Raw genomic sequence first — 72,089 nt, 5'->3', positions numbered from 1 at the left:
ATGCCCATACACTAAGGAAATCTCCCTTTACCAGACTAGCTTGGTTCCTCTGGATGTTCTCATAGCACGTTGGGCTTGTCTGCGAAGACATCTACCAAAGTGTAACTTACATACTGATTGCTGCAGCCATGTATTTTCTATCTCCATTTCCCCCACTATACTAAGCCCTATGGAGACACAGACTGTGTATGTCTTGAACGGCATGTCTCCATTTGGAAGTCAAGCTCCCTGGAACAAGGGCCTCCAGGAGAAAACCACTGGAACCTCATGGTGCAGCTCAGTGCTTTCATGAAAGAAATGCCTGATAAATACTTGTCGATTTAAAAGAGGTAAGGGGAGTTCAAAACCAGGTCTCAAAACCTTATTATTTTCTCACCCTGCAAAAATCTGTGTTTGCTCCTATGTAATGTCTGCGTATCTTTTGGAACCCCAATCCCAAAAGTCAATTTCCTGCTATTTTGATAGCATACCTTATGCCAATAGTGAACCTGCTTTCTGCTGTAGTGTTTAAACCAACCTCTTTTGGTGCTCAGGATGCGCTTATTTGCATTGGTTCCTGCAACTTTCGGCCTGAGCCAGGCTGTGGCTTCTTTCCCACTGGTCCCTTCATGATATGAAGTCTTTGGCCACATCTGACTCAGCTTTGGTGCTTCCAGGCAGAAGATTTCCAATCATTTCAGCTTCTCTTCATACAAAAATCAAATATCCTTGATCACTTTAGTTCTCCTCTGGACATTTTCCTGCTCTTTATAGCTTTCCAAGGACGCATCCAACTTTAGCTGAGTGTGTTAGTAATCCCTCCCTGACATGCTAGTTAGAATTGATCTGACAGCAATTGTTCCAGACTCCGCATTGCCTCTGAAAGTGCAAAAAAGTCATGTAAGAATGTGAAAGAGCATGTGAGAGGGTACAGACACGTGCAAGCGTGTGTGACAGTGTGCAAGAGGATTTTGGACTGTGATCAGGTGCACGTGGGTGTGCTTTGGGCATGTGTGAGTCTATAGCCTTTGGAGACTGAGTAAGAATGTGTAAGAAAGACGGCAAGAAGGTGTGGGTGAAGGTGTGTAAGAAGATGTACTGGGATGACGACAGTGGAGGCAAGAGGGCGCAAGTAGTGTGTATGCAAGTTGTTAGCCTGTGTAAGAACGAGTAACAGCAAGTTTCCTGTTGTTTGAGCCCATAGAAGTGTGTGTGTGTGTGTGTGTGTGTGTGTGTGTGTGTGTGTGTGTGGCAGCGTTTGGGCCTCTTCCATTCTCTCCTCCAGCTCTGCCTGCCCTTCCTACCCCACAAGCTCAATGTCAACCTATCGTCTTCTGCTTGTTCTGAAGACCAAGAGCCCAGAAGCCCTTGACCTTGACTGTGTCCTCCCCACCTCCCTTCTAGTCCTTGTACTTCTGGATCAAGGAGTACCTTTTCTTCTGAATTCTATTCTTTCTTTTTTTTTTTTCTTTCCAAATCTTGATACGCTTGCTCCCAGACTTGGCCTTCCCTTCCCCCTCATCTCATCCTCTCCTCTCCTTATGCAGAGTAATTGATAGAAGCCATTGTACAGCACAAGTTCAGAGGCTTACTACCGCAAAGACTTCTGTCTACTTTCCAAGAGTCTAATAAGGGTTGAGGGAGGGTCCTCTTTCTCGAGGAGGCCGTGCTACTGGGAACATGTGGATTCAAGCCGGAGACAGCGGGTGATGGAAAAAGGCATCTGGGCTCTTCCCAGACTCTATCAAAGGATGCACGTGTCATCTATGCTCATAGTCCCTTGGCCAGAAATAATCGCATGACCCTCATGCGACTGCACAGAGCAATCCATGGAAACAGTGTTCCGGCAGCCATCTAATTCTCTTCTGGGAAAAAGTTGGGGATGGACATTCCTATATAGTAACATTTCCAATAGATGTGGACAGCGATTCTCCAGTTAATCTGAAAGTCGGACAACCCTTGGGGTATGGGTGGTATGCAGCGGCCCTGGGGGGCTGGCTGGATGCCCGCATGGGAAGCTGGGACTGGTGCCCTTCCTCACAGTTGTAGGTTGTAGCTTCTTGTGCTGTGGCACAATGTGTCTATATGTGCTCACTAAGCGCATCGATGGTTCTATCATCTACTTAAAACCAAATCAACCCCTCCAGATGGACAAGTTGGCTTACAACTATTTATTGAAGATAATACGAATAATTAGGGGGTCTTCTAACTTACCATCCAAACAGGATCACCCAACTACACCAAAATCGAGACAGTGGTCTTCTTTCAAAAGGAGATTATATGAGTCTCTTTCCCTTGTTATTTTTTTCATATTCTCTGTAATACGGCTATATTACTTTTATAATGAAAAAAATCCAAATAAAAACAAATAAAATATTTCTTTAATTCAATTTAATTGAAATCCAGAAATAATTGTTCTCATTAGGTAGCTAGACCTCGGAAATACCAGGGCTAATTTAGATCAGATTGGAAAAGTTCAGAAGTGGCTATTAGCATACAACAATTCGGCCAAATATAAATTGTTCTTTGTCGATGACAGCCTACATTTTCTGGGGCACATCTAATTTTGTCCTAGTTCTGGATTTCCTAGAATACCCTCCAGGGTCAGGCTATGAGTGGCTGTCAGAAATACCTAATGTCAAAACTTGCATATTGCATTCTAAACACACAGAGAGAGAGAGAGAGAGAGAGAGAGATACATATATGTATACATGTTATCTATAAGTATTCCATTTCCTTGAAATACTTATTATATATATACATATATACTACATGATGCATATGTATATGTATATATGTATGGGTGTCTAGCAGTTGCCAAATGGTTCTTAAAGGACTTTTGCTGGCAGTGTAGCTTATAAAATGGTATCTTGGGACAGTGAAAGAAACCCAAATGATCTGCAATAGTTGGAGCAGGCACATTGCTGTTTATTCTTACAGCCATTAAACAGAGGCACGATTTGCATAAGATGATGGATATTCTCTGTTTAACTGGCTAATATTTTCAAGTAATGAGAAAGAGGGGTGGGTGGGTAGGTGGCCCTCCTACAAAATTAACAAGCAGCCTGAATTCCAAAGCCAGTCAAGAAGGTTCTGGTGACAGAGAGATAAATAGGAACCCTGCAGAGCAAACACACACTTTCCTCTCCACCCTTTCCCTCTACCTTGTGCCTGTCTGACCAGCTAATTGAGCAGTAAGTTTTATTGCTTTGATCATTTATGTCATATCTTTTTATCTCTCTCCCACTTCACTCTCCCTGGTCCATGAAGGGCAGTTTCGATATTCAGCCCTGTTGGAATTTGCTGGGCTAGCTCAACAGAATGTATCTAGAGTATTAAATGCTAGCGCCTTTCCCCACTTCGGTTCTGCTGAAAAGGAAAACACATTTTCACCCTACTTTTCTGATAAAGAAATCCCGGAGCATTCAGCCAGCATTGGGTATAGATAATAAACAGGCAACGCAGAGCCACTTAGAGCGCCACAGAACAGGCTGTGTTTCGGCCCAGAAGTTCTTTCTTGAAGATCATATCATGGAGGTGTTAAGGGTTAGGAATTGAAAATGCCTGGATCATACAAAATAGGCACCAGAAATGCTTTAGTTCTCTGTAGAGGTATGATGAACTCATTTGAAAGGGAAGTGGTCCCAGATAGAATATATATATATATATGTGTGTGTGTGTGTGTGTGTGTGTGTGTGTGTGTGTGTGTGTGTGTGTGTGTGTATGTATGTATTTTTTTCTTATCCTAGTTCCCACCACCTTTTCCTCCGTTCAGAAGAAAAATAAATGACGGTGGCATGTCAGTGAGAACTCCATGAATCACCTGAGCCCCCCCTCCCCTAGTCAGTTCCAATTGCAGAGCAAACTAGGGCTAGCACAAGATAGTGCCGGGGAATCAGGTGTGGGAGGCGTGCTGATCTCAGCATTTTCCCCGGTGCCCTCTGAGCCAAAGGCCTTCCAGGGAGTGGAGGGGCCACCAAGCATGAATCCGAATCAGGATAAACAAGACAAGCTGCCAGTGGCCCTCTCCTTCCCTGGCAGGATTATATAACCACCACCCCCACCTCTGCACAAATTAGCAGCTCTATTGATTTAGTGCTCACCACCGCTGCGCTGTGATTTATGACCCAGAAGATGTTTGACAGCGTTCAGGCGGCTTTGGGAGATTCCAGGCCCCAAACTACACAACCAAGAACTGTGGGTGGAACTTTCCTCACCTGCAGATAAATCCTGAACAACAACAACAACAAATCTCATCTCCATAGTCAAGTCTACCTCTGGGGCTTAAGGGCCCCTTTAGATGAACAAGGGGGTGGAATTCAACTTCTAGCTCTTGGGAATTGAAACACCATGACAGATGCCTTGTTCTGTTGTCTGATGGGTATCTTCTCAAAGATACCTAAGTTTTAGATGCATAATTATTTAATTCAACAACCATTTACTAAACAAGTTATTTTATGCCAGCACTACAATGTATCTGTGAAACTAGCAGAACTTATTTGACTTGATAGAGTTCTTGTGGTCAGAAAGTCCCAGGACTTAATGTCCCACTTAACATGCACAGGGTGAAAACTGCTTAACACTCTGTAACTATTTGGTAATTTGGTTCATTGTTCCCCAGAGGCTCATGTGTTGAAAGACTGAAGTCCAAGGTGATGCCAGGCAGAAGGTGGTAGAATCTTTGAGAGGTAGGGTCTTAAGAGAAGACTCTTTTGGTCATTGTGGGTGTGTCCTTGAATTGAAATGACTTCTGGGCCATACAGGGCCTACTGATCACGAACAACAAAGTACCTAATTCAGAGTGAGGGCCAAGTCCTTATGTAATCTGCAGGAACTTTCCAGACTCATCTTGTATTTGTTTTTCCTCTGACCTCACCTCACACCGTGGCCCACGAGGCACTGAATTGCTTGCTGATCACTGTCTCCCCGATACTCCATTTTTTTCTCAATGTGTCTTTGGCTTCCTTGATCTTGGAAGGCCAGTTCCAAGAGTGTCCAGGGGAATGAATCTGTGGGAAATACATAAAAGGACGGTAGTTCATCGTTTAAGACACTGGAGATAAACGAGTACCTTTTGCTGTGGGTAGAAGATTTCGAGTGGCAGATTCCCAGGACTCCACAGTCCAGCACTCCACCCACTGTCCAGCATTCTACTCGCTGTCCAGCACGCCTCCACCATTTCTCTCCTCAGCTGCAGAGATACTGAAGAGGCGCCTTTTCCCAGGTCCCACCCCCAACTGGGTCTTGTAGTCCAGTGTCAGCAGCACTTTGCTGACTCTAATTTCTCAGGATTTTGCAACGATCTGACCTTCCCCTTGGGTCTGAAGCCATTTCGTAATCACTAGTGACTTTTCGAAGCTGAATGGGAAGAAGTGTAAGTCAGCTTGGATGGCCTCCTACTTTTCTGTCTCCTTCACACAGCTTCCCCAGGAGAGAGGGCTTCCTACCCACATGTGCTGTCCTGCAGGACGGCTGGCATTTGCTCAGAAGTCAAGTGAGATTTCTCCTCATCATTATCATTATCATCATCAAGCGTCTGCTGATGGCCTTCTATGAAGCCCGAGTGCCACTCATCTCTGCACAGCAACCCCCTCGAGAGGCAGGCACTGAAGGTCAAAGAAATGAAGGCACAAGGCAGTTAATCATGTACAACTCCCATCTGTTAATAAACAGTGTAAATGGGACAGGATTCATCATTTGCTTTTTGGAGACACAAAGGTTAAGTACCTTGTCCCACCGACAAATCATGACAGTGACAGTGCCCCAAACTGCTCTTTGCAATCTAACAAATGCCTTCTTTCTCCAAAGAAGTTGGTTAAAATATCTCCAGAGTACAAATCTGCAAATGGAAGTTAAAGGAAAACTTTAAAACACCCAGAACAATCGATGGATACTTGAAATTCAACTATGAGAAAGAGAGTCCAAGCAGAAATATTCAGTCAACAGACTCCAATCTTCTCCACAAGTTGGATTTGCTAGATTTCATCTTCACCAGACTATAAAACAAATGAGTGCCATTTAAAGAACGGGTTTCAAAATTCTCCATTCATACCGACTCATTTGCCCCTCATTTCCAGACTTGTTAAATAAGGCAGAATGCCATCCCATCCCATCTGAAAGTACTCTGAGCAATATCTTAAAAAAAAAAAGATTTCCTGGATATTATTCTTGATATGACTTTCTATTACAGCTACCAAGATGTAGAGAGAAATGGATTAACACGAAACAAAACAGAACCCCCGCGTATATTAGTTAGAGCCAGCCTCTGACCCACACGCCACCCCTAAGATTTTTGTCTGGCAAGCTCCAGTGTGTGCATATGGTTTGATGATTTCCTAAGAGGTTACCATCTGAACCAAGGGGCTTCAGATTCAGGAGCTATAGATCTATGAGTTTAGAAAGATCCTAACTTACCCCTCCCAGACTTTGAGTTTCAGGGCTCTAAGTTGGGCCAAATGTTTTATTGAACTCTTTTCCCCTGATCAAGCCTTTCCTGTCCTAGATCACTGCTGTATTTTGCCCAAGTCAAATAGTTTGCTAAAGGCCTGGCGGATTCATGAAGTGGGGACTGAAACTTGATCCTTAGACGGACACACTGACTTCACTCTGTGTCATTGTGGGCAGAGAGCACGTTTTCTTGGAGTCCCATTATTCAGAGAGGGTGGGGTGAGCAAATATGAACAGAATTGGCAGAAAGTAGCTGTAACCAACTGGGATTTGGATCTTGAATGTCTTCTGAAGGTCCATATGTTCAAAGCAGGGCTCCCAGGATGCCACTATCGGGAGGTGTTAGTGCCTTTGAGAGATAAGGTTAAAGACACAGGAACTTAAGAGACTCTAGTCCTTTCCTGTCCCATCTCTCCCCCCTTCTCTCTCACTTAATGGCTCATGATATTAAGTGCTCCCTCCATGATACCTGGTAACAGACCCAAAGCAATGGAACCAGTCAATTATGGACTGAAACCTCCCAAACTGGAAGCTAAAATAAACCTTTTCTTTTCATAAGTTTATTATCTCAGGTATTTGCTACCAGAAGAGAAAGCCAAGTAACATGCCAGCCCTCCTTTGAAAACTGCTTGCTGTCTTTAAGATCAAGTCTCAGGCTCCAAGGAGAGTTGAAATGACCCACTGTGATCAAGCCTTGGTCAGTTCCCACCCCCATCTTTCATCACTCTTAGGAACCCAGCTCCAGGCTTACTAGTATGCTGCAGTTTCTAGAATGTTCTATGCCCTTTCTTTCCCCTCTGACTTTTACACAGGTTGTTTATAGTTGCTGGGAGTTCCTTAAGGAGATAGACATGTCTTTTTTTTCTTTTCTTTCTGGGAAGCACACGCCGGGTAGAGTTAAAGCTTCCACCTTGTGTACCCAGCGCACTTTGAAATATAGTTCCTTACAGTATCATGTGGTTTGTGGAGTTTATATTTACAAGTTTCTCCCCACTAAATTTGGAGCTCCTGGAGGTGAACTGGGCTTGGTGCAACACAGCTGCTCAACACATCTTTCCTAAAAGGTGGCGGGGGTGGGGGGGGAGTCTATTGGCTTTACAGATTCAGGCTGTAGACTCTTCTCTGTGAGGCTGAACATCTGTTAATGACTCTCTGAAATTAGATGAAAATGACTTTATCAATTTAATAGAGGCAAAAAATTCCTTACAAAATAAACGCTATGAAAGCCCAGCGTGGTGGTATATCTGTCATTCCAGTGCACCTGTACTTCGGAGGCTGGGGCAGGTGGATTGGGAGTTCAAGGCCAGCCTAGCATAATCCTATCTCCATAAACGTTCCCATGGGAAAGCATTTTGCATATTTTGCTATGGAAAACGAAGGGGATTCCATTTGGCTCCATGGGCCACCGAGAAGACAGGGGAGAAGAGTTCTCCGCAGACACAATGGTAAAGAAAGTTGATGCTAATGTATAAAGATTTTAAGCTGCAAATATGGAGGAAAGAATGTTCCTGAATGTGTTATTCCCTGATTTATGATCCACTCAGTCCTAAGAAGCAAATTAAAGTCTAGCAGATGGTTCTCTGAAGCCCTGTAACTATAGTTACATGTTTAAAAGTCAGAAACATCTTAGTGAATTGTTACTGAATCACAGAGCTTCTCCAACAGGCAGAACGGCTTCTGGGTGTGTGGGCCTCTGTGGTCGTCAACCCTTCCAAGCTCATTTCCTGGCAAATATTTTCCCACCTGTCCCTCCCAGCAGCTCCAGTCTCACGGAGCAAACACGTGAGGATGAGGCTTGAAGCAGAGCCACTCACTGACTTCCCTGGAGTGTAAAGAGTGTAAGTGTCATGTGGACGTAAGACTTTTGTTGGTTTGGTTGATAGCAGCAGCCCAGGCCTGGGTGAGTGTTGGTAGACATAGGTGTGTACCATGACTATGGGCTACTGGCTGGATGAATGGATGGATGGATGACGACGGAATCTGATGGTCTGACCTCACAGGGGCACTGACCACCATGCCGACCATGCTCCTCTGTGTTCCCCAAACCCTGAGAAGTGCTCCTCAGGAGGGGGAGGACCAGAGGTGGCCTGGCCTGAGATCTAGAGTATGGGCCTGCTCCTCTCCACCATTGCCCAGCTGAGTTCTAGCTCAGAGTCTTGGTCCGTCCTCATTCACCTGACACTCTTCATTCTTCATAGTCCTCCTGAGATGGCTGCCCGTAGCTACGCTTCCCAGGGGAATGCCGTGTCACACAAACCACATCGCGCAGCACTTGCTTTTTCTGTGCTGTGTCGAGGTAGGTTTGGCCCTGCCTCACGCCCTCCCTCCCGGTGAGGTGAGTTAGCAGCCACGGCTTGGCCCACCAGCCCTGGGGTAAGTTTTGACAGAAATGATGATCCCACTGATAGCTTAGCATGGAAGCGAATAAGGTCTCTGGAGACTGACTGAGGCAGCCATACCTTTGGACCCTTGGTTATTCTTTTATATCAATTGATAACATCCCCCCTCCATTTAGTTCTTCCTTTTGAGACGTAACACCCCCAACTCCACAAGAAATGACATCTCATCTTTCAGTGGAGTTTTTCAGATAAGCCTCTGCAGAGATAACCAAGGGTCATTTTAATCAAAATGGAAGACATCTCTTATTAAGATGGCTTTGCTGACAAATAATTAAGATGAATTACTAGCATATACTTGTCCCGGCTGCTTCGTTGGTGTCATTTCGAGTAAGCATTGTCCACACCTCAGCTCTTTAAAAGCAATTTATAACCCAACTCACCATCCTAACTACCTGAGAAGATTTTAATCCTAAACCTGTCACTGCCCATTATATTCTGTGGGGTCCTGACAGTTCTACATTAGAACAGTTTATAAGTAAAAGTTAACAAGGCCTAGAGAGAGTGATTTATGTTTCTGTGTGTGAAATAGTCAACATTCTTTCCCGGGCCAAAGATAGCCTAGAGCTCTCTATGGGCTAAAGGAAGAAAATTATCTCAGAAAGATGGATGGCTTTTCCCCCAGGCAGGTGGCTGATGTGTGGTCTTGGGCCTGAGGCCCAGGCATCAAGCCGAGCTTATGAATCTGAAGACCAAAGGACAGCCCCTGCTCCATTCCTCTCCAGCATCATCATCGCTGGGCCAACATCATTTCTCAGGTGTCTGGCATTATGAGGGAAATGTTAGTTTTTCTCTAACCTAAAATGTGGGAGAATTGGGAGTTACCCTTGATTCATCAAAGCCAGTTGTGAGGAATCACAACATAGTCCCAGGGCCACCGATAAATATAAATGGGTGGATGTGGGGAGACAGGACAGGGGTTGTGAAGCTGACACTCAGCTCCACTTCCACCACACACACACACACACACACACACACACACACACACACACACACACACACACACCCCAGATTCATCTATCTTCTGAGGAGTCATGCTCTTTGCCAACGGACATCCCACATTTCCACCCCAGTTGTGTTTGTTTTTCCCAAGCTACCTTAAACACTGATCGTTGGGATGACTGGCTTCAACCACAGGAACGTATCTTCTCACAGCTCAGCAGGCTGGAAGTCCAAGATGTAGGTGGCAGCAGGTTTCTTCTGAGGCTCTCTCCATACTGTATCCTCATATGGTCTCCCCTCTGGGTTCACACATTCCCGGCGGGGGGGGGGGGGGGGGGGGGCTCTTTGTGTGTCTCAATTTCCTCTTTCTTATGAGGATACCTGCTCCTGTGGAGGAGGGGCCATCTTAATGGTTTCATTTTCAATGTATAATCCTCTCTTCAAACACAGTCATCCTTTGAGGCGCTAGGGTTTGCCATTCACATATAAATGTGGGGGTACATAATTCAGCCCCAAAGCCTAGTCAACTAAAAAAAAAAAGGAATCACTCCAGCCGAAAATGCTTGCAATGGAAGGACATTGAAGGGTCTCTTGGTGTGGTCCAAATAAATGTGTTTTGAGGAAAGAAAGGCAGTCATCCTTGCCAAAGGAGTAGAGATACCACCTCAGTGTGGAAGCTGTCCAAGAACATAGGAGAGTACATGGTGCAAGGGGATTCGCCTTGTTTTCTGCCTCTGATGCCCATCGCCTTTCTCTCTTTCTCTAGAGAAGGAGGCTCACCCTTTCTCCTTGTATTCAAATAGATCATGAAGACGACATCTTCCTTTGGCCACACCGCATTCCATTTTTGGTACCCAACTTTCTAAATGTGACCCCGCAACTAATTTAGGGTGCTTGGTGTGCAGCTGCTATGGTAGGTATTTATCCATCCATTATTTCAAGTTATAATAAGCAAGTGTGATCAGGGCTGCTCCCAAGATAAGCAGGCCACAATATTTTCACTGTCACCATGATCACAGACTCAGATAAGAGGCCAACATGCTATTTTTACTCCCTACTTTTTTACTCCTGGTGTTAACTACAAGAAGAATGAGTCACAAACTGCTCCTAGCCCCTGCACAGAATACAAAACGTCCAACCTATTTCTTTTCTCACAAGGGCCATCGTGTATGTCAAGGATACTATTCAAGCAACTGGATGCGAGGAGGTGCCTCTTAATTGTATTTGCAGCCCAGAGCAGAAAGCATGCCTATTCGAGGTACTTGTTGTATCATTTTTAAATCAAGGCCATCTTTTTCTCAGTGGTAAACGTGAAATGTTTTTAAAGGCCAGACTTAGCATAAAAATCTATCGGTTACCATGGATACACTTACCACACAGGACTGCGCTCTGTGTTCAACTGTGTGATTTTCTCTATTCAAAGGTTCAGCATTGTCAAAAAACAAATTACTTTTTCTGTTGTTTATCTCGAAGTTCATTATGGGGAAGGCAATAAATAAGGAGATATTCATGGATAGAAGGGAAGAAAGTAGGGAGTCACTTGGGCATGAGGCCTTAAAAAATTCAGTATTTGACAATAATTATAGCCAAATTGGCTATTGTTAGGAAATAAAATGCATTTTGATCTCTTTTTGTGTGTGTGTGTGTATAGATGAATATAAAGTAAAGCAGGTACTTGGAAGTCTGCTTCCAACAAAATTACATGGTAATAAGGCTTTTCACACCTACACAGCACTTAGTAACGAGGCTTTGAAAGAGAGAGATGAAGCCCTGATTGGTTTGTGACTTAGTACCTGAAGCTTGTGGCTTCTCTCTTTATGAGAGCAAACTGTGGGTTCAGGGCCTCGTGCTCACTGAATTATTCATGCCATCTTTCCATCACATATCCTTAGGTTGAAACCTGTTAGGCTATTATTATTAAGTGCATGGGTCCACCATTTTAGATAGCCCAGAAACACCTGCACTGTGCTCTACTAATTAACTTGAATATGTGCAGTTAACAACTCTTTCCAATCCCCATCCCACCCCTCTCTCTCTTTCTCTCCAACACCCACCACCTTTCCTCAAGGGAAACCAAAGGGAAAATCCAGGAGGAATTTCCAAAAAAAGCAAGAGGAAGGTTTGCACATGGCTGGAGGATATTCCAAGATAACTTGGTGTCAGCATGTTCCCACTGGCTGAAATCTGTTGTATTTTATTATAACACCCAATTAATCACACAATGCCCTGGAACATTGACTTGTTACTTATTTAAGATGCTCTCCCATCACCTCGCCCACACTTTTTAGACTTCTTGATTTGAGCAATTTGCATGACAATGAGGGAAAGGGGAGACCTTAATGAAGGCATCTGTTTTTGTGAATGTGCTCTTGGTATCAGATGCCTATCGTAATAGCCTGGAGGCGGATGGAATTCTCATTTGGGTTCCCTGTATAGCAGTACACTGATCACTGCTTATATGCAAATTCCAACTTGTCACCACAATGGTGCCTATAGCTGGTAGAGTGGTTGAGGCTGCAGGGTAACAAATTATGACCCAAGCATAGCCCACTTACAAGATGCAATGGTAATTAATTTACATATCTCACACATTAAAAAAAAAGAAAACACACACACACAAAACAAAAAAACAACAAAAAAAAAACAACAAACAACAAAACCCAAGTTCCATTTCAAGCCAGAATGCCCAAGGAAAGATCAAATGATGTCTGTAATCTCCTTACATACTTGCCCTTGTGGGAAACTGGGCTCATCCTAGAGTTGCAGGTCCACACCAAAGGAACAGCAGTCAGAGATCTAGAAGCTAGGCATTTTGCCACCTGAAAATCAAGAGTTGGTGTGGGGGAGTGCCAGAGGTACATGCCCGCTAATCCTGGTTACTAGTAAGGCAGAGCTCTGAAGGATTACAGTTTAAGGTCACCCTGGACAAAAAAAGTCCTCAAAAATAGCTGACAGAGAAAGGGGGCTTTTTCAATGTAGCCACTTTGGGCAGAACAATGACCCTAGTTCAGTTATTAAGAGGCTTTGAGATTTTATCGAAGAGAGAAACAGATGTTGAAGTGTGCGTAGCCGGTGGGGAAGATCATCTGGGGTGGGGGTGGGGGGACAGTGATCTTCATGTGGTTCTGTGAGGGGTTCTGGAAAAGTTGTCATCCATGTCATCACTCAACAAGAGCAATCCAGTTCTTCCTAGGAGATTATCACCCCAACCACTCCCTTGCTCTCACGTGTGTGGGGTATTCTGGACAGGAGGAGGGCTGTTCTCACAGTTGTTTGGGGGTAGTTTTCATGCCTTGTCATAAATGTAATTTATGTAAATGTCCTGTCAGTCCTGGCATCCAAGTAACTGCAGATGAGTGACTCGGTAGACAAAAGAGATCCAGAGAAACAAAATGGAGGTAGTTGGGCCAGTGAGTGGTGTAGTTCATCTGCAGCAGATGGGTCAGCTCTAACCCTTTTAAGTCTTTTGACATCCTGCTTTCGAGGACACATGTTTACAGAGCGTTCTTTACCTTAGTTCAGGTTATGAGTCTACTTACTGCCTAGACTACAACTCAAAGAACCAAGAAACTACAAGTCCCAGCCTCCCTTGCAATCAAATGTAGCCATAAGAGGAAGTGTTTGCCATTTGAATAGGAGTCCAAGTGATACAAAGGCATTTGCAGATCTGAGCCTAAAGACAGGGCCAGTACTCTTTCCATGCCTCCTTTTCTTCCAGCTGGATGGAAATGGCCAAGCTGGACAACTGAAGAAACCACACACTGAGAGCAATAGAGCTGCCCTGCTAGTCCAGGCGCCTAGATGACTTTGGAACACCGTTTTCTGCTGGTGCAGATGCTTATGTGAGAGACAACCTTCGGTCTTATCAGAGTCATAGCACTTTGGGTCTCTTGGTTATAGCCACTGTCTCTGACTTTAATACTGGAGGTGGAGGGAGAAGCACTCCTCCCTCGCCATCCATAGGGCTACTTTTATCATAATAAGAACTAGATCTTTGGAAGTGAAAACAGTGTATGCTATTTGTTGGTAACCATGAGAAAGGAAATCTTTGCTCTAGGACAGGGATGGGAGGAGAGAGAATTCCCCTTTTAGTTTATACTATTTTGATTCATTTTAGACGAGATCAGGCGGGTGCGGGGTGGTTTGGCTGTAGATTTGATTCATTTCAATCTGAGTAAATTTTTTTAATAGAGTAAGGAGGAACCTGGCTATGTCTGTATTGTTAGCACAGACTTTTAGGAAAGGTCATAGGTCATACAATAGCGGTTAAAGTCTCTTTATAAGAATGCACAATTAAAGTCTAAGATGCTATCCAATAAGGAAAGGATATGTTCCACTGTTTTAGTGAAACTGCGGGTCCTAGTGTATGAGAAAGACCTCATTACCAGAAGGTACAACTTGGTCCTGAGCCAAAATACCTGGTCTTTTGGAGGGGGCTTTCAATGGACAAGATGCTACAGAGCCACTAAGGAGAGTATAGGAGAGGAGGGGCTGTGGTCTTGACGGGAAGGTTCTTTTTAAAAATATATATCTCACAGGGGTATGGGTCAGACTAAACTCACTGAAGCAGGATAATGGTTAGATGTGTGTCAGGTAAGGATGCTGAAAGTCCGATCTACGGGTTTTAATGGCAAAGCTAGGTGAGCAGGGACACTGGGCTTGTTCTGACTGTTCATGGAGGCGACAGGACAAAAAGGTCACACACGGAAATCCCTCAGAAAAACCGTGGAAGGCCTGATCTAGAGAGGCTGCTGAAGACCACGGGACAGATGCTGGGCTCCCTGATCACCCTTCTGGGAAAGAAACACTACTCCCCAGGGAAGAAGAAGTTGGAGGTTACCAAAGCAGCGTTTTGGAGAACGTCCTTGTAGAAGCTGCCGGACTTCGCCATCATCCCAGAAGGGCCCTCCCGGAATGCTCTGCTCTTCCCTCTTCTTCCTCCTCTGCTTCCCCCCGCCCACTCCTTCTATTATATCCTGCTTACAGACAGGGGATGGGCAGAATCACTTCAGTACAGGACAAACTGATAAATTAGGAGGCAAATCAGTATGAGCAGCCACTGATAAGGTCCCTAATACCTAAAAGGAGCCAGAGCAGTGGGAGCCTCTCAGATGCTCCCTCCGGAGCGGCTGGATAATCAAGATGGACCGACTTCCTCTCAGCAGACACCCAGGATTGCCTCTAGGACCCCGGCCTTTGCTCCTCTACCTGGATGGCAGCTGCTCAGATCCCTAGTCTCGTCCACAGTGCTTACGCAGCCTCACTTGCTCCTGGAGCTTTGTGCTGACAGAAAACTCTGCTCTCCCAGGCTGCCAATTCTGTGCTTCTCACGAACCCTACATTGGCTTAATTATTTTAATTGAAAAAAATGGGCACCTAATGATTGCAGCTCTCTCAGCCAATACATAATGGAGTCACCAAGCTAAAGGAACTCAGGTCCACTGTGGGTATTTAAAGGCTCACTGTCTCAGCATGGTTAGAGCAGGGGGCTCCCACCCCTTCCGGGAGCCGTAGTTAACATAGCTGCTGTCGATTCATTGCTCCTTCCCTTCGCAGCCCTGCTTTAGTCTTGAGGGCTCTGAAGGGCCCATGATTTTCTGCTCATGGAAGAGAACAGCTTTCTGCACAATTCTGAGAGCTAGCAACATGACTCTCTGCCACACACTGGAAAATTCCGAGGCATACAAAGCATAAAATGAAAGGAGGTCCCAGCAAGGAAGCCCTGACAAGGAAATGTGTGGCATTCCACTGTCGCTCGCCTGCCTGGAAGTGACATAAAAGCCCAGTCCGTGCTGTGTGAAACAGCTGCATCTTTCTTGTCTACACATTCCAGTTGCACAAAAGTGGCATGTAACAAGGAAGCCCGTGGGTCTGCCAGTAATGACAATGGCTTAAGATGTCTGAGGCACTGCAAAGGTGAGCAAGGGGTAGTGCGGAGGAGGCTTTGGGAGTTCCCGTCTTAAGATTTGGGGCATGAGGTTGTTGTGCTCTTAAGTAGCAGCTCCAAACAGATGACGGGAGATGTGATGTTTAGGGAAGCTAGGGGCAGTTGGGGATGTACCTGTGCAGCCATGATTGCAATATGAGGAGAAAGATTCCCTTTGGTTCTCCATCTCTGGCCGATTGTCACCTTGTCCACTGTGTCCTCCGCTCCTCCGCTCGGCCTTGGAAGGAGCAGAGCACAGGCACACCAGTGAGTCTACAGCCTGTGGATCCAGTGCTGCAAGGAGCCAGCCATTGCTGTTCCATACGCCACCCTTCTGCCTTCTAGATCTCCAGGTTGTGGGGGAAGAACTTTTGGGGTACAGAATCTCAGCCCACCTATGAGGTGGACATGGTGGGTGTTGGGGTGACTGTTGAAGAAACTGAGCTAGCTGTCACACATGCTTGAGAGGAGACTCACTGGAATTAACTAGAATTCACTAGAAAGGATGCATCAGAGAAGAGTTACACAAACTTTCATGTGGAATGGGGCAATTGTGTAGTATTATTATCCACCAAGTCCATTTTCTTCTCTATAGGGGAAGACCTTTAGGAAGATAGAAAATGAGTTTTTAGGGGAGGTTGATGAGCTTGGAAAGATATACAATGGCCTGGGACCAAGCTGTTGAGCCCCAGAAAGATTATAATGATTATAAATGATTCTCTTTAGAGTATGGGCAGGAGAGGAAGGTGGTGTGTGAGAAAGTCAGGCCTGATGTTTGACAGTCTTTAGGCTTTCTTCCTGTTATAGGAGTTCAGTTAATGAAAACGAAGGGAAGGGACCAGAGGTAATTAATTGTGTTCTTCCTTCATGAGTCCAGAGATATCAGAGAACGCCTCTTCAGTGCCTGTGGCTCTCTGCATTCTTTTAATTTACAATAGCCAGAATGCAATCCATGGGTTCATTCATTATGCAGCTAGCAATCGGCAGAAGCAGGATTCTTGCACCCCATGCCTTGGAAGTCTCGCCCTCGGCTTGTTGACCACTGCAATGCCGTTCCTGTGGATATGACCTTCCTGGCCCTGACCTTGCTTTGCTCTCCAGTGCATCCATCAGGCTTCTTAGCAGCCTGATCAAGTCTCCGGTGCCCACACCAGCGCCCTCCTGTTCCTGCTCACCAGACTAGCTTCAGAAGAGCTTGCAGCTGAGTGCCTGGCTTGGAACTCTCATGCTTGGTTTCCGAGGTCAACTTGAACTCACTCTGAGTTTTAGGATTTGGTTCCGTGTCTGTTTCTTGGCACATAGTACAACCTATGATGCTGGGCTGTGCTTGATGGGAGCTGGGCCAGACAGCAGGCCATTAGCCAATGACTGCTCCATCAAGATGCCAGACCAGATGGGCAAGGCAAAGCCAAAAGCCAGGAAACGGGGCCGAAGGTGTGTCAGGTGCAGGCTCTGAGGGGAGAGCTACTGGGATCCATGCAAAGATTAGCAATGCAGACACCAGGGGAGCATGCCAGGCAGATAAAGCGGGCTGCTTCTGGAGGTCACCCCATGAGCTCCGGTCATCAAAATGGGGAACTGTGTGACAGCAGAGCCACACGTGTTTTATTAGAGTTTCTATCACATAGCTTTGCATGGGGCAGGGGGTGTCTAGCTGTAGATGAAGAGAATGGGAAAGTGTTGTACAGTTAGTTCCATCCCCAGTTCAACTCAGGACCACTTTGGGGAGGCATGGTGAGCCTCTGGAGACACAGAGAGAAGTGCGATGGTAGCCAGGAACCTTTCCCGTGGTTACCATGGGTACAGGGAGGCAGGGTGTGCAGATCTGGGATGGTTGTAGTGATCTCAGAGGATGTGGGGGTATGCGCGCAGGCTGTCCCTGGTTGCCTAGTTTGGAGCAGTTAGTACTGTGGTGTAAGAGGGTCAGATGGGGGAGGTGGGAGGTGGTGTACACTGAATTTGCTTCTGGAAAAGGAGAAGTGAGTAGAGTTTAGTCAGTTCTCAAATTTTGAGTGAAAATAATATTTATTAAAAATGAAATTACAACTGGAATGAGCTCCTAAACAGAGCTGGTTATTTTGATTACCAAAGTCGTATGTACAAGTCGACAAGTTCTATTATTCAAGGAAAATGGATTTAAGAAGTAACTTCCCACGATGCTGAGAAGATAAATAACTGTTCCTTCAGAATTTTAGCTGTGCTGATAGGAAATGTGTATCCACAAATACTCATCCATGTACATATTATTCTGCAGTTTTAATAAGGATAAGTATAGGATTGTACTGGGGTATACATTTCTTTTGTAAGCTTAATAATATATCATGGGCCTTATTCCATCTCAGTACATAAGGCAAGGGTATCATTCTTTTCTAATGGCTGAATGGTACTGCATAATACAGTAAATAATGATGTATTACCGAACATTCTAGTATTAATATTTGTGTTGCTTTCAGAGTTTTTACAATTACATCGACTCAGTTAACATTGTGCACATTTGCATGACTTTTCCTTAGACATAAATTCCTATAAATGAAATTTCAGGATCAAGAATTATATGCATTTTAAATTTAATTAGGAACTATTCAATTTCTCCCTGAAAAGATTACATCAGTTTATAGTCCCACAGCAGTTTGTGGCTAGACATTAGACACTATTGATCTCCATGTTTTCCAATTTAATTGGTGGAAAATGTGACTTTGTTTTAATTTCACTAGGGAAGTGTGCATGTCTTCTTAAAAATGTTATTAGTGTTTGAATATCCTTATCTCTTCAATGTTTTCCCCAACTTTTAATCTATTATAATTTGTCTATTAATAATATTAGCTGTTTGCAATGATCAATTATAAACATTTTTATTACCTTATTATTTGCTTTTAATTTTGTTTGCAGTTTGTTTTATGAAGAAAAATCCTTTTCGGTCTTGTATAATAAACATTATCCATATTTTCTTGCATGATTTCTGAGTTTCTTGGCTTGCTTTGGAAGATCTGCCTGTTAGGGATGTTTTTAAGGGGGTCTAGCTTCAGAATTCCAATATCCTCACTATTGGTAGTGTTCAAGTGAGAAGCTATTTCTGGCTGCTAGCTTAGTGACTGGAGGACTGTTAGAGGTGCTACAAGCCCAGGTCATTGAGTACTTAACTTCCTGTGAGCCATACACCTCTCAGAGGCTCTGATCAAAGCCATAGACCCCACAGACAATTTTGACTATGACATCAGAGTTTCTGGAAGACCCCCTTGGAGTCTACCATAGACCTCTGTGTATTCTTCGTCAGGCTAAGATCCCCCATGACTGCCTTGATAAATACTTGATTTAGGTGAACCATATTTCTGCCATCGAATGTGTAGACTGTCTCCCCAACAAAATTTCACCTGGGAAGCCAAGTTGTTTAAAGCTGAAGTTTAGGTTCTTGAGCTTCTTTATCTAATTCTTTGGACCTTTTTGGAAGTTTATGTCTCCTCAAACTCTGTGAGGGATAACCTCCCTCCTGCTTGGAACCAGGTTACTACCCCCTCCTAGGGGAGCAGCCTCCCAATCATTCCTTGTGCTTCCTCGCCAAGAAATGCCAGAGAGAGAGAGAGAGAGAGAGAGAGAGAGAGAGAGAGAGAGAGAGAGAGAGAGAGAGAGAGAGTAGAGTCTCCCCACCTTCAGAAAGCCTAGAACGAACAACAACACATTTAGCAGAAGATTTTTTTTTAACACACTGGAAGGGGAGAGGTGAGTAAATTGGATATTCAAGGCCTCTTTGGGGAAAAACCATTAGATCATTTTTTTTTTTTTTTTTTTTTTGGCCAGTCCTGGGCCTTGGACTCAGGGCCTGAGCACTGTCCCTGGCTTCTTCCCGCTCAAGGCTAGCACTCTGCCACTTGAGCCACAGCGCCGCTTCTGGCCGTTTTCTGTATATGTGGTGGTGGGGAATCGAACCTAGGGCCTCATGTATCCGAGGCAGGCACTTTTGCCACTAGGCTATATCCCCAGCCCCCATTAGATCATTTTTGAGGGAAAAGGTTTAAGGATCTCTCTGGGGTGTTGGTTTGGACTGAGTACTAGGGATGTATTACTGGATTCTCCAATTCATGCATGCAGAGGCCAGAGACATGGAAATAAATGCAAAACCCTTTTTTCACATGAATCTCTCACCGATGAAAACCCTCCCAGGCAAATCTAATCCATTCTCTCAGAAGCACAGAAGGGGGTGCTCTCAGATGGAGAATTCTCAGCTTTAATGGTTCTGATCACCTTCCAGGGGCTTTGGCTTCAGAAGGGTCAGCTCCCAGCACACAGAGCACATTCAGCACGTGAATTCGGTACTATCTTCTAAACGTCCCCAAGGATCTGTCTCCAGCACGCTGCCCCCTCCTCTCGGATTTCCCTGGGTATCTATGTGCAACTACCAAGCACTGTTTGACTATTTGTGCCTCCAAACATAACTAATCTGAACATAATCCTTCCAGAGGAATAATTAATCAAGATTCAACTCTTAGAGGAATGAGGAGGATCAACCACCCACCCCTTCCCAAATGTGGGTCAATCCAAATTTAGCAATCAAGTGTTATTTATTCAATTTTCTATTTGTCATAAAACATTTCAAATAGAGAACAGAATTTTCTATTCCTAAAGGCTATTCAGAGAAAATGGAGAAGGGCTCCATGAGTTTCAGGCATGCATAGATGGCTGGTAGAGGGATTTAAAAAAAAAATTATCTTTAGTTATACAAAGGAGTTGCCATTTAACAACACAGTTTATGACTACAATACATCTTGAACAGTGTCACCCCTTTCAACATTCTCACCCCTTTTCCACCTACCCCTTCCTTTACAATGAGTTCCTGACTGTATTCTACCCACCCCTCTCCTCTTCCTTTGTCTGCCCCTCTCCCCCCTGCTCCCCCATGCAAGTTCCTATTTCCTAGTATTTCCTAGTAGTTATTTAGTTGGTCTTTGACTTTGTCTTTCTAAGGAATTCCACTCTTCTGGTTACCAAACTTGGTACCAGAGAAAAGGTCTGCACTAGACTTAACACCTGCCCTCAAGAAACATTCAGGTTAACACAGTTCTGTGTACAGAAATACATGGCAAAATAGTGGGGAGGGGCCAGGCCATGCACATTTTTAAGATAAAGTATTGGCTTCATGCACTTCCATACATGAGTAAACCTTGTTGGGAATTCAGTCTGAAAGACTGTCGCTTTCCTGTTTTCTGGCACTAACTCTTGACAATAATAGTGAGTTGTGCTAGTCTGGTTTTGCACTACAGTAATGAGTGATCTGAGATGGGGTAGTTTTATGAAGAGAAGAGCTTCACAGTTCTGAAGGCTCAAGGTCAAAGGGCTGTATCTGCTGGCAGAGCCCCAGTACAGTGTGATGTGTTGCATGGGGAGAGACAGGGAGTGCATGTATGCATCAATATGTCCAGGACTTGCTTGTTCTTCTGAGAAAGCCACCAGGATTCAATTGTGGGGTCTCCACAATTACCTAAAGCCATTCACCACCCAGGCTCTCCCCTCTAAACACCAGGATGGTTTCCACCATCCTAAAATGTATTTAAAAGATTTTTAATTTACCTAAAACGGTATTAAATACCCTTTCAGAAGTATGAAATTTTCTGACATAGATCCCAGAGAATGCACACAGACCATACCTAAGCCATAGAAGAGAAGTACCTTAATCTATATATTCAACTGTATCAGTGCTGTGATGTTTGCTTTTTATCTTGAGATTTTACTCAAAGATGAGTGAGAAAGCAATCACTGCAGCTCTGTGCTAGAATGAGAACATTCTAGAAAAAATATATACATATGTATGTCGTGTGTATGTGTGTATGTGTGTGTGTGTGTGTGTGTGTGTGTGTGACTCTAATGTCTACTCATGCATAGCCACACATTGTTTCTTAGCAATCCAATGTCAGTTCTTAGTTTCTCCTTTTGAGATAATAGACGGGAACCTGTAGTCAGGATGTTAAGAGAAAATTATCCTTGTTCTGATCTGATTTTGAGTCTTCATGGAGAGTTGTCAGGTGGCCCATGACGTTATCATTTCATAGGGATCTAAGTTGGAGTATCTCTTGTTTCATTTGCAGGAAATCTTTAGCTCAAGTTACATTCCCTATCAATTCACTTTTTCTCTCCTCGCCTACCTTGGCTCTATGTCTGTATTCTCCTTTCATTCTCTGCTGCAATCAGCATTCTCTGCGCCATGAAAACAGAAGGGGAATGAGAAAAGAATTCTTTTGGTGAAAAAGTTACTTCTTAGAGTATAAAATGAGAATTAATTTCCTCACCTTCCGCCCTTCCTGGAGGAAAGAAATGTAACATTATTTAGCATTTTCCCTACTTCCCTTGAACATATGCAACAACATGAAATTATAGCAAGTGAAGATGGATTTCTCTTGAACATTTTCATACCATACTGAATAATGCCAATGGGAAAAAACCTGGCTAAAGTGAGCAGTATTTTTTAATAATACAGATTCCTGAGTATGCCAGTCAGCTTCCAACTACCATGACAAAATACCTGAGATTATCAACATAAAAGGAAGCAAGGTTTCTTTTTGCTTAGAGCTTCAGAGCTTTCTGTCTACAGTCACTTGGCCCTGTAGCTTTGGCCTGTAGCAGCATAGTATATTTGAAGGAGTTGTATGGAAGGGTAGCCTTATTTACCTCATGGTGGCTAGGAGGCAGAGTGGGCGGGAGATTAGAATCCTAATATCTCCTTCAGTGATACACCCTCGCTGACCTAACTTCCTTCCTCTAAGCCTCAGTTCTTAGAATTTCTAACCCTCCCCTGCCGTGCCCCATATGATGTCATAGTGTGGGAACTAAGCATTCAATTCATGGGCTTTTGGAGAGGTGGGGACGGTTGAGCTCCAAGCCATCCTGGGAGTCCCCAGGTCAATCTAATTTCTCTGCTGCCTCCTAGGGTGTGGAGAGCCAGGCACGGGCGTCAAAACCAGGCTAGTTAATAGAAGCAAAAACCAAGTGTATTAAGCATGTGGCAAAGCCATGCAAAGAAATGAAAACGGTCTTATTTTCTTGAACTCGAGGAACGATTCATGGAAGAGCGGGTGCTTCGATGTCGCCAAATGGAGGGCGCTCAGGGAGGAAGGGACATTCTCCACAGAGGGGTCCAGGGAGAGGCGCAGAGTGGGTGCGGAATGAAGATGAATGCATCCCGTATCTTGGAGAGAGGCTGATGCTTCCCTCTCGTGGAAATCTCAGCCTTGGAGCAGGAAGTACTGTTCATCCCCCAAACCATGAAACTGGGCAGAGGGAAGACAGGTGTTGACAGGAATGACGTCCCCAAACAGAGCCCTGTCAACCCTAAGGGACACCCTTGGAGTTTCCTCTGCCACCCTTCCCCCCACAAGCATCCTGTTACCAAGACCACCCATCCCTGTTGCACATGAGAATCTTCCGGATGCTTTCAACAATACACCAATCCCCTCCCCGGTGTCTTGATTTAATAAGCCTGTGGTGACGGCTGAGTACAGGTATTTTTAAAGAATCTCTAGGTAATTTTAAAGCGGGAACAGAATTGGGAGCCACTGAGCTGGTTAGTTACAACCCATCTGCTGGCAAATTCTTGGTTGGCTTTGGACCTTGGTTTCCTCATCCGTTCTAAAGTATGTTTTGGAGACAATGCATTCCCAGTGCCTCCACTGTTGTTGGACTGTTTCCTCTCTTTACAGACATCTGTTTGTTTGTTTTTTTTTTGCCAGTCCTGGGGCCTGGACTCGGGGCCTGAGCACTGTCCCTGGCTTCTTCTTTCTCAAGGCTAGCACTCTACCTCTTGAGCCACAGCACCACTTCTGGCTGTTTTCTATGTAAGTGGTGCTGGGGAATTGAACCCAGGGCCTCATGTATACGAGCGAGCACTCTTGCCACTAGGCCATATCCCCAGCCCCCACAGACATCTGTTTGTTTGTGTTTTTTTTTTCTCCAAGCCTTTGCATGGCTGCCCATGGCAAGTCCCTTCTATGGGTTTCCCTTCACATCTTCTCTGTTACACTTTGGTTCCTATGGGCCCAGATCTCTGCTAAGTGACAAAGACTGCTAATTGCTTAATCAGATAAACTAATTGCCGTGAACACTATCTGGCCAAAAGAGTCCCCAATCAGGTGAAATTAAGCTTTGAGCCTGTTAGGCATGTTCCCTAGGGAGTGGTGTCCACAGTGGGTGTTTCCGGCGGGACCTCCGCCCTACTATCTGAGCCATGTCTTTGCAGAGAAGTGAAGACTGGGGAAAGAACAGGTCCCGTCCTTGCTCGCTGCGAGAACCTGGCTCCTTCCTCAACCTCTGTGATTCAGGGAGCAGCACCACCGACCTTTGACAACTACCCTGAGGTGCCCACCAAAGGTTGCTCCGTAGGAACGCAGCACCAGCTTATGTTAATCAGCTCTCTGTCACTTTCCTAAAATATCAGAGATCATCAGCTTGTAAGGAAGAAAGGTTTTGTTTGGTGCACAGTTTCAGTCTATAGTCACTTGGTCATGTTGCTTTGGGCTGGTAGTGAAGCAGTACATTAGAGTGCGAAATATGATCATCTCATGTCAGCAAAGAAAGAAGGAGTGTGTGTGTGTGTGTGTGTGTGTGTGTGTGTGTGTGTGTGTTGGGAGATAACCTTTCATTTTGCTTACATGTTTGGATCTTAAGTGTTTGAATGCTAGGAATGAGGAAGATGATGGGCACTTTGTTAAAATTCAAATTCTCTGTGTCTTTCAAGGAAGAGAAAAGGAAGGAAGGGAGGGAGGGAAGGAAAGAGAGAAGAACTCTGAGTTTTCTGGAGGGAATCCTGGAGTTCTCCAATATTGAAAAGAATTCCATATGTCCACATACTTTCCATTTTTTTGTGTGTGAAAGAGCTCAAGAGGTCATTAGGAAAAGGAGAAAAACAAAAAGGGAAATTTGTCAGCATGTTGTGAGTAGATCTCCTGATGGGAGGAGCTAGAGAAGTCTTTCTTTAGAGACTTAGTCCATTTCTAACAGTTCCCTTTGAAATCACTAATTATGCCCTAAAAAACGAAAGCATCATTGGAGGCAGAACTGACAGCCAATTTCCCACGAGAACCCCCTCCCTGTGCGGGCTGCCTTCTCTCTGTTTGCACAATCACAAAATGCAGTTTCTACAACCATGCTAAATTCTTGTAAACAGAGAGTTTGATTGCAAGAAGGAATCATTAAGTGGGAGAATGAGAGTTGCTCCTCTTGTTTGCTTAATTGCAGGACAGTCCTCTTTGTGCTAGAACTCCAGTTTCCATTTGCCTACCCAAGGACCCAAGTTGGGTTCTTATACAACTGCCAACAAGGGGTCTTGACTTCAGCAGGAGGTGGAGGCGACCCCGCTGTGGTAGAAAAGACACTTGGAATTAGAAGACCCTGGTTTGAATCCTAGCTCTGGTCCTTACGGGGTTGTTACCATTAGCAAGTCAGTTATTGCTGCTAAACCTTTATTTCTCAAAGATGGCGCTGCCTCCCAGGGTTAGAAGGAGTAAGTGGGTAATGCCTGTAGGTAAACAGTTAAGCATTACAATGGAAGGTAAGCCTTCCAACCTACTGACTCAGTTGTCTTCCCAACAGTGCTTGGAAGATTTCAGGGTGGTTTTCAGTTGCTATTGCTCCCATTTGTGGCATAATGAAAGTTATAAAGTGGTAGCCACTCGCCACCATCAACCTTCGCTTTTCTGTAGGTGCAGCGGATCTAGGCTGGGCTGCTCTTCACATCTGCACTTCATCAGGATTACCTAATTGGGCGATTTATGCTCCAAAGGTTTTCTATGATTCTCTCAGGAATAGGGACTCACTGGGGTCCTCCTCATGAGAATGCAGCAGTGCCGTCATTACACTAATATCCCACAGACCGGAGAGGAAGCAGGAGAGCAAGTCCAGTGAGTCCAGTGATGGGTCTTCCACCCACACAACAGGAAGACATCAAGAAGTTCCCTAGCAGAGGGCACGGATAGAGGGCAGGGTGATAGATCCAACCATTAATACCACCAACCACCAGGGACAAGCGTGAATAGGCACGGTTGCCTGAATAGATGAATGTATTAGATTGAATAGAGACAAATGTAGGATGCTTGAGGGTTTGTTTGGGTTTCTTTTGTTTGGTTCATTTATTTATTTTTGCCATTCCTGGGGCTTGAACTCTGGGCCTGAATATTGTCCCTGGGCTTTTGTGCTCAAGACTAGCACTCTATTACTTTAGCCAAAGCACCACTTCCAACTGGTTAATTGGAGATAAGAGTCTCACAGAGTTTCCTGCCCAGCCTGGCTTCCACTGGTGAACTTCAGATCTCAGCCTCCTGAGTGGCTGGGATTATAGGAGTGAGACACCGGTGTCCTTCAATACTTGAGGTATTTAAGGCAATCCTTTACCTTGACTCTCAAGATAGTGTGCCTTTATATGCCAAATTACTGTCAGTATCGGCCTGTACCATCACACTTGGCTGCAAAATATACTGAGAGGGTTGAAGGATGCAACCAGTGGAATTCTCATCTTTCCAGCTCCATCTCTAATCCTATTGGGGGCACAGGCCTGTCTGCCTTACACATAAGGCCTTCATTTTTAAAAGGAAGAGAGAGCAAGTCCTCCTTGCTCAGCACAACCTGTGGAGGAGACCATGAATGAAATTAGCATCGCTGCTGCTCACCTAGAATAAAATGTCACTGAGTGAATAAAAACTGCCATTACCTCCAAGGCTGAATGAGCAAACTATTTCAGCAGATGGGTATGTCTTGTTGAACTACTAATTTGGGGTTATTTTCTTTGTCTTTCTATGTCTTCCTTCTCGTTCTGGGCTTCCTGCGGGCTTGGTTTTACAGAGTGGGGTGTGTTTGGGGAACACATTGTGCAGGCAATGCAGTGTTGTCTCTTCCACATTTGCAATTTGGGCCTTAACTGTTGCTGAATGGCTGAGAAACACTGTTGCAGCAAGCCTGTGAGCTGGGGCTGAGATTCAGGGGTTTGCGAACACAATTCTCACAGCTCTCATCTGGGCAAGGCCTAGGGGACTGTGTCTCCCCACATTTATTTCAGTGGCCAAAGAATACAGGGGGAAAACAACCTGCCCAGAGTTTTACTTTACATCATGGCTGGATGGGGTCCTTTCGTGACTGAGTCACTCCAAAATCACAGCTGATCAGAAAGCTGATCATTTTCTCCTGAGAGTAGACTGGCTCCAGCCTCCTCTAAAACGATGGGAGGGAAATAGTGCGGATTCCTTATTTCCTTATTTGTGGCTGAGACAGGAAGTTGGTGGGGCGGGGGGGAGGAATGTATTTAGATGTGTGCCTGTGATTGTGTGTATGTGTGTGTGTGTGTGTGCCCGTGCGTGCTATGGTGGGGACACTTGGCATCAAATGACTTTTCTAAAAAAGAGCATCATCTACACTGTGCCCTTATTGTTGAAGCCACAGATTGCAGAAGGAAGAATATAAACGAAAGCTCCAGTCCCGATAAACTAAGACAAATGGCAGCATAGCTCAAAGTTACACCAACCTTGAGGCCAGGAAGAATGAGCCCGGAGTGCTGGGTGACCTTGAAACTCAAGGCTAGGCTGAGTTTTTCTGTAATGCGGACTGACAAGCCGTCCAGCCCGGGGTTTGGTTGCTTGCTTGCGCGTGCTCCACTGGGAACCAGGAACAGGGTTAGCTTGGGCAGGATCGTAGCTCTGGTGCTCTCCGTGCCTGTCTTCCTCTTGGCTCCCTTTGCAGGGGTATTTGGCCTATTGCAGTCTTTCCCCATTAAAGTAAGTAGTGCTTTCCTGAGAGCACATCTTTGATATTTCTGCAATTGTGCCATAGCCAGCTAATGTGTAACGCTGTAGTTTAATAGTCTATTAAAACACAGCGCTGCACATTAAAATCTCTACTGTATCACTGCAGATCTACTTAACAAAGGCAAGGTCCCCAGAAAGCACTATTCACTTGCAGAGATTTGCTGCAACATAGCAGGGGGAAGTCGCTTACTACAGAAAAAGAACATCAAGGGGATCTGGGATGGAGAAAGCAATCAGGCCCCCTCCGCCTGTGTGGAAGGACAAAACACTGGTGCTGGGGACTGCATCTGGAAATTCTTGGAGTTCAATAGCAAATCCCGTTAGGTCCAATCTTTATTTGGAAGCACTTGAAGAAAGAAGGGAGAGATTGGGAGAGAGAGACAGAGACACAGAGAGACAGAGTCAGACAGAGACAGAGACAGAGAGACAGACAAATATACACGTGCGCATACACACACACACACAGAGACAGAGAGAGAGAGAGAGAGAGAGAGAGAGAGAGAGAGAGAGAGAGAGAGAGAGAGAGAGAGATCAGAGATCCAGGAAAGCTGCCTCTAGCCTGGAAACTACACTTCAGTCTCCTCCTTCTAAGACAATTGTAAGGGCAGAGGAGGAATTCTTCAAACAGCTGTAAATCTTCCCACCAATAGCTCCTCTCTTTTAGAAACCACAACAGATCCCCACATCAAAGCCTCTAGTCTGCTGCCAAAAGAAAGAAAAAAAATCAATAGTGTAACAGAGAGGAAGCCACGGGAATGCTGGGTGTGTGGTATAAACACCTAGATTGCAAATAACCCAAATAGCACCTTGGGAACTCCTTAGAAACACCTTAGAAACCAAGAGGAAGAAAAAAAGTCCTGGTACTGAAGCTTCTGATGGGTCCCAGAGCTGCGTTCCTGCAAATGAGCACTCAAAATACCAGCTGTGGGGAAGGAAAAGAAAGATCGAGGGGCAAGGCTAGGAATTCACAGGTGGATGGTCAGAAAGTAAATGAGGCAGAACATTTTAGAAGATGCAACCACATCAGGCGCTCTACTCTGCCCCTCACCAATCTGCTACTCAGTCACTCTGGGAGGGGCGGAGTCCCCAACCTTGTGGGGAGGGATGCACACTCCCAGAATCCTTAGGGGCTCAGGGAAAAGCTGTGTAGTAGCTGAGTGCTGTGTGTGTGTGTGTGTGTGTGTGTGTGTGTGTGTTGCTTTGCATCTTCAATCATTTTATTAGATTGAGAACTCTCAGCATCACATGGTAAATATTTGTTGTAATTAATTGAACTCCTATGATATCTTCCTCAGTTCCATATCAGAAAGGCAGAGCTTGCCTGAGTTCCTGTAACTGCATTTTCTAGGTAAAGCCTACCACATTAGCACATGTGGGATATTTAAGCTAGAGTTATCTGTTCCCTGGATTCCATACACTTTACCCACCTTCTGTGGGGGCTAACACTAGTACTTAAAAACTGCTTTTGCTAAATGCATTGGCTCTTTACCTGGGCCTGAAAAATCATCCTCCATTTCCTGTCTCTGTCCTTTGCAAGGAGTCATTGTTTTCTCAGGTCACCTTGGGTCCCAAAATGACAGGACTGATGAATGAACCTTTAGTAACAAGAAGCAAAACTACTTTCACCTTCCAGCCAACAAGGACCAAGCTCTAACTGACCAATTAAGAGATGAAGATGATGATCAATTCACCTTTGATCCCTGGATCATACCTGGGATCCAGATTGCTTGCTAATTCGAACATACCTCCCCCCCCAACTCACTCTCCAAATTCTTCTTCTATTTAAACCTAAAATGCATGGCTACATTCCAAAGATTTCTTCAAGTGCTGACTTTACCTGTTCCATGGCCGGTTCATGCCATGTAATAAATCTTCTTTCTCTGCCCTTTACCCTATTCATCTCTTAATTTGACAGATGGGGGCAGGTGGAGCTACCAGACTTGACATGTTGGAGCCATCAGGATTGAGTTTCTTGTCTAGCACTCCCAACCGCAGCGTGTGTAGAAAACAGAGTTGGCTCATCCAATTCCCATAAAATGGCAAATAAACCAGTGTCTCCTCCTTCCAAGGGCAGAAACAGAGATAGAAAACCCAGGAAGGAGTACTGTAGGAAGAAGAGACAAGAAAGGGCAAAGCATATCTTCAGAAGTTGGTAATGTTATGTGGGAATTGAGTTGCGGACACAGAAAGGCCAAATTGGGAGTCTTTATTAGAAACACAGTCACTGCAGACAGGCACACGTCCCCAGAAAACTTGCAGCCTCGAAGAGACTTAACACTGTTCGAAAGCTGAGCCATGAGGGTAGTAGCTAAGCAAAGAAAGAGCAGAAAAACAATCACAACAAACCTGACCAACTCCAGTGGGGAGCTGAAGAGGGAGGCCCTGGTGACCTGAGGAGTTGGTAGGCATGAGGCCTGGCACAGTGCCTGAGTTGGGTGGGGCCTAAATAGGGTCCCGGTTAGGGGGCAAAGGGAGCTCAAGAGTCTTCCAACTTTATGGCCCAGGACTGGCAGGTCTAGTCACTTATTGTCCAAGTCCCTGTCCCTGCCTCTAGGAATTCAGGCTCACCCATCACCTGGGGGTGGGACTTCCTTGCCTCAGGCTCGCCCATCACTTCCTCCACCATGAAGACAAGATGGCGCCAGTTTGACCCAATTCCCTATCATCCACCACAAGGCCGAGATGGTGCAGTATCCTTATTTCAGAAATGCCCCTCACTTTAGGCTCAAGGATCTCTGGGGGTGGGAATGGGGATAGACAGGAGATTAAGAGGCAGCTTGATCACAGTTCCTGGGACCCACACAATCTTTGGTCTACAGGGATCCAGATCACTTGCTGGGGTTTTGCTTGTGTCCCAGGAAGGTATCCCAGTTTCCCATGGGCTAGGTTCTGACCTTCAACTCAGAGAGGCCTCGAGGAGGAAGACAGGAGGATGCAGGGCCCAAACAAAGTACAGAGGAAAGTGGGGAGATACCCAGTTGGGCTGACTCGCCCTCCCCTTCCCGGCACAGGACGGATAATTGCATCTGTGGATCTCTATGTGAAGTGCTCCCAAACGGAAGAAAAGTGTAAGTTCTGCCCTCAGACCTTACACAGGGCTTTCTGGGAGGGAGTTCCCCATTCTGATCTCCACTCCCAGCTGTGAGGCTGATTAGTGCTTATGGAAATTCCAGCAGAGCCTCTGCTGGTAGCCTTGGGGATGGCGGCCCTGGTGATGGGATGGTGGGGTTAAACTGAAGGAGAGGAAGAAAGACATAAACAGCTACACCCACCCAGCCAAGCAGCCCGAGAAATGACCGCTGATTTTCTTCTCCAACTAATCCAGGTGGGAGGAGAGATGATGGAGGAGTGCAAAGACAGGTATGAGAGTTTCCTGCCTGTGGCCCAAGGTAGTGCTGGGGAGGTGGCATCCAAGATTAGGGCGTAGACCACTCCGGGCAGCTCCCTGAGATGGATCACATGAGGAGAGTCTCCCCCCCCCCCCCACCCCAGACTCCTCTTTGGGTTTCTAGCATCCAATGGGAGAAGAATTTAGGTTTAAAAGATCTGGGCTCAAGTCTTCAACAGCACTTCTCATCACCCCAAGACCCCATACCCCTTCCCCGCAGTGGAAGTGCCTTCACCTTTCTGCCCTCCTTCAGTGCTCTCTGCCCCCAGGTTCCTGGGGCACCAAATACAAAAGCCTAACCAACCAACCCTACCTCTTCGTCCTGTTTTCTGGGTCCATTCAATACACTTCTTAGACTACCTCATTGTCCACAGTGCCTCTTTGGTGTCTTTCTGCACTCTTGTAATGCCTGGAGAAAGAGAATAATGTCCTTCATTGTATAGAGACATGGATGTTAGGTTCCTTCTCGGATTGCTTAGCTGAACCGGCCTCCTTTTCTTCGCCTTCATCTTCTTCCCTCTCCTCCCCTTGGTCCTCGTTTTCCCCTATCTTATGAATGCTGGCTTCTCCCTTCACTTCTTCCGCTGTCCCCTTCCGCTCTGTCTTAAAGGTGATTGAGTCTGTACAACCATAATAAATACAGGCAACACCTTGATGAGGTTTCCCAACGGAGGGGGAAGACTGAGAGGTTTGTTTTTTTTTCCCTCCTGCCTCTTCACTTTGGGAGTTGAATAAAACTCTACGGTGTAAGGTAAGGGACCTGGTATTCTGAAAAAAGAATCACTGGCGGGAGGAAGGAGATACAAATTGGTAGATGGGCGGGGAAAGGCAGAAAGGGAGACTCACAAATGCATCTTGCTCCTTTCTCCTGTGCCCTGCTCTGAGAGATGAGGTGCGTTTCTCTTGCTAGAGAAATCTCCATGCCCAATAAACACCAGCGAAGCCCCTCGCTGTCCTTCCTGGGTGGCTTCCAGCCACCAAGGGGGGCCCTCTTGTGGAGTGGCTCACTTTCCCTCACCTCTCGTGACTATCATCACCCACCTTGTGCCTCTTCCCACTGAATCCTTGCTCCATCTCTGTTTCTAGAGGACCAGGATTCAAATACCCATTTTATTTCATTGTGAGAATAGAATATACTCTTATTTCTCTGGAGAGGCACTCAAGACATCCTTAATTATGGCCTTTACATTTGTGTAAATTAGAAAGAGATTGAGTTATGAAGAAAAGATAGAGGGTGGCTTTCTTGTAAAAGGAAAAAAAAAAAAAAAGGAAAAAAGAAAGCACATAGTCTTCTTATGCCCAGAAGAGGAAATCCGCTTTTCTCTTGTTTGCAGACTTCCAAGCATTTTAGAAACAGTCAGGCCTGAGGTGCAAAATCCTTGGTGTGGTGGGATTTAGGGAGGTCTGCTTGGCTAGCCTTTTCTAGGCTGAGCATAGCTTGGCGAAGTCTCTTTGTCCATTGACTAAAATCTTGCTTGGAAAGGAGAAATCAAAGCAGGTACCGACAGCCACTGAAAAAGAACCCCCCCCCCCCGCCCCCCAAGATAGTATAATCAATGAGAAGACGTAGGAAAAAATGAACTGTACAGAGTGTAAGGGGTCTTAAAATGAGCCTTTTTATCTGCATGACTTCTCTCATAGTGGTTTCCTTTTATTTGCCTTTAGAAAGAAGGAGCCCCATCAATAGCAGCCCATCATCCCATTAGCCAGGCTGGACCAGCAGAGCCCACAGAAATAGAGGACACCCGAGGTGCTGCCTTTTCCTTTCTCATGCTCTAGCCGAGCAGTCCACATGTGGCCACCGGCTGCGGGGAGTCAGGGATCAGCACTGTGGGGTAAATAAGAGCATCTTCCATATGTACATGACAGCAACTGCTTTCTCCCTCCACTCTTCTGCAGGGAATGTAGGGTGCCCAGGGGAGGCACATTTCATACCTGAGGAGCGTTCGTCTCCATTTCACTACCTCTACCTGTTATTTGTTTTTGTGCACTGGAGTCACTGCAGGAGGGACCAAGCTAGATATTGACTGGACTAGATGTTTTCTTGACCCAGTCACCTAAGTCAAAGAGAGCAATGGTAGTCTTCGTATGATCTCTATGTTCATGCCAACTTAAACCTGAGCATACCCCGAACTGATTCACCTTCTTACCTCTAAAGCTTGTTCCTCCTTCGGTGGCCATGTCCCCACCCAGAGCACCATCAACTCCTGCTCAAATGTGGAGGATGGATTAGAAGCCATTGATGACTACCACTCTTCCTTTCCCCATAGCCATCACTGAAGCTCACCCATTTTATTTTATAGCACTGTAGTATCTCTGAGGTCTCCTCCCCTCTCATTCCTGCTTCTTCTTAGGAAAAAATGTCCTTATTACCTCTTACCTGGACAACGAGAGTGGCCTTCTTGCTCTTCCCATTTGTGTCTGGCGCTACAATGGTTTTTTTTTTTTTTTTTTTTTTTTTTAGAAAGATGAGTTAGGCCATTACCCATGTTGCTATAAACCCTTTAAATGGCTTCCTGTTGTCCCTTAAGTTTGGGTTCACTGAAGTTTCTCAGGATATATAGATAGATAGATAGATATCTACATATATCTATATCTATATAGATATAGATATATATCCATGTGTATACATATATATTATATATAATGTTTTATTATATATCTTATTAAATATAAGTTAAATAGGTTTGGAAAGAACTGTTCTAGAACTGTAAAGGCTGTATAATACTGGTAGGTGTTACTTACGCTTTCTATCTCAGTACAGGTGGGGTAGAATATTCTATTATCACTTGAGCAGAGTGGAACTTATTTATATCAGTGCGTAAAGGCTTGCAGGCATTTGCATCCTAAGCTCTTCATTTATCCCTATAGAATGAAGGGATTTGTGCTTCTTTAAAGGAATTTCAGGTGCTAGCCAGCAGGTGGCTTCATTAAGGAAGCAACAACTTTCTCACCACTATTTTTTTTAACTTCTTTTTTGCTTTTTCTTTTAGTTTAAAAACTGAAAAACAAAGACACACATAACTGAGGCCAAAGGAAGCAGACAGGAGCTAGATTCTGCCTTTGGAGTTCTCTCACCTCTCAGGGGAGCCTTCTGCAAGCCTGGCAGACCTCCTCTCTCAACTGCCCCATCTTTACCTTTGGTGGGGGTGGGGTGCAAAGATCTGCAGGGTTAGGAGCCCAGAGGATTCCTTTTTCTCTTTCTCTCCTATATGTGGTACTGGGAACTGGACTTACGGTCTCACATTAGCGCCACTTGAGCTATGTCCATAGCTTCTTTACTGTTAATTGTTTTTCTTGTAGGGTCTCGCCCTTTTGCCCGAGTAGCCGCATCAGCCAGTTATCCTACCTTCTTCTCTTGAGATTACGGGTACACACCATCATGCCTGGCCCTCCATGGAACTGCTTTTAACTCTCTTCTTTGCTGGAAAATTGGAAATCACTGAACGTGTTTGCCAGGCAGCAAACTTTTTGCGTCGGTAGATTCACAAAGCAGTAGCTTTCTGTGACAATTATTTCTACAGTTCAACGAATAAGGAAATCCCTCCTTTAAGGAAAGAAGGAAGGTTTTGTTTTGTTTAAAGAGAGATGGCTCTTATTATCTGAAACTAATTCTTGAAAATAATTGGAATGGAACCCATTCGTCTATACCTCCTGAGGCCTGCTAGGTGGTGATCTAGAAACTTCTCCACAGCCAGAGCGATCTGAAGATGCCAACTCAGTCATATGGCATCCTAGTTTTGTTTTTATGGGGGGGGGGTGCTGTTGGAGACAGAGAGAGAAGGTTCTGGATTGCACACGAGTGTCCTTCAATGGATGCAAGGCCACTTCAGAGCAGCTGCTGCAGCTGCCAAAAATGAAAATGGTAATTACCTCCCCAGCCCTGGCCCCCTATTGAATCTGTCTGCTCTTCTGCGCTTCTAGCACGTAGAGCAAGGGGCTCCTTGTCATCCACACCATTTCATCCCGCCTTGGGGTGGATAGAGCCTCCTCTGTCACTGCCACTTTCTTGCTACATTTACTAAGCAGAGACTGCCAAGGCCCCCCGCCAGCCCGACACAGGAGCAGGCTCTGTGCGTGACACCCAAGTCCTCAGTTCTTGCCAAGGCCCTTCAGGCTCCATTTTTGGACGTGCAATCGCCAACTAGCTTTCAGCCAGGCTCCTCTCTCTCTTCCCACCCCCTCCCCAACGCTGGTGAGCCAGCAGCCCCAGGGAGGGCCTTTCTTCCCAGGCCTGGAGGGGAGATCTGGAGGGGAGCTGCTTCCTCTCCTGCGTGCACTCCTGCTGAACAAAGGGCTCTGTGTGCGCCCCAACAGTGTCTCTGCCTCCCCAGCCTGGGCCTGGCTTGGTGCATCTGGCTGCAGGGTCGGCAGCACGGCCCGGGATGCGCACTGGAATACAGATTGACTTGCGCTCCTGGGGCCGTGCCCACCCTGCGGCCGGACCTGGCTCTGGCAGCCCCAGGTTCAGCTGCCAACAGCTTGGAGGCCCGTGTGTGGCACCGCCAACACCCTGGTTGGCGATTTGATGAGCGTCGCAGGCTCTCTTTGCACATCAGAGCGCGGGTCTCAGTGCGCCCCGCGTGGGTGATGCAGCTGGACCACGGAGGCGTTCTTTGCCACGGATCAACCACTCAACCAGGAGAGCTCAGGATGCGGGAGAAACTCTTCTGGAGCCCGGTGCTCACTGCTCTTTATCTATGGCCTCTCCCTGCAAAGCAGGGCTGCATTATTCATGGGAAGAGATGCTGTTTTGACAAAGGACTGACATGCTTCAACAGATTCTGATAAAGGGGAAATCCAATGGTCTCTTCCTTTACTACCTCAAAAGCTAACCTCCTCCCCATCACAATAATTAGTGACAGCTTCATGGGGCCAGTGTACTTGAAATTCATCTTGTGTGTTCTCCTCTTTGATGCAACTTGGATGCTTTTAGATGACTGATTTGCAAAGTCACTAGAATCCTTTGCACTGATCTTGGCTGGTCCCCTGAATGTCACAGAATGTTAAAAACAAAACAAAACCCTTTGCAGCACATCTGTGTACCTTTCCAACCTGAGTCCTCACACTGGACCCTCCTTGTCTGTTCATTGGTTAGGTTCTTCTGTCCTCCTTCCATTTCTCCTGGGCTCCAGGGACCTGCTGGCAAAAGAGGTGTCACTAGACTCCCCATCTCCCCTACCACCCACTAAAGGGAGCCCTCATCTGGATGCAAGGGGTCCTGTCTACCTTTGTCCTTGTTCAGTCTCTGAGGCTGGGCACCGGGGAGGCAGGTGCATGTGGCGAGGCCAGGCTATAACAGGAGCCTGGTCTCCACCTCCTTCATGTCTTTAGTTGTTCTCAGAAACCTCTCTCTCCTCTGTCCCTGGGTGATGAGTTCAAGTCCTCTAACACTGCCCCCAAGGTGCTGACTCGCACTTTCATCGTCAGTAGATATGCTTGTCTCCAACTTCAAGGTCATGAGTCCATCTCCCTCAGCTTTCCACCCCGGTCCGAAAACACCTTCTTGTCCACACCCCTCCTCACCATCAGGCTCAGAGGTGTGTTTCCCTCCCTCGGACTGGGATGGTCAGCACCTCTGCTTCATTTCTTCAATCTCTTCTGGTGCATGTATTCGTTACATGATCTATATCGGCCTCTCCACTTTGTCATATCTGTCTCTCTCTACTTATCCCACTGTTGTCCAAACTTTGGGCCACTCCAAGTCCATTCATTCTTCACCTCTTTGTCCTCTGGCCTCTGATCCCAGCTACCAATTCTATGCTCGGTGGGTGACCGACACCATCTCTGATGACGCATTGAATAGTTTCAGTCCTTTCCTTACTAGAACTTTCTGTGGTATTTGAAAATACAGATAACCTTCTTTGACAACCCCTGGTCTGTCATGTCTCCTGTAGGTTGTGTTCTCTATTCTCTGAAATGGTCTGAGATTGGTGCACCTTGGTGGCCCTGGATGCTGTTCTGACTCAACGCTGGTCTCACTCCACCACACTCGCTCCCTGGTGAAACTCATCCTCTCTCCTGGGACATGCAAATAACTCCCAAAGCAGCCTTCTCTCTAACCTAGCTCTTCCTCCTAACTTTTCCCATAGGTACCACTATGCATATTCAAATTAGCAATGAAGACTTTATGCATTTTCCTTCTTCACCTTCCTTGCCTTCCTTAAGCCCTGTCCCTCCCCTCTCCATGCCCCCCACTCAAATCACCATTCCCCCCACCCGTGTCTCTCCTGTGCCTTTCATGGCTCTCTACCCCCACTTTCTCACTTTACTAGACACAACAGTCTCTGGGTCCTTGTCCTGTTTGCAGGTCTTGCCCTCTTTTACTTGGCTGCCAGAATGCCCCTTCAGAAAGGTAAAACTGGACTTGTCAAGTGTCTGCTTAACTCTTACATCATTTCCTTGACAGATGTCATAGTCTGTGCAGTTCACACAAGGTCTTTAGAACAAGAGTTGTGACCCTTCCATGGTCATGACCTGTCAGTTCCTGAGCACCAGACTGCTGGAACTGTGTCTTGTTTCTCCACCTCTCCCCCTCCACCCCATGATGAGGACATCCTGCTTCCCTTCTCCTCTTTGGCCCAATCACCTCTTTACTTGGCTATCTCTTACTCGTCCTTTAATACCAGTAAGTCCTCTCAATAAGTCATATACTCCACACCTACCATGTACATGGTTCTAAATGCCCCAAGTACAGCCCCATGACGATGGGATGACTTCTGTCCCTAGAACTGATATACTGAAACCCCAACCACAGAATCCCTGAATGTGATCTTAATTAGAAATAAGGTCAATCCAGATGTAATTAGTGGATACTCATTCAGGAAGATTGGTGCCCTTATCAAGAGGGGAATTTGGACCCAGACTCACATGTGTGGAGAACGCCATGTTGAGATGAAGGCAGAGGGGGGAAGAATGCTTTTGAAGCCATGGAACACCAGAGATTGCCAGACACCGAGGAGAGGCCTCAGGAGGAAGCAGCCTAGCTGAAACCTTGATCGTGGACTTCTAGCCCCCAGGACTGGGAGACAGCACATTGCTGCCGTTCAACTAAACAATCTGTGGTACATTTTATAGCAGCCTTGGAAATGGATGCACTCACTCACCTATGTACTGTTGTATTGGGTCTATGTTCACCGCTGTGAACTTCCTAAAGGCAGGAAAGTATCTTCTCTATCCTTGCGTCCCGCGTGCCCGGAACAGTGTCTAGCATATAAGAAGGCCCAATAAGTGCCTAATGAATAATGTAATGAAGTCAGACAGGCCATAAGCTAAGCCCTACCTAACCAATTTGCTTTGGCAGCCTAAGTTCTTTGTCTACAATGGATTCCTACGGAAGCCACCCAGGTCTTCCTGCCCAAGGATGTTCCAGTTGTTCTCAGATTGCTCTCCCACAGGGATTTCCTGTCCCGCCTTCAGGTCCTCCTAGGCATTCCTCCCTTGCATTCCAGCTCCTGCTAAAATCCTGGCCCACCTGTCCTGACCCTTTGTCCTTGTACAGGCCTGGCAATGGTTAGATATCTCACTGTGGTTAGTCGCAGGGGCTTTGTTCCTTGTTCTCCGAATTCTACCCACTCTTCTGTAAATAGTTCCTCCATTCAGTGCTGGTGAGCCATCTGTTTCCTGTTGGGACCCTGACAAATACAGTTGGTAGGCAGGTGGGTGGGGACAGAGATGATAACCGTGGTTCAAAAATAATTGCTTGGGGTTTTATTCCTTTAATAATCTTTTAAATCCCACGGCTTAATTCTCTCCCTATTCTGTTTGCAAAGCACTACATACCTAGCATTTTCACACAAAGCCTATGCTATGCCATTTGACCTATGCATTTGCTACACATTTGACTAAATGTAGAAAAATGTTTCATTTCATTCAATGTTGTATTGACTACCTGGGATCTGTGAGATGTGGCAATGGGCATTGGGGATCCAAGACCCACAGTCTACTGGGAAGATAGACAGAAAGCACGGGGCTGCAGGAACATGGGGGAAGGCGGACTGCCTGGCCTTGGGTCAGGTCTCCTATCTCCACACACACTGATGTGCTGGGCTAGCTGCTCCCCAATCTGGACATCTCAGAGGAACACGTGTCCTTGCACCTTCGTGCTCTGTGCAGAAGTATCTTCAGCCTTTTTGTTGGAGAGATACCTTCCAACATCCAAATACATACAGCATGCTTATTTAACATGTTTTGGTGTCAGCTTTCCACCTTACATTTTCTCTTTCCTAATACTACAAGTCCTTTACGTTGAGATGTTAAATGTGACTTGGACCAGAAATTCCCAATTCTAGATGATCATAACAGTGGTTGGTTGTTAACAGTTTCCTGAGCCCCATTTTACCCTACTGAAGCAAAACAAGAGGGGAGAAAGGAGCCCAGGAGACCTGGGGACTGAGGTACTGTTTGTTTCTTCAAGACCCTGTGATGATTATGACGCTCCATCTGGCTGGGAGCCATTGCTCTGAACCGGCTTCTATCCACAGCAACTACACTTGAGAGCAAGTTTTGTCATAGTGATTTTTTTTTTTTTTTGGCCATTTGAGTTTGTGACACAGGCATAAGGCTGGACACACATTCCAACGAACTAGAAGTGGAAGTGCAGATACAAACCTTCATTTTTATAGCTAATTGGTTTTCCATAACAGAGACAAGACCCTTTGCGAGGAAACACCTTTTCAACCAACAATGCTTATTCGCATGCATAAGGATAAATTTGGATCCTGACCTCACACCATATACAAAAATAAATTCAAAATGGATCAATAATCAAAACATAAGGGCTAAATGATAAAACTCTTGGAATCAAACAATGATTTCTCAAAAAGTGAAGGTTTCAGCATTGCCTCGGGAAGTTGAACACAGAGGACTCCACTCTCTTGCATTTGTTAACAGAGAGAACTGGACACAAAGGTCCAAACAAAATGTTGAGCACAAATGTTCATATCTGCACAATTTGTAGTAGATAAAAAGTGAAAACATGTATCTATCTACTGATGAATAGATAAAGAAAATCTCTCTCACAGATACACACACAAATGTGTGACTATTATTATGAATATTATTCAGTCACAAGAATAACAAAGTATTGATACATGCTACCACATCAAGGAACCTTAGGGGGGAAAAAAAACCTAAAGCTAAGTAAATGAAGCCATCACAAAACAGTGCATATTGCATGATTCCCTTAATAGGAAAAATGGAAAACATACAAATTGGTAAAGATCAAGGAGTAACCACCTGGTTTCCAGGGAACTAGAGAAAAGAAGAATGGAAAATAACTACTGACAAATGTGGGTTTCTCATTAGGGGAATAAAAATGTTCTAGAGTTAGATAGAGATGATGGTTATGTTAATAAAATTCCACTTTACATACTTAAAATGTGTGGGAACCCCTAAAATTCACCAAATCTATGCTATGTGAATTCTGGATACTGAGGGCCTGGGAATCGATATTTGAAACAAGTCTCTAAGATGCCACTCAGGCTCCTGGGAATTTGACAACAGAGCCAACAACGATCTCATCTGTGTCACTTTCTATGCCTTGAGAAGGTGAGGAATCTAAAATCTGCTATAAAACAAAACAAATAAGCGCCAAATAGACAACTCGGGGCATGGAAAGTGATCATTCATTGAATAAATATTTAGCTGCGTCTGCAGTGAAGCAGGTGGCCTGCTGGGCCCAATGAGCTGTCCACAAGTACCTGAAACGAGGCTAGAAGCTAGGAGGGAGGCAGACACATAACCAGTGACAGTACAGGAGGATAATTGTGATGTCAGACATAACAAGTTGATGGGAGCACAGCCAAAGAGGAGCCCCAAGGTGAGGCTGGAGGAGCCAGCTGGTGGGGTTGTATTTGAATTGAGGCTCAGGTGAGAGGATGGGAGAGGAACACAGGGCCTTCCGGTGTGGGGGTTTCCGTGGGAGTTGTTTGTACAGAGGCACAGCTTGGTGTATAATAGTCACTGAAAGACGCCAACCCCAAATGCATGAGAGGGAAGGCAGGGAGGAGGTGGAGTTGCCCCTGGACAACTTAGCAAAACAGAATCCTACTCCCTGTTTGGGAAGATCCGTCTGATGGCAAGGTGGGAGAGTGGAGGGGAGAAGTGGGGGTGGCAGCTAGAAGACTCGTGAGAAGCAGACTGTGTTTGAAGAATTGAACACCCAATGAGAGCCACAGAAGGAGAGGAGTGAGGTGACGTTGATTCTGTACTGACAGCATCTGAGGATTAACCAAATGCACTGTAGACCATCAAACTTGGACTCCCAAGTTTACCAGCTACCCAGTAGGGAAAGGCTAGTACGTGCTATTTCCAGACATCACCAGGAAGACACTATCTGGAGATAAAGTCTGCTCCCCCTGGTCTGAGCTAACTGAATCTTGCAACTGGATGGCCTCACATCTCCTCCAAGGAGATGCTGGGACTCAGGCTTCCATGTGGGGTGTATCTGAGTGTCCGGATAAGAAGCTGAGACTCCACAGAGCTTACAGCTCCAGTCATGTGACCCTCTTGTGCTTGTGTGGTAGTAAGTTCTGCAAGTGAGTGGCAGAAGCTAACCTGGGTCTCCTCTGCGGGTGAGATTAATTGGGGGAGGGGAGCCCTCGCTGCCCTCTAATTGAGAGATGTCATTGGGCACCTAATGGATAATAACTGAATCACCAGGCTGACACAGGCCACTGTGCCCCAATGTGGTCCAAGATGATTTGTGGGTGCCATTCTTGAAAAGGAGGCTCTCCAAGAAAGTACTCAAGAGCAAGAGCAAGAGGGAGGGTGCAATGGAGCTAGCCCAGAGCCAGGAACTTTGGGGATAGAGGGAAGGGAAATCTACTAGGTCTCCCAGATGACTGAGTTACAAGTACTCTCACACTATCACCCATAGCTCTGTCCATCTGGAAGGTCATGATTTGTCAGCAGTGGGGCTTGAACTCAGGGCCTGGGCACTGTCCCTGAGCTTTTGTGTTCAAGGCTGGTACTCTACAACTTTGAGCCACAGTGTCACTTCTGGTTCTCTGGTGGGTCATAGGCAATAAGAGTCTCACGGACTTTCCTGCCTGCTCTGGCTTTAAGCTGCAATCCTCAGACCTCAGCCTCCTGAATAGCTAGGATTACAGGTGTGAGCCCCCCCAGCACCCAGCTACGCTCATCTTAACAGATACTTCTGCTTTGATAGCCATGGTTCTTCGTAGCAGTGACCACAGAGAGGAAGTGGGAGAGAGCTCTCCCGTCATCATCCATTGTAGGGCTCTCGGCCCTCATGCGCTCTCTCCCGACCCTCAGGGGAAAGGCTGGGGCGTACCCTAGTGTGAAAAGCCAAGGACGTGTGTAAGTCGCGAAAAACGCCCACCCAGCCCCCTTACATTTAAATAAGGACTCAGGATACCAGGGGCTTCGGGGAAAACGTGGCGCGAAATCCGAGGTTTTATTTTCAGGGTAGGGTTTATATAGCAGTAATGGTGGCAGGAAGGGGAGGGATTTGGAGTGGCTAGCTGGACATGGCGACAGGCTGATAGGGCTGTCCATCACAGTGACATCACGGGACTTCCTCTATGGGCTGTTGTCACGTCCCATAGGACAGCCCCCTGGGTTCCGCCCACCACGGGGTCCAAGGCGGGAGGCGGGGCTAGCAGCCACGCAGGCCTAGGACCGCCTCTTAAAGCTATAAGCCGGTGCCCAACAATCCATCACTCGCATTTCAGCCTGGGCTCAGTCACTCCTGCCTAACGGCCTATGCTACAGTCTCCTACTGGGACCATTCCAGTAGCCACATCACTGATGCCTTCTTCATCAGCTGTACTCTATTCCCCATGGCCTCCAGAAAAAATGATTTGTCCGTAAATCCATCTCACCATCTCCTGAAGAAATCCTTCCAGGAGCCACTCATTGCCTTTCAGGGTAATCGCACCGTTTCCAGTGGTTTTCCAAAGCCTCTGTCTTTCTACTAACTCAACCACGCTGCCTCTCTTTCATTCTAGAATATACTTTGGTCTTCCCCCACCAGAGGGTATCCAACTTGGATGGTTTGGGAATGCCTTCCCCCAGCCTCTTCCTGCTGCATCAGATGTCTCCACGGACACCCTGGGGAGGATCCTCAGTTCTCACCCTTGCTAGAGAAGTTTCTGATGTCCCAGGCCTGACTGCCACATCTCCCTCTTGCTCCTGTGCTAGCACTTTCCCCCACAGGAGATTAACCTGTGGGGCTTGCTCAGTGCTTTTTTCAGTCCTCCCTCTGAAAGCCTAGATCCTTGAAAAGATCCCCATCCTTGAGAGGAAAAAGGCTCCCCTAGATTTTGGCCAGCATTTTCTCTTTGGTGCCCAGCTTCAGGGTTAGCCCCAGCCTAGGTGTCCAAGTTACTCGATGGTTCATAGCGAAGAGAGGAATGAACTCCCCAGTTTGTATCACAGTAACTTCATTGAAACGGTGATGGGCACACAACGAAGGCCCACCCAGCTCCTGTATCCTTTTATTCGTCCCTGTAAATTGGGAACCCTGTCTCCGCTAGCTACTGAAAAGGACTGCAGGCAGCCTTTCTGTCCCCTTAAATCCCCCTCTCCTGTAACAAGGACGGTGTCCTGTTGAAAGATCTTGGGACCAACAGCTCAAATGGGTTGCCTCTGTGATTCAAGCTTGCCTTGCCTTTCTTGTCTTTTGGGCTTGTTTCTGAAAAGTTCTGTGCTCACTGAAGAGTTTGTCATCAAATCCTTCTCCCCGGGGACTTTCGGTGTGTTTTCCAAGGACTCCTGATTCTGTTCTGAGGCTCTGATTGGCTGTGCTTTCAGCTTCTAGCCTTTGCAAAATGACCAACGATCTATAAACAAATACACTGAACTGTGAAAGCTTCCTCCACGTAGAGGACCCTTGTGGCGAATCCTTTCTGCAAATGGAAGAACTGCTCAGTTTATTTCCTCTGTAGATAGAAATGTTCTTCTTTCTGAAGCCGTATGGCTGGACCTGCCATTTAAATGCTATTTATATGACTCAACTGTGGGCCACTCTCTCCGTCTTCCTTTGTCCAATCACTCCATCCAGTCACTCAGCGTGCTTTTATTGAGCACCCACTAAGTGCCACAGCAATAAAGCAGATGGCCTCTGCTGCAGGGTGAGCCTCGGCAGAGGGAAAGGATTTGATGACTATGACTAAGGCTAATCCTCCTATTTATGCCTCTTGGCATAGTTGGAATGACAGGCAGGAACCACCATGCCCACCTTTGCTGGTTAAAATGGGGTCATAAACTCTTTGACCAGGCTGGGCTCAAACTACAATCCTCCCAAGTTCCACCTCCTAAGTAAGTAGAATTACAGGAACGGGACACTACACCAGGCTCTAAAGTGTATTTCTTATGATGAGTTGCAATATTAAAAAACAAATAAACAAACAAAAACAAGTGTAGATGAAATGCTCTTCAAAGTGCAGCTTTTTGGCAGAAGGGTGGAAGAATGGAAGCTAGAAAGCCACGACGCTAGGGGCTGAACCTCTTCAGGTCTGAGCTACAACACAGTCCCTGACATTGTGCTTTTAACTTATTGTGTACATAGGGTTTCACATTAAGTTTGCCTCGGCCAGCCTCGGTCTACAATCCTCCCTATGTTCGACTCCTGTGTACAGGAATGAACCATCACCGTGTCTGGTTTGTTTTTGAAATAGAGTCTCACTAACTTTTGCCCAGGTTGGCTTTGAAGCGTGATCCTTCTGTTTCTGCCTCTTAAGAATGGGCCGTGGTCTAATGGTAATGACCGCTGGCTCTCTGGGTTTAGACTCAACCAGTGAAGGAAGCCACAGCTCGGAGACTTGCTCATAACAAGAAAAATCATTACTGATGGGATTATTTTAGGACGTGGGCTCTAGTCACCGCATCCAGAAATCGTAACACCAAAGTAATCAATCAAACACTCTTGTTTTGAGAAAGAAGCAAGGTCTGTCTTATATTTAGCCCCGTCAAAACACAGAAAGTCTGCCAATGTAGCTCTTTGGATACTGCCTTGATTTCTTACCAAACGCCTCATTTTTAGCATCTGATGAGAACAGAGAGGTGAGCGTATACCTTCCCCCTCGATGGGAATTTTGTCCATTTTAGAATCCTTGTCCTCCTGCCATCCCCTTATATCTTTTATTCCCCTGTCTGTTCCATTTCCGAGTTGCACGGGACTTGCTTGTATGCAGTACCTGAGCTGGGGTTTAGCTGCAAGGTGAAAAATAAAGAGCAAGCTGGGCACTGGTGGCTCCCACCTGTAACCCTAGCTACTCAGGAGGCTGAGATCCGAGGATTGCAGTTTGAAGCCAGCCCAGGCAGGAAAGTAGGTAAGACTCTTTGTCTCCAATAAACTACCAAAAGGCCAGAAGTGGCGCTGTGGCTCATGTGGTAAGAACACTGGCCTTGAGCAAAAGAAGCTCAAGGGACAGTGCCAAGGCCCTGAGTTCAAGCTCAGGACCAGCAAAACACAAACAAACAAAGAGCAGGTCTTCGTTCTGCCACGTGTGGCAGAGACCAATTATCCGTGTGAACTTGCATTTCCATTTCTTCCTGAGCAGGCCAAGCAGCTGTCTCCCAGTGTCCTTTGCAGTTAGGACTCAACTTTAGCAGATGAAAAGTAAAGGTAGAAGCAAAATAAGCCTGGCCTGTAAAAATCACATTCAATCCTGACTCCTATTTGCAGGCAAGGAATCAATGAAGCCGCACATTGAAAATGGCAAAGACGTGGTGGAATGAAACCTTGAGTAGCCAGCTACATGGGACTGAATGCCTCCTTTTCCACTCTGCCCAGGCCCAGCTTGCTGAACCAATGCTGCCTACTGTGTTAAGCTCCTGAGCATCATTACGTTCACTTGGGTTACCCTTGCCCTGGGGCTTCTGTCCGCGCATGCTCAATTCTAGGTGACCGCCAGCCAGAGAGCATACACATTTACTGTCTGCCTTTGCAGCTAAAATGAGTTGCTGATTTTTTTTTTATCTTCTCTCTTCATGGAACCCTAGCCTAGTGTCTCAAAAATAAGTGTCTTTCATTTGTTATTCTTTTCACTATCATTGTAAAGCAAGCTGTACAGAGCTCCGGGAAGTTCAGAGCGGCGATATGATCCAGCAGAGACTCAGTAAATGTGTCGGAACTGATTGCTGATTTTGCTTTGAGAAATTATTTTTCCTTACCTGGGAACTCTCCATTTAATTGACAATGGAGATGAGTCGAATGTTAGCGGAAGACCCCAGTGATTGCAAAGAACAGTGACAGCTACAGAGCCTAGAACAGCGCGAGATCTCAGCCCCAGGACCCGGCATTCCACGGGCGAATCTCACAAATCTCATCATCCTGCCAAGGTCCATATTTGGGTTACCATTTGGGTGATTTTGAAACTGAACCTGAGAATAGATGCAGGACTTCCCAAGGTTACACAGCCATGGTAAGGCTCTGAGTCTGAAGGGCAGGCTCCAGAGCCTACCTCTCACCCGACTGCCTTGCACGTACACGCTTTACTTCTTCTGCTCACTCGTCTTCCCCTCTCTGCTCCTTCTTTTCCCTCAGCTCATTCAGTGAGTCCCGCCAGGATAGACACTGGGCAATAGAAACATTTACATAGTCCCTCAAAAACAAACACAACCCAGCAATGTTCACTGTTAAAGAAAGAACGGCAGCAAAGGCGCTGCCTGTCACCTTGTTTGAATACATCTAATCCAAAGGTTTAATTGGTCAAGTAGAAGAAGACTCTCGCTAGGATTGGCTTTCTATTCAACACTTAGTATTAGGGCTCACAAGATCTTGAGCAAATGACTTCTCCCGTGCCTGCGGAGGGTAAGAGGGCAGTAAGGAGCTTTTCAACTTGACGCAATTCATGAGCCCCCATACTGACTGGCATTCGATGACAGACAGGGAGACAGAGGGCTTAGTCATTGTCCTGCTAAACATAGGAAGGTTATCTCCTTTTATTTATAGACTAGACTATACCAGCCAAAAAAAAAGTAGGGTAGCTTCAAACTTGAGGTTCTTTGAATTTTAGTTTTTGTTGCCTTTGATGGAATGTGAGAAGAGCCTTGTGTTAGGTATGGATCTTGGCTAGTGGTCTTCTCTTTCATGTTGCAAACCAATTACTTATTAGATTTTATTACTACTGAAAGAAAAACATAGTACTGTTCTTTTCAGCCCTTTCCTTATTGATTCTAAGAGTACAGGGCTAGTTCTTTAAAGAAAAATGATTACATTTATTTGCTCATTACAAAAGACTTGTACCACATTATACAACATTCAAATGGGAAAAAAGCAGGAAGAAATGAAGAGCTTGCCATACTATTGAGCAACGATTAGTGTTTAAGCATTCTTCTTACGTTTTCTTCTGCATAGTTTTATCATAAGTATTGTATTTCCATTAAAAATTATTTCATCCCCATTTACCATGTTCCTCTACAGACTTTGTAATGATTTTTTTTTTCTTACCAGTACTAGGAATTTGACCTCAAAGCCTGAGTACTCTCCTGGAGTGTTTTCTTTTTTTTTCTGCTCCACAACTCTACTTTCAGGGTTTCTTTTGTTTTGTTTTAATATATAGTTAATCGGAGATAAGAATCTCACGGGCTGGGGATATGGCCTAGTGGCAAGAGTGCTTGCCTTGTATACCTGAGGCCCTGGGTTCGACTCCCCAGCACCACATATACAGAAAACGGCCAGAAGTGGCGCTGTGGCTCAAGTGGCAGAGTGCTAGCCTTGAGCAAGAAGAAGCCAGGGACAGTGCTCAGGCCCTGAGTCCAAGGCCCTGGACTGGCCAAAAAAAAAAAAAAAAAAAAAAAAAGAATCTCACTGGTTTCCCTGCCCAGGCTGGCTTCAAACCACGATCTTCAGATTGCAGCCTCCTGAGTAGCTGGGATGATGGGCGTGAGCCACCAGTGTCAGCCATGATGATTTTTAACGGTAAAAATCAGCCCCTGAGGGGACGGGAGGTGGTCTGGATGTGGTGTGCTTTCCTGAGTTTCCATTCTTCCCCGGGAGGAAGGCACCATGAAGATGGGAACTTGTGCGGGGGCTGCCACTCTCTCCAAGTCCTGGAGCCCTGGGCCTGCGTCAGGACCCGCCCTGCAGGGTGGTCACGAGGACCCAAGAGCTCACGTGGAGAACTTCAGCGGTGTCTGCCACCTCACCAGTGGTGGCGATGGCATAGCCCACATTCCAATCTGATGACCCCTTTGGCCGTTATAAACATCCCACAGGAAACGCACATGGACAGACCGTCAGGCCGGGTCACCTCCCATCTGTGGGCCCCGGTTCCTCATTTGCAAAGCGAGGCGGTCAGACGGTAAGGCGTGACCTCAGAGGCCCCGCTGACCCCTGCCATCTCAGTTACCATGAACACAGCTGCTAATGACACGGCTGGTGACAACGGAGGCACTGCAGGGTAATGACCTCCCACGGCTCCCAGCCTCGCTCAGGAACAAAGCAGCCTGCCAGGGCCTCCGGGCTTGGGCACACGAGTTCCTTTTTCCATCCAGAGCAACACTTGACATCTGTCCTATGGCCTTCCTTCCAAAGGCTGCTCCTGGTTCAGTGTGCGTCCCTCAGAGCTCCATATTTCAAGTGGGCTCAGCCATCACGACGTTATTTATCCAGTTCACATTTTTAATGCCACTTCGTTGCTGTGATCATTTTCCCATGTGGTCATTAAGGGGAGATAGATTGAAGTATGAATTTCAGCAGACCAGGCATTTGTCAGTCCCCAGGGGACAGAGGCGTTCTCCCCACTCTGCCTGCTTACGCTGTTCTGCTGACTTTCCAAGAGGAATTGTTAATTAAAAAGGAGAAAAGTCTTCAGACACCAGCGTCACGGAACGTGTCATCTCCCTGGTGCACGCCAGCCTTCCCCCCCCCACCTCAGCCTTCTCCGATCCCACAATCAGAGCCCCAAAGGGACCCAACGGACCCCCCCCCATTGTGCCACTCAGTGCCACGAGGGGGAAGCAGGTGCTGGCGTTAGCATAGAACTGGCAGCCAAAGGTGTTGCTCCTGCTGTGGCTGGCCTTTAGTTCCCAGGGAATTGGTTCTTACATTCGCTCCTCCAGTGCAGGGGCGGGGGTCGGGGGTCACACTATTACATTAGAAGGAAACATGGGTGAAGAGGGGACACAGGCCCACAGGAGCACCCACAGGGAGACAGCATACTGCCTGCGGTCCACTGTGCAGGTTATGCATCCGTATTGCCTGGGTACGAAGCTGTGAACACTGTGTGATCGGAGGTAGGTTAATGAACCTCTCTGTGTCTCTGTGAAAAACAGGACTATTAGACACGTCTCTCGGGAAACCCTTTATGCACGAGTTAGCCCATGGAAAGAACCAAGGAGTGTACCGAGTATATTCTGAACGCATAATACATAGCAGCTCATCCCCTGTGCCACCCAAGGTGGTGTGCTAAGTGGGTGGACCAGTGGGGTCCTGTGCCTTGGCTTTGGGAGTCAGGCTTCGCATCTCTTTGCTGGAGCTCATCTCCAGTTCATGTTGTGGCTGGATGCCCTGGAAGTTGACGGTGAGAACAAAATGGAGGGCGGCACCTGATGGGCCTCACACAGCGCCGGGCAGGTCACGGGCTCGCCATTCTGTGTGAACTCCTGACCAGGTCCCGCTTCACCTGAGCCATGGGGTTTCCAGTGCAGCGCTGTTCCTGTGATTGTTCCTGGGGTGTTTGCTTTAGGCAGTCAGCCTGCTCTTGCTGGTTGCTAGGCCTGGGGTCATCAAAGCTATTTGAACAGCCTGTTTACCTCCAGCACCTGCCTCCTGCTGGAGAGATGCTTGCCGGCCCGCCGGCGGGCGCATTGGTTTCTGGGTCACACGACAGGTTGCTAGTGGCTGGGCTATGATTTTGTTTCCCTGCTCTCACCTTGGTTGACAGCGGCTCGGCTCAGCCTGTTTCTTCCTACTGTGGAAAGACAAAATCGGCTCTCTTAAAATCAACAGGGCTGTTCCTTTTCTTCCTAACCCTCCCCCCTCCCCCCCCCCCCCCGCCTGCCCCACCTCTACAGAGGCCACTGTGGAACAATCTTTCCTTCCTGGAACTGCTTCTTCCAGTAGCTTCCCTACTATGCACTTTGTTGCCTCATCCTTTCCCCAGGCCCTGCTACTCTTCATCTCAGAATGATCTCCATCATTCTAGAACCTCATGTCTCTCCTCAGCCCAGCCCAAGTCCCACCTTCCTGACAAACACTCAGAGCTCTCCAGATTCCAGAAAGTGCTCTTGAGATTTTAAAACTTACTGCTTTCAAGACTTGGGAAGATGAAGACTGGTTGAGATTACTGTATGTGCCTTCTCTGTTCCTCTGATTTGCAAACCACTTAAGGGCAGACATAGAATCTTCTAGATAAAAGGTGGTCTGTTGGCATTAAGCATTTCATTGACCAAAGAAGAAATGCTCCCATTGAGTGAGGGTGGGTGCTGTCTGTGTGACTATAGGAAGGTATATATATATATAAAAAAAATCGATCTGTCTTCCCATCTACCTCGTTGTCTACATCTGTTTGATTTAGTCATTCTAACATTCCCAGGAAGTAGCTGTGACAATGGCTCATTTTATCCCTGAAGTTCAGAGAGGAAAGACCAAGACCAAGACCAAGCAGCTAGAAAGGAAAAGGGCCCAGTTTCACAATCAAAGCCTATTTCTCAAGTCTATGCATTAACCATTTAGTCTCCAAACTTTCTGATTTCGCTAACTTCTTTAGAAAAGACATGATTCTTTGCTTGTCATTTATGAAGTCTATGGTATCTCTCGTGGTATTAATATATATTATGTACATTATAAAACACCACAGAAAAACTAGAAATTCAAGGATAAGATTACAATCACAGATTGCAGTCTCTAAATATCATTTCCACCAAAAAAAAAAAGAAGCAGATTCTTGGACACATGTCTAATTTTTAGTTTTGGAAGTGAGGATTGTGAGAAATGAGAGGCAAGAGACCGGTACTGGCTCAAGGGTTTATTGGGGCACAGGAATGGAGGCGGCCTCACTGGACAGGTGTGGGCAGGATTTAAACAAAATTTTAGGGGGCAGTCACATGGGTCACCTCCATGGATCATGGGAATTCTAGGGGACAGTCAGTTCTGAGAAGGAAGTATTACGAAGGTGTTACATGGGCTACAGGAATTGGGGGAGAGTCACATTCAGAGAAGGAGTGTAATGAGACTGTGGCAAGGGGGATAGGAATTTGTACATCACACTGGGGAAACGATACAGCAGCAGGGAAATGGAAACTTAACAGATTCTTATAAACAGGTGGGGACACAAGGTGGAGACTTAATCAGCAAGCCAACTCTGAGACCTTAGAAATACCAAACATCTTGTCGTGTCCTAAATCAATGCTATCAGTTACTATTGGGTTATGTCAAAGAGACTCAGAAGCCAGCCCAAAAAGGTGTTCACTGGACAAAAATGAAACATTTGAGAGCCACAATTTATTAAACAATATTGTATGTACTTGACTCATCTAATTATAATGCTAAGTAAAACAACAGAAATTGCTACAGTATTGGAGCATATTAGGTAAGTAGCCCATTGGTTTTGAGAACTGGTAAAGAAAAAAAAAAAAGCATTTATTCTGCCTCTCCTATAAGAACAGTGCCCAGGGTTAGCAACGAACTGAGGAAGAGGGTCTTTTCATGGCACTATTATAGTTGATAAATAATGACATATGGACATTATCAGAGCAGCCCATCTTGTAATTCCCTGGGAATTAACAACTTGGGTAATGAATGATCATTGCAGATCACTAACATCACAGAGACAGGCAGGTCGACGTTCTCAACACCCCCTAGGGAGTATTTCCTCCAAAACTATTCCATTGGAACCTCTTTTAGTCTTCTGAGTTCCATTTTCAGGTAATGTAGGAGATAGGCATGAATGATAAGCAGCACCACAGAACCAGAATCAGGAAAAAATCCCGCCTGTTGAAGATTAGCCAAGAACAGCCTGAGTTATTCCACCAAAAACAGATGTAAAAGTAGAGACTGAGACATTAGTAAAAGGACCAATAGCTAAGAGACACTTGCAGGACATGCAAGTAGGTATCCATTGCAATCTAAGAAACTCAGAGTGCAATCCAAAGAGGAGAATCATTTCTAGGACCAAGAAGAAATGGGAACAGTGATTGGCTGTTCAGTTATCTGGAGGAATCCGTGCTGAGCTGTGGAAGTATAATGATGATGTGGCTAAGGTTTTCAAAAGATCCATATGAAATATTTATGGACATAGATGACGTCTTGGCTTTGTTTCAGATAATGGGGGGAGGTGAGAGGCACAGAGGTAAATAAATGGAGTTTAACACACACACACACACACACACACACACACACACACACACACACACACAACAATACCAAAAAAACTTACGCCGGTGCCAGTAGCCTATAATTCTAGATTCTCAGGAGGCTGAGATCTGAGGATCATAGTTTGAAGCCAGCCCGGGGCAGAAAAGTCTATGAGACTCTTATCTCCAGTAAACTACTCAGAAAAAACCTGAAGTAGTGCTGTGGCTCAAGCAGTAGAGCATTGGTCTTGAGCACAAAGAGACTTATGGACAGTGCCCAAGCTCTGAGTTCAAACCCTGGGACCAACCAAAACAAAAAACTTGAAGTTGAGAGTACAGGGGGAGTATACAGACATATGCACATATATTAAGGAATTTGTATGTTTTCGTTTTTAATTTATTAACCCCAACCAACAGTTGGAATTGTGGTGTGACAGGCCGTGTGGAAATGACAGCTTCAACTGTGGTATGACCTGTCAACCTGTGGCCCGTGTGAGACATGGCATCAGAAAGGCCTTTTCCACCCAGGATGGATTTCCCACCCACTTAAAGGCCTTCAGAATTAGATATTCCACAGTGCACCCTGTTAAACCAGCAGCTGCTAAAACATGGCCATGAGGAATTCATTTGATGCCTTCCTTGTCCTTTTTTAGAATAATGGAAGGAATCTGCTTTTCAAGATCCCATTAGGAGGAAATATTCACAATGTTTAAAGGAGGGGGGAAATTCAGGTGTTAAGAAAAGGGGAGGGAAGACAAAAAGCCTTCCTTCTTTAAGATGCAACAGCCCTGCCAACTTCCTCGGGCTGTGAAATAATGCTGTTGGCAATGTCATTGGGGTGCTCTGTCACATCTCTGTAAACTTTCTTTCCCCTGGGCAGTATTTTATAGTGGCTGCTTCTATGGCCCATTGGCACAGCCATAATTTATTATGTGTTTACATGTCTCACCTGCTCAGCTAAGGTGGAAGTGTAGTGAGGCGTTATTATGGAGGGCATCCAGTGTGTGGTGTGTGTGTGTGTGTGTGTGTGTGTGTGTGTGTGTGTGTTCATTCAAAGACTCAAGGATTGCTGACAAGTTCTGAATATTCAACTTTTCAACCTGTCATTGTCTGCAGGAGCCTCCTTGGGCTTTTGGCTTAGATCAAAGGTATCCTGTGTTCTCAGCCACAATCCCTTCTCCTTCTCGGAGAAGCAGAACGATCCCAGGGGAAGGCAAGTACCCAAGGACTGAGGACCTTTATTCTTGCTTTATCTTCTAAACCCTCCGGTTTCTAGAGGGGTCTGTCACACCAGGTGATGGATCCCACGAAAGAAAGAAGGCAGGAGTCCCATTTCCTATCTTTTAGCTCTCCACAAGAGATCTAGAGGGGTCAAGGATATGTATGAGTTCAAACAGCATGACTGAACCAGGGCCAGACCCACTCAGGACCCTTTGACGGTGACTCGGGGTCCTCATCACCAAAACATGGAAATGATGGCATTTCCTGCATGGCATCCTATGCAGGAAATACATAGGTATGTATTTTGCTTTAATACTCAGAAAGGGCTGGCCACAGAGCATACGCTTTGCATATACAAAATTGAGCTCACTGTCACACTGCAGATGATAGATAGATAGATAGATAGATAGATAGATACATAGATACATAGATAGATAGACTGATAGATAATTGATGATAGAAGCAAGCTCAGAAAAACGACTGGCAAGTGCTAAGGTGTCATAGAGGCACAGGGATATAGCTCAATGGTAAAATGCTTGCCTAGCATGCACCCAAACACTAGGCTTAATCTCCAGCACCACTAAATAAATAAACCATCTGTTACCACCATTAGTGGTCTTCTCAAAGCACTGTGTTCATAAAAGCTTTGGGACCTTGGAACAATAAAAGCAGTGTTTTTGCAGTAATAGAAATATAATAGAAATAAAATCATTGGCCATCTCCTAGGCACCAGGCAGTATTTGAAATCTTTTATGTGTCTTAACTCATTTAGTCCACACACAAGCCCGGGTGGCAAAGGAACAATCCAGTTGTACTGGAAAGGGAAGGAGGCCACGGAGCTCCTTACCCCGCTGACCTCTTTCAGGTCATCACCTCTGCAGTCATGTTTGCCTTTTCATGTGCCAAGTGGGATTAGCAATTTGCCAAAATCCATGTTGGGGAGAGAGGCCAGGGGGTGGGGGATAAGTTAAGTCCCCTCTGAGGATCTGATCTGGGGTGTTGTAAGAGAACCAGGAGCCTTAAGTAAGAGGCCTTGTGCTGAGACACCACGGGCGCCAGGCCAAGGGACAGAGGTGGTCGGTAGGGGGCACCTGAGAGCACGGATGGCTGCTGTGTCTGGCTCCCGGTGCTGGGGCCCCCAGGACTGGGAAGGGCTAGGAATTCAATCCTCCGCATTCCAGCCGGGGTTCCTGTGACATAATAAAGCCCCGGGAGAGAGCTCCGGTGACTTGTCAGCAGAACCCCCAGAGAGATTTTCTATAGATAGCCAGGGCGTGTCTGGGGCTAGGTCCCTCTCAGCAGAAGGAAGTGCTTTCATGCCTGGTCTGGTGCAGCAGGTGGGCTGGGGTGGGGACCGGCCAGGAGCTAGGAAGTGTGTGTGTGTGTGTGTGTGTGTGTGTGTGTGTGTGTACGTGCAGAGGGAATTCCAGCTATGGCGTTTTAGAGAAAATGTTTAGTTATGTGCCCTGGCTGACCCCACCCCATGGCTGCAACGAGATGTTCCAAATACACAGCCTTTGATGCGGCTCTGGGAAGATTCCTTGGTTCCTGTCAGGCTCTCTTTGGGGAGAGAGACGTGCCTTGAATGCGGGTGCACGGGGCCACGGCAATTGGAGCTGCAGGTTTCCGAGGGCCTTATTTGCATGGCCAGGAGGCCAGCTGATTATTTTCTGCTATAGAGAGTTGGAATCTGAAACTGTTTACCTTCCCAGTTTCCTAATGAGCCACGTTTCAATCAATAACGTTGAATGAAGACCTGCATGATAGCAGAGAACCTATCATTACTAATATGTATATATATATATATACACATATATGTATATATATTCACCCTGTTTGCTGGTCTAGAGGAATTCTCAGAAGCCATGCATATGTTTTACATAAAATAATAGCTGAGCTGCCAAGGGCTTTAACGAAATCATTTCATCATGGGAATCTGGGCTCTTTGGCTTATGCTGCCATTAGAACCCCAAGATAGAATTAATTCATGGAACTGGGACAAGCCCGAGTGCTATTTTGCCTGTTCCTGCTTATAAGTGAATGCCACTATTCTAATTGCCCAAACATTGGTGCTAAGGGAGGAGATGAAGACAAGCCTTCTAATATATATGCACCAGCTTCAGAATAAATCATTAGAGGTTGTAGATGGTCGTTGTTGAAACATGTACGTTTGAGTCAAAGAGTCATGTTGGCCTTAGGTTGGAAAGACGGGGAGTTCTATGTGAACCTCCATTTACTGATCCGCAGCATACGACTGTGGGCACTCCCCTCTCATCAGCGTTTTGAGGAGGATAAAAGCTGTCAGAACGAATGGGATGAATGAACAGACTACCTGCAAAAGAAGCACTGGAGCTGTTGATACATGGCTGCTTATTCCCGCTCAAGCAAATCATCCAACAGTTCCCCAGCACCTGCAGGTCCAGGAATCTTAGCCACTTCCAGCCAGAAGCTTCTCTTTTTAAGATCCTAAATTCCTCAGATGCTCCACATTTGGTGAATTGTATTCTTCCCGGTCCAGAGAGCGGGCTGTGGCAGCCCCCGCCCCGTCTAGAATCCCAGAATTCCCTCTGAGCTTCGGAGAGAGCACAGCTGCCTGCCCGTTACAATTTAGGGAACATGAAACAGAACACATTGCAATTGCACGGAAAGGTCTGAAGAGTGGACTGGCTGTGTCCGTGGTAGATCTGTTATTCTCTGGCAGAGAAACAGAAGTAGGGCTTTGCCTGGGGTGGGTTCTGTCCTCCTGCCCCACCAGGTGAAAAAGCAGGGGCTCTGCAAATAGCAAGAGTCATTCTCCTGCTCACCCCCCACCCCCCCACAGAGCCTGTGACAGTGCTACGTTGCCCAGGTATAGGAGAGATCCTCTCAGCGGGTGTTGTTGTCTGCCAGCAAATCTCAGTCCGGAACGAGTGGCTTCAAAGCTTACCTCCACTCCGTGTTGGTTGTGTGACCTTGAATGACTTCTTCAGTGTTTCTGAACTTGTTTATTCTCAGATCTGCAAGAAGAAGAAGAGAGTGGAAGCCCCTCACTGGGGAGAAGAATTGGGTCATCCCATGGAAAATGCCCCTTATATAGATTGTGCCCTCAAGTCAAAGGAAATGGGGCCGGATGCCACTTCAGAGAAATGAGTCTTCTTACAACCCATTATTGAAGGGAGAGACAGGACCCTCACCTCCGGCAGCAGCCCTGTTATTGGCACTGCTTTTCTCCTAGATCTTTTTCTAGGTGCACTCACCTGAAATATCCATTATCCTTAATGATCAATAGCAATGGGGTCCCTCAGTTAAGTGCACTATAGATATCCATTGCTATTAACTAGCAATGAGGAAGGAAATTTTATCCCAAAGATGGTTTCTGAAGAGGGTTGAAATCTGGTCATCCTATTTCCCAGCTGAGAACCCCTAAAGCAAAACTCCCAAGTCATCAGAAGTAGAGTCTTTCATGTGTAACCAAGTGACATAGCTTCCTAACAAACAGCTAAGAGCATATATTGGATTTATGAATCCTCAAGCCTTTTTCTACTTGTTGTAGGCAGCTTTGTCTTATATATGTCTGCTTTCTATGCAGATATTTTCTTCGCACCTATATAAGGGAACTGGCTACCATCTTTTTTAGGAATTGTGAATATGGTTGAATTTATTTGCAGGTCAGTTCTATAGCTGTCAAATGCCCAGAACAGATCTCTGCAGAGAAAGAATGTTAGGTACAGAGGAAAATAAGTGGAGACTTGCTAGTGTTTGCTTCTAATTCATATACCATGCCTGCTCAGTCCTGTGTAATTTCCCATAGCACCTAGATTTGTTCTTACCCATGATTGGCCTCCCAGAAATAGTATAGCCTAATTTCAGGTTTAGGAAGAGACCCAGGGACACATGAACTGGAGGAGAAGAGGCTGCAGGAAAAGAATTCTTCATTTAGCAACCTGTTGTTTGCAATTGACACACCCCAGAGGGTTAAGTATACAGTTTAGAGTAAATTATTCAGAGAAAGTATCAATATAAAAGATGCTGCATAACAGAGCCCCGGGGTTGATAAGCACTCTGTTGCACTGTAATCATCACGGAGGCTGAGCCTGTGCTTGATCTGCCTTGTGTCATTCTCAGCACCAGATACAGACTCCAAAGTAAATGCAGTTAGACGTTGACAATGATTCTGGAGGAAAAAAACAAAACAAAAAAAAACCCTCGGCTGGGATTGCCTCCACATTTATAATAAACTAACGTGCCTCTTTTGTAAGTCTCTTGGCTCCGTTGGGCTTCAATTATATAAGCCATTGTTCCTCCTAAACATTTTAACCATTTAAAACTAATTTTTTGGCAATACTGGGGTTTGAATTTGGATCTTGCACTTGCTGGGCAGATGCTAACCACTGGATTCATGTCCCCAGGCCTTCTTGCTTTAGTTTATTTTTCAGGTAAGGTCTTGCTTCTGCCTTAGGCCAGCTGTGGACCACAATCATCTTACTTTTACCTCCTGTATAGCCAGGAATACAGATGTACACTCGTAAACCTGCGATGGGGGCTTGCTAGTTTTTTCCTGGGCTGGCCTTAAGCCCTTCTCTGCCTCCTGCATAGCCAACAGTCTGGTCCCTAGAAGAAAAACCTCTTAAGCCATGTAATGGGTTTACAGCTGTGATCTTGGCACAAGGGAAGCTGAGGCAGGACAATCCTAAATTCCAGGTTAGTTTGGACTACATAGTGAGACGATGTTAAAAAAAAATATATTGGATACACTTTTGAGTTGAGGCTTTGCCTAAGATGATTACAATGGAAAAATTCCTTTCAGGTGACATCATCTCTACTGACTTTTTCTGAATGACTTAATTTCCTAATCCTGCCACTTTGTTTGTTTCGACATTACTGAGTGCTTACTGTGCGTGTCTGACACTGCTAGGAATCGGGGATGTTATTTGTGGGAAAACTCAAAAGAAAGCTCAGGAAGCTGATTATTACTGGGAAAGACACACATAAAACAAATGGCCATACAAATAAAAACACACTCATAAACTTATTTAAGTACTCTGAAGGAAAATAGCGATCTATAGAAATCTAATTAGGGGTGGAGGAGCAGAGAGAAGGCCTGTGGTTATATTTTTTAATGTCCTTCGAGAAACCACATAATGATAGTTACTGTCAATAGAACAATGCTTTAAAATTATTTGTACTTGTTAATCACCGCCTTATCTCTGTACATGGGGAAATGGAGTCTTCGTGTGTCTGAGACAGCTTATTATTTAGTCTAGGACTCCTGGATGCTTTGTTTACTCAGACCTTGAATACCTTGCAATCTTTAGCCTCTCAGGAAATGAAGGCCACTTAGCCAGAGTCTTCCTCATCTTCCGTTGTCTCTAGTGGCAACTTGTAGGGGTCCTGGAGAGATCTTAAAGGAAACTACTTCTCACTCAGAATTTTTACTCACATCAGCACTAAATGAAGGCCTGAGCAGCAACCGCCCTGAAGGCCAACATACCATCCACTGGTGACCACAGAGAGCTCTAGGCCAGAAGATTCCATTTCTCCCGCTGCCTGCTAGGCAATCTGCTTGGTGTAGATCACATTGATCTGATCTCTAACAAGCACACACCCAAAAGCCAACATAAATCCCAGTTGCCTGGAATAGTAGAGGAGGCAGGGAAGCCCTCTTGCTCTCCGTGTCCTTTGCCCCTGAGCTTAACGCTGTCAGTCTCTATTTTATGTCTCACTATTAAACTAGGTGATTGCATGTTACATCCCAGAAGGAAACATGTATTTCTTCCATAATAGCCACCTGGCTATGTAAATGGTTCTACATATTTGATTTATGTTTCCAGATTATAGTTTTTAAGACTTTCTGTCAAGCTCCCCATTGGCAGTAAGATGTTTCAATATTCCAACCCTTCCTGCTGAACCAGGGAGTGATAAATTCAGGCATGAAGCTGGGACCAGGATGGGAAGGAACCCCTTGAATAAAAGGCAGAAGTACCGAAGGGCAGATGATGAATGGGAATGTTGCTTGCACCTGCCTGTCCTCTCCAGGAGGAGAGACGGGAGGTTTGGTGTGGGGATGTACATGACCCAGCACTGATGTGGAGCACTCAGTTCCTTACCTGCAGCAGGTGGGTAGCACAGGCTGGCCTTTGTAGTGATAAAGTGCAGGAAAGCATTCTTGTCAGACAGCCCCCGTGGGCCCACAAGGACCACTTCCGGAAAAGCACTGCACTGAGGTCATTAAGCCAGGCAAGAGGATGAAATCAGTCTGGAAAGAACCCAGAGCCTTAGTCTAAAGCTAAAGAGCTGGAGAAGAAGAAGAGGTAGAGGAGGAGGAAGTCCCCAGGACAGGGCCATCAGGGGGCTGCCAGTTCCATTTCACTAGGCCCTGTGTGGCAGGATGAACCGTTTTCAGAAAACACAGTACAAGTACATGTTGGTCTAGACACACAGGAGAGTGTGGTCGTTTTGCAAAAGGACTCCTCATCCTGCAAATGGTTTCAGCTTCCCAAGCATTGTCATCCAAATGCTTCCCATGTATTCTAAATCCAGTTGCATCTCCAACATAGTTTTTTTAGAGACAATACCAGAAGACTTTCCAAACGTGTGCATTGCACATTTATCTGTCAGGTGGTGTTGGGATCCGGCCCCTAGGCCTGCAGCCCCTCCCCCAAGCCCTGGGGGAATGCGGAAGCAAGCTGCCCTCTCTGGGTCTGCCCTTGCACCCAGCCCCCAACCCAGCCTAGCCAGCCCGGCGCCTACCAACCCCGCCCTGGCTCTGCGCTCTCAAGTGATGATAGCTCATGGGGGTCAGGTGATACCTTTCAGCCCGTCGGCATCCTGGCCAACCCCCTTCCCTCGGAATCATCTCCCGTTGTCCTTATCTCAATAAAGTTAGTTCGCTCTAAGAAGCTGACCCCGAGACGTGCGTACGTCTGACTTCGTCTATTGGTAAGGAGGCGGGCACACATTCTCGGCCAGGCCACGTGCGCGGCAGGCGGTGCTGGCTCCCCCGCTTCACCCTAGCTTCATCTGCCGGCCGGGTGACTAGGGGAGAGGGCGTGAAAGGGAGTGTGGAAAGAAGAGTACCCGAGCCCGACAAGGTGGGCGCTTTCTGCTTTTATTTAGGTCCCCACCAAAGTCTGAAATCGAATTTGAAGTGATGGAGGATTTGAATGCCGTTGGTGAGGAGGAGCAGGCGGCTCAGGTGAAGGAGTGCCTTGTGCCTACACCGTGTTCCATGGCTCTGTCCACTCCGTCCTCACAGGAAGCCTGGGGCATCAGGCAAATACTTGCTGTTGGATGACCTGAGTTCAAATAGCAGCGCCACCCACCAACTATGGCTCAATGTGAACTGGGTCATCTCCCCTCATCTGTGTGGGCCGCTCCTTTCTCTTGCTTTATTGGGAATATTTCTGTCTATTTTGTCGTCCGTTTTGGTATTTCTAGGATATGATGGTGTAACAGGGTTCTAGGACTTATATTAAAATATTAGCAGAGTGAATCACAAATATGATTAACTACCAAATAGTCCAAAGGCTTTAGGATGTAAAAAGAAAAGTAAAATCCATCCCCCTTGGCCCATCCCTCCCCACCCTAATTCTGCTTTCCACAGATGACGGTGTCTGTTTTTAGTTCTCCCAATGATATGTTTACAGATCTGGCTCATCATCAACAACCTTAGTAGACATTATGTAGCCGCTTTCATCCAAGGTAGGTGCTATTTTCATTCCAGTTCCTCGCTCTGCAGGTTTGAAGGTTTGAAAGTATTTTAGTTTCTCGGTGGTGGCTGTGACTATAAAGAGCAATCCAAGTCTTGTTCTGTCAACAATCAATGATACTTTTGACTTCTTGGTCTATAAGAAGTATAATTTCACTTTCTTCCACTTCTCTTCCCTTAGCCCGCAAAGTACTATCTCTTTTGTAACCACAATTAAACTTTCTCTGTTTTGTTTATGGGTTGATTCTAAAAACTAAAAACCAAGACACAGTGCTTAGCTCATGTCTATGTAAATATTGCTACTCACAGAGTAAGGAGGGCCGTGATTATCCTTCTTCTCTTTAGGTGCAACATTGTGACCTGAGTATCATGCAAAGCACAATGTCTCTGGAATCAAGAAAATGTCATCTTATTCCTCCTTCTGTTGTTCAAAGTAAGGTTACATTTTGACTGAGTTCAGTTTCTATTTAGGTTATGACTCAGTTACATCATTTTTATTTTTCCTGGAGTTCTGTTTGCTTTTATTTTTCTTCTCAATAGAAGGAATTTGCATGCCTTCATTATTATAGCTGGTTTTCATGCCTAGAAATCTACTCCATTTTTTTTTAATGTGTCTCTTAGAGTCCATTGATATTCTGTTTCCATATGAACCAATCACTTGCTAAGTCAGCTGAAAAGTGACATCCAAAAATTCTTATCATTTCTTATATTTAAAAACCTTCCTTCCAGGCATAGTGGCTCCAGTCTGTAATTCCAGCTACTTGAGAGGCAGAGGTCGGTGGATCACAGTTTGAGGCCAGGCAAAAAGAGAAAGAAGGTCAAGAGATTCCATTCCAACCAATGGCTGGGTGCGTTGGCCCATGCCTGTTAACCCTCATAACAGGGAGGTGCACGAGTAGGAGAACTAGCAGTCCAGGCAAGTTGTAAAGAAAGTAAGACCCTACCTTGAAAACAACTGAGGCAAAAAGGAGCTGAGTGTGTGGTTCAAATGGTAGAGGGCCTGTCTTGCAAGGGACGAGCCCTGAGTTTGATCCCTAGTACTACCGGAATGGCATACACTCAAATACTTCTTCTGAAGGTAAATATAGGAGTAAATGTTCATTTGAAAGCATGTGGAACAGATTTTGTTATACATTCACCTTTAAATACCTGACATAGAATTCTAGTTGCAAAAATAATTGGCTCTAATGACATTGCCCCATTTGTAAGGAAATGGAAGGACTTGGAAAAAATTATACTAAGTGAAGTGAGCCAGACCCAAAGAAACATGGACTCTATGGTCTCCCTTATTGGGAATAATTAGCACAGGTTTAGGCAAGTCACAGCAGAGGATCACAAGAGCCCAATAGCTATACCCTTATGATCATATAAGATGATGCTAAGTGAAATGAACTCCATGTTATGGAAACGATTGTTATATCACAGATGTAACTACTTTCAACGTCCCATGTGTATCTGTAGCTTCTATTATTGATGATGTTCTTGTATCACCTTCCTGTGGTTGTATCTACACTATCTCTGTAATCTTATCTGAGTATATTGGAAACTGTGTATACTGGTATTAGAACTAGGAAATTGAAAGGGAATACCAAAATCGAGAGACACAGGGTAAAAAAAAAAGACAAACAACTACAAAAGCAATACTTGCAAAACTGTTTGGTGTAAGTGAACTGAACACCTCATGGGGGGAAAGGGAGAGGGGGAGGAGGGAGGGGGTATGAGGGACGAGGTAACAAACAGTACAAGAAATGTATCCAATGCCTAACGTATGAAACTGTAACCTCTCTGTACATCAGTTTGATAATAAAAATTTGAGAAAAAAAAAGCTGAGAAGAAAAGAAAAATAATTGGCTCTCAGAGCCTTTTAATGGCAATGCTGAGTTTTGGCATCTGTGGTTGTAGAGTAGCAATAAGATACTATCTTGACTATTCAGGGGAATTTTTTCTTTTTTACTCTTTTTACCATGTAGCATCTTCTGATCCCTGGGGTTTTGGAATTCCACAGTGAACGTGTCTTAGCAAAAAAAAAAAAAGTGTTTTTTGTTGGTTTTTTTGTGCTGAAAACTTGATAGCCCTTGAGCTTTGAAAGCAGCGGGCCTCTTTCTCTACCATTTCCTTTGGCCTCTATTCCCTTTGGTTTTCATTATTCTCTGTTTGGAACTCTTAACAGTCGATACCAGAATTGATTGGTACATCCGTCCTTTGTATTTTCCATCTTCTTCTCTTTTTCCTGAGTGCTGATTTTCCTCAACTTTATATTCCATCCTTTCCTATTAAATTTGATATTTGTAATCATTACTTTTTATTCTTGGAAATCTTTTCTTGATTTCTGATTCCCCTTCTCTCCCTCTTCCATTTCCCTCCCTCTCTCCCTCCCTCCCTCTTTCTCTCCCCCTGCCCTTTTCTTCCTCCTTCATACTTTCTCTCTCTTGGATTTGCTTAGAAGTCCTTTTAAGTTATTTTAACACATTGTTTCTATTCTTTCTCTCTGTGGTGGAAAAATCCAGGGGACCAAAGATGACTAGAAGGTTGACTATGCCTCCATATTTTAAATATGGCCAACTGCAACTTTTCATTATGACTGACCTATAATCCCTATGAATGTCTTGGAAGTAATAATTGATAATGGAGCTCTTCTAGGGCAGAGAGAAAAGCCTACCTGAAATTTCCTTAAAAAAAGAATTAAAAGTCAACTTCTCTCCTCTTGAATTCTCCAGAGTTAGAGCTGGTCTTGAGCTAGAAAACAAAGGACAGGCTTCCTGGCATTAAAGCCAATGTCCAGTCGGAGAATTTCTATCTGCTTAGCAGCTGAATGTCCTAAATATCAGCTCTGTTTACAATGTGGATTGTAACAGTGTGTTCTGCCTCCCAAATGCTAAGGTAAATGATAAATCTGTTAATGTCAATAAGGAGAATTAATAACTATTTTGATTTGTTTTTTTGCTGGTAGACAGTTATGCTTTTTCTTACTATCCCTTGTAGCAGCATATAATACCTGGGAGTTTGCCAGCACTAAGAGAAAAATACAATCTCAAATATCAGCAGTATAAAACTGACCAGTCAGAGTAGACAGAGAAGAGAGGAGTCAAATAGCATAGTCCAAACTTCAGAAATGACAAACCCAAATATCAGATACTAACAATCTCCCAAAAGTAAAACAACTGAAAGGTGTGGGTTTGGAAGCTTCTGATGAAATTTAAACAGAGCATTTGTTATAGATATTTTTCTGATATGTCTTGTTGTTAATCACATAAAGATAATAGCTAAGACTTATTTCTGTAGGCCACGGACTATTTTAATTTCATTAATTAGTTTATTCTCTACCACAAACTTAAGATGTAATTTTCAGATATGAAAATGTTAGCCACGTTATCTGATTTAGTTTACTAAGTTTTCCTTTTGGATTTGTTCGTCCTCTGCTCATCAGGGGTCTTGGCCAGCCATTTCCTTTTTCCTGTGGTTTCCTCATCTGGCTTTGACATCCGGATAATACTGATTTCATAAAATGAATTTGGAAGTTTCCACTCTGTCAGTACTTCTGAGAGACTTTCAAAATGGTTCGTATTACTTCTTTAAATTTCTAGAGGAGTTGGGCAATGAAAACCATCAAGACTAGGTCTTTTCTTTGATGGGAGACTTTATCATGAATTCACTTCAATCCCCTTGTTCATTATTGGTCTATTCAAATTTTCTGTTTCTCCATGGTAAATTAGATATTTCTGGAAATGAATCCATTTTGTTCTAGGTTATCCAATTTGTCACTCTAGAAATACTCATTTCTCTCGCAGTCTTTGGCATTTCTGAGGTATCAGTTGTGATACTTCTTGTTTTTCTTCTTGTTAGCATCCTGGACCCACTTATGGTGCAATATGATTCAGATCATACAACTGTACTTATGAGAGATCGCAGTGCTTTGTTCCCATTGTCCTCACTGATTATTACTAACTTCCTGTATCATTCTCAAAACTGCCCCAGCTTGGATAATAGATGGTAAATTACATGGTTACTCAAGTTGCTTTTCCTCTCTCTCTCTCTCTCTCTCTCTCTCTCTCTCTCTCTCTCTTTTCTCTCTCTCTCTGTCTCATTTCTTTCTTTTCGGTTTTGCTATATACCCAAGGTGTCCTCAAACTTACAATCTCTATGCTTTAGCCTCTGATCTCTTTTGAAAAGTCTATCTCTTCTGTTTTTTTTAATTCTTTCTGTTGCTTTAAGTGATATTTTCATACTTTTAAAAGACTTCGATTGTGCTTATCCTTTAATATTTCATTAGGAGGAGTTAGGAGTCAGGAGTTCTGGCTATGATAATAGAGCTTATTTGTGGTAGACTGCTCTAGATAGGCAGGAATTTATGCTTATTCTGGAGGTTCTTGAGAGAAAGAACTGAAAGGTGGATGTACCCTATGACTTAGGACAGGACTACGGTTATTGGTACCAGCAGACCTACCAGCGGTTTCAGGTCTCAGGCCATTTGTGTGACTTGTTTAGAGACAGGTGATTGCGGTGGTAGTTCCTGGCTGCAATGCATTCTGATGAGTGTGTGTCGGGCGGGGTGGGGGGTGGGGGTGGGTGGGAGGGTGGTGGTGGTGGCATGTTTTTCACCATCTCTTTGTCCTCCCTTCTGCCTCACGTGGCCCCTTAGACCCAGGGCCTCTCCCAACTACTCTTAGCTCTTTAACGTCCTTCACAGCAAAACTCACCCAAATTTCTTGAATGCACTTTATGGCTGCCAAAGAAATTTTGCTAAAAGCTCCCATTTGCTAATATGAACTTAGGATGTTTTGTCCTTTTGAAAAATCTAACTAATGAAACCTTAAAAAACACATTGCTAAGATACCAAAAATGAGAACTGTGAAGGTGGTTTATAAATGGTAGAGAGCTATTCAAATGTCAGATGCTATTATTATTGCTTATTCCACACTAGGTTTTTGAGCTGTGTTTCTGCATTTATTCACTTGCAAGGAAGTTCCCTTAATTTATTTATTTCATCAACAGCTAGCACAGAATTCAACATATGTACTTATAAATTATTAACATATCCAATATACTTACACATTTAATAAATTTTCATGAGTATATATTCGTTAAGTAAATCCATTGTGAAGTAAAACTAATGGTTATTAGTTCTTCAAAATAACTTCAAAACCATAAAGAGAAAAAGAAATTGTTGGAATATTATAAGTTCTCCCAATAAGGAGCTTTAAAAAAAAAATCAAAAGAAAACAAGTCAAGGACACAGCAGTGAAAGAGAATGTGAATAATCTTCAAATACATAAAACAATATTCAGCCTCACTGGCAAGAAGATAGATGCAAATCACCATAGTAAAATATAGTTCTCTTCTCTCAGTTTAATGTCTACGCATCGAAAGGCTGGACACCCTGTCCTGTTGGTGCGGCTGTGGGAAGCAGAATGAGAATGTAAGGGGATGCTGCCCCATGATGGGAAATGTGGCAGTATTTCCCAGATTACAGCAGCATTTACCCATCCTCCCAGCAAGCTCACTTCTGGGAATCCATCTAACTTACCTGGTATAAACTTACTTAGCACAACAATATAATACCAGAGAATGGAAATAACCCAAATATTCACTGATGAGTGTTAAAATAAATTATGGAGCAATATGCAATGCAATACTATGTATCAGTGGGAAAAACAAAACAAAACACTTGAGTGCCAAGATATTTTTCTCAAGTGAGAAAAACCAACAAATAACAGCATATAGAAAACATTTCTTTATGTGTAAGAAAAAGGAGTGATTCAAATGTTTGTTGGTAATGTTATAAAGAATAATAAGAAGGCATTAAAATAGTTAGCTAACAGAATGGAGAGGAATAGGGATAAGAGCACGATAGCTTGGTTTTATTTTTTGTATTGCATAGCCAAACTGCATGTACAAAAGAAGAAAAGGTAATGAAAAATAAACAAGCATGAAGGTTAAGAAGTCACTGTAATTTTCTATATTATAGCCAGTGCCTAAGACCACAACATCTTGGCACATTTGCTGTTCTGGTTTGATTATGGTGGTATTTCAGACTTAGAGAACCAAGGACTGTTGAAATTGGTAAAGACACATGGGTCTGCTGATTTCAATTCCCTCATAAACAGAGGTCCAGTCAGGCTTAGTAACTTTCCCAACGTCATATTGTCATGCACGGAAGCCAGATTTTACTCTGCGCAGCGGACTCTAGTCAACTGTTCTTTCTCTGCTCCCTGCTCTCCGGAGTAGGGAAGTAATGAGGTATGTGACAAGGGCACTCACAGCAGATTGCTGAAACCTAAACCTAACACAGCTAATGAAACTCCAAAGAACTAAAGACAAGAAGGTAGCTGGACTCCCATTGCTATTTGTCTACAACCCGAATAGAAATGAACTTCTACCGCATGTGTAAGGAACAGATAAATTCCCATAATGCAGCTTTCAGGGCTGGTTTAAAAGCTTCCTGATGTCCTTACAAATCTTACTGCTGGGTCTCCCAGCCCCCTGCTTTACTTCAATGGACAGATTCCCCATGAAGTCATCTAACCAGGTAGAAATGTGGGTCCGTACCCTTTATTTGGGAACTGTAGAAAGCCATTTGCTGACTGGGCAATTCTCTTGGCATCAGTGGTCCACTAACGGACACTCTTCAAAAGCAAGAATCGTCTGACTCCCAAACAACTTTTTCCACTGAATGATACCTTTTCTTTAAAAAAAAAAAAATATTGTCTCAGCCTAGATCTTTCATACGAATTTTAGGGTTTTCATTTGTTTGGCAGAATGTTGTTTGGGGTTGTTGATAGGTTAATATGCACTTAACTTACAAAGAATGGAGCCACTGAGAAACGAAGGGAAGACTGCTCTGCCTTTTGTTGGGAACCTTATGAAAGGGCTGTTGGCTATGATAGCATGAACTACCAGTCTATAGTGTGACTGTCACATGTGTGGAGGTTTCACCTGAGTTGGAGCTCTGTGCACATTCTCATATCTAGTAATATGGCCAAGAGCATGTTGAGACATATGTTGTTTTATGGTAAATTCTTGTTCTTCTATTCCCACTAATTATTCAGGCAAGACAGTGATCTATTTAAAAGTATGTGGACACATATGAAGTCTATGCCAGGAAAGCAAAGGGAGCATTCTAAGTCTTTGTTCGAAATAGGGGCCCTGGGTCTCATGATCCCAGATTGCTGCTTGTGAGCATGCTCAGCAAAGGAGGCCCGCAGGGACAAGCCATCCCCCATCACTGGCCGCCTTGCTCCCACATTGCGGCTAATGATCAAGTTGCTGCAACCCTCCGAGCAGCGGCAGAAAAGCAGCCGGGCTCAGGGCATGCGTTCGTTACTCGGAAGCTCTGGAGTCAACTCTGGCTGTGATTTACAAGAGCTGGCAATTGCACCCAGTCTCTGACAGATCAACGGAAGCCATTCCATTTGCAAAACACCTGGGAAAACTCCCTCACAGGTCTGCCACGCAAATGGCACCTAATGAATATGTAACAAGTACAATTTGATAGAGATAGAAGATTCTGGGTGTTCTGCCTGGTTTTTAGGGGAATGCTGACGAAATGCCACACCCTTGGCGCGTTCTGGCCCAAACCCAGCCTTACCATCACCGTCCCCCTCCTCCTCCTCATTAACCGTCATCATTATCATCTTCACAAACACAATTTTGCTGAGTGTCTAATTGCCATTTCTAGTCTCAGCGTATGAGAGGGCTCATGGTGATAGTGCTGAACAGATCAGCATGCTTTTTATCCAATTCGCTTGTTCAATATTCGATAAATGTCTATCAAGCACCAAGCACGCACCATTGTGAGGATCTGAACCAGGTAGGAACTGGAAGCTGTGGCTCCGCCCCTGGTGACCTCACAGGCTCAGGGAAGGAAGGGATATTAGTATGACACACCCAACAGCTGACTCAACCGTGAGAAAGTGGCAAATGTACTTGGATAACCCATAGGATTCTGAACTTGTCATGCTTGCCTCCTACATCCAACCTTGCTTTTCCCCAAAATATCCAATCTGTGTTCTCTGCACAGAAAGCTGAGTCATGTTAGCAATTACTCTCTCGTAGCTTCCACCCCTGACACCCAATTAATCACCACATACTGCTAATTTTACCTCCCAAATGTTCCCCTTCCTTGCACTCCCTTGTTAATCATCGCCTGGACACCAAGACAGCCTTATAACAGGCCTCCATGCCTCTGTGCCCATCAGGGGTGGAGACCAGAATTCACACGCTGCATTGGAGGAGAAGGTTATTTGCGTCGGGTCTTGCATGGCTGACAGAAGTATTGCAATAACTGAAGAAGCAGGCTGAGCTGTTGAACATGGCTTTGAGTGCCACACCGTGGGACATAGGAACCAGGGGACCACAATGAGGGGGTTGCTGGCCAAATAGAGAAGCTTATGCTGCTCCTGCTTCCAGCTCTAACGTCGCACCTCCTCTGCCCCGGGTGGGTTGCCTGACAAGAAGCATCCATCTGGAGAAGCCGCTGTGATCACGAAGCTACCCCAGGAGCTTTCAGCAGCCCGAGGGACTCCCTCATTGCTACCTCTAAAGCTTGAGTGGGTATGTCTTATGAGTACAACCTAAGTCATACCTAGACCCTGAGCTGGTCTTAGAAATGGAGTTTGAAGCCCTGAGCTGCTAATCAAAGCATAGGAACCTCCCCAGGATGGGCTGAGATTGACAATGAATACAAATCCCCCTATGGCCCACAAACACAAATCCAACCATGGCTACTGCTACTGGACCACTTTCTATAGATAGATAGGTAGGTAGATAGATAGATACATAGGTAGATAAATACATAGATGATAGCTAGGTGAGAGATAAAGGCATATACACATGCATGCATAATACCTACATACATACATGCATGCATGCATGCATGCATACATACATATGGGTTCTCCATTGCAACAAAATAATGTCCAGCTTCAGGATCCTGACGCTTGTCTCCCCATGCCATCCTTGCTCTTCACACTTGATGCTCTTGTGACACCATTCTTTGAGCTCATTTAGGAGACAGTCCTTGCCTGTCCTATCCCTTCCATCCACAGTGCACATCTCTCCTTACCTAGTGCACACTCACTCTTCCAACACTGAGGTGGACTAGTTGCCCACTATGAGTTTCAGGGGCTCCTGCTGTGGCTTTCTGGGCATACAAAGGCCCCTGGAGCATTTGCTCATGTTCCTGCCCTGCTGCTCAGTAAGGGTTCCCTGAAAGAAGCAAACAGGGCTCCCTCATCCTCATCCTTCAGTGTCTCCATAGTGCCCAGTCCCAGGTACACATTAGGTCACAGTCTCTCACATCTCCCATCGTTTCTCTCTAGATTCCCAAAGCATCAGAGTATGGGAGACTGCCCAAGGGGATGACGCTCCCACAGCAGGGCAGCCCTCCGGAAGGTGCGGGGGAGGAGGGTAAAGGAAGCATGACTGGGCAAAGGGAGAGGTTGCACTGAGACACAGAAGAGAAAGGAATGGGGAACTAGAAAGTCCCGTTAGAGTTGCCCCACCTTATAGCAAGAAAGCTGGGCCTTTCTGTCCCTATGTCAGCCAGTCACTGGACAGAGAACAGGGTGTCACCTCAGGTTCAGCAGGTCTCTGTGGCAGGGAGCCAGTCCTAGAAGGTGACAGCATCCATCAGCTTGATCACTGAAGGGAGCCATTCTGATGGGAGGGAAAGATAGGGAAACAAATGGCTGGGTGTACAGAGATGGATGGCAAGTATATAGATAGATGATAGATAGATAGACAGACCGACAGATAGATAATAGATAGACAGACAGATAGTTAGACAGACCGATTGATGTGTTAAATTTAGAGAGATCTTCTGGCCTGGAGTCATGGCTCAGGTGGTAAAGAACCCTCCTAGCAAGACCAAGGCTCCGAGTTCAATACCCAATACCAGCAAAAGGGAAAAGAAGAGTCATGTAAACTGATCTGACTTATGTGATCACATGAGCTGGTTATACAGTTTATGCGCAGCTGTCACTTCTATTTTGTGCACGAGCCTGAAGTCTGCAAGCCAGGAGGTCGGAATGGAAGACAGAAATGAGGTGGAGGAACCCGAGAGGTCGAGCTGCAAGCTAGGAGGATAGACTAGAAGATCCTGCCCCACGTTGCTATCTTTCCTAACAGTTGTGCAGAGAAGCTAAGGGCTGTCAACCACCATCACTCCCAGAGGAAGGAGGAGCTTAGCACGGAGTGGGAGGATCTTAGTGGAGCCCCACAGCAACCATCTGGAACGCTGCATGAAGCACAGAAGGCTCGTCACCAAGACATTCCCTTGAGCACCTCACCATCCAAAGATGGCACCATCTGGCCTGGGGAAATGGGTAAGCATAAGCAATCCATGCAAACGATGAAATAAAATCAAACTACTTAATAGGCATCTTCTGCACCTGCACATACCATGAAATTCAAGGTGCAAAGAAAGAAAAATCAGGAACAACCAGGGGCTACCGGGGACTTTGCAGGGTTCCCAAGGCTGAAGGTGACAGAGAGAAGGTAAGTTGAGATATGGTGATATGGGCGAGGAAATATACTATAAAAATCAGATGATGTGTTGTTTGATCACGTGGGAAGTGAGGTTGGAAGAATGAAGGACTGGAATACATTCATTTAAAGATAGTACATTTTATTCTTATTACCTGATGTATGTGAAGGTAACCCCATTGTATATCATTTCTAAAACAACAATAAAGAAATTTAAATAATGCATTCTGTCAGCTAATTGTGTGTGTGTGTGTGTGTGTGTGTGTGTGTGTGAAATTTATTCATTCTTTTTTTTTCTATCTCCTTGGACATGTCTTAATCAAGGATGGGACTTTCTCCATCCTTCTTATTCCTTGCCCACAGCAGACATGACTAATCAATAATGGGATTCTTTCCTGATGTGCCCAAATGGAGCTCCCAGAATCCTTACTCACATAGCATTTGGGGAGTCACTTCTACTTGATTGGATGAGACTTACTAGTCATCTTTGCTTGTATCCATTTCCTTCATTTATACTTGACTTTCTATTACCCTCTGTTGCTCGTTTCTCTTTCCCTTCTGAACAGAGTCAGAAACCCAG

This window comes from Perognathus longimembris, chromosome 24 (assembly GCF_023159225.1).
Source record: "Perognathus longimembris pacificus isolate PPM17 chromosome 24, ASM2315922v1, whole genome shotgun sequence".
Classification (NCBI taxonomy): domain Eukaryota; kingdom Metazoa; phylum Chordata; class Mammalia; order Rodentia; family Heteromyidae; genus Perognathus; species Perognathus longimembris.
The sequence above is the reverse complement of the archived record's forward strand: the minus strand, read 5'-3'. Positions refer to the sequence as shown.